Consider the following 72,089-nt stretch of genomic DNA (forward strand, 5'->3'; position numbering starts at 1 on the left):
TGCAGTCCCTTTGTTTATAAATCTGTGTCTTGGATTAAACATTCATGGCATCCATGCAGTGAAGAAAAACACAAAAGTATTCTACCTCTAATGAAAGTTTAATCATTATCTGATAGCGGGGGCTTACAAAACGCCGAAAGCTGCAACAGGGTGGCGTGATCTCCTTGCCGGTCAAAAAGCAGGGGCTGCACACACTTCACCTGGGCATCTATGCCAGCTATCTCACTTCACTGCCAGCCCTCTCTCTCCCACCTGAACAACTTCCTTCTTCTAATTCCTTACATTATCTAAACAGCCATGGAGCCCTCGGAGGGGGAACAGAGCTCCCAAGAGCTGGATTTAGAGGAGATAACTAGGAAGATTTCATTTCTGGACAAGTGGAGGGAAATCTTTAGTTATCACCGGTAAGATGTTCTCATTTTCTCACTTCTCTAGAACCAGAGGGATTTTAGGTGTTTAAGTAATCAGCTTTTATGCTTGCCACGTGAGAAGTGTCCGTTACAGATTTACATTTTAAATGCTTCAGGTATGACTGTTTGCAGAAAGAGCCATCCCTAGCAAGGTTGAAGTTGAAGAGGTTTGAGGGTATAAGGGTTGAACATAGTGAGTAATTTTCTTGATGTTTTCTCTTTCATTTATAGGTTGGGAACCAATAATACAACTTCTCAGGTAATTATTTTTCTCAGAGCCAGTGTGTTTTCCTCTAGCTGCTTCTTCAAAACAATCACATTAACAGCATAATCTGCATTTATTCTGTGCACATAATGTCACTCAGGCACCCAGCATTTAACGTGTGAAAACACAAAACTAGAAACCTTGTTGAAGATCTTTTCTTGCGCCTTCTTTTTTCATAAAAACCTCTTCCTACTTTTTCTTTTTAATTGGGGTATAGTTGCTTTACAATGTTGTGTTAGTTTCTGCCGTACAATGAAGCGAATCAGCTATATGTATACATATGTCCCCTCCCTCTTGGACCTCCTTCCCGCCCCACCCCATCCCACCCATCTAGGTCACCACAGAGCACCGAGCTGATCTCCTCTTCATCATTAAAAGCACCATGTGGTTATTATTTTAGAAAAAAAAATATGAGAATCTAGAGTTCCTACACTTGTGAAATAACACTAGATTCTGACACCCAAGTGCTTCAGTGATCCTGGAGAAACGTAGTTCTGAAAATAGTTATTGTCTTGTTTCAGCTTCTGAAAAATTGTTTTCCTTACCATCTTCAAATAAGGAAAAGATGACTGAATTCAGGTGTTAAAACGTATTTTAAAATCTGTTATACAGTATAAGATGAAAGATGTTTTTCTCTCACGTCACCTGAAAAGGTTAGAAGGTAATGGACTTTGTGTTTCAGATATTAATTCAATCACTGAACAAACACAGCATAAAATATTAAGGTGATTTTCTTGGCACTAATATATGATACAATCAAACAACTGAATTATTAATATTTTAACTAGTAACACTAACGCACCTTGCTCCAAGTAACCTGTGATCAAAAGCCTTATTATATGTGCTGAAACTCTCTGACCCAGTCTGTTAGAATTGGGGAGATAATACTTCTGTTTTAGTCCTGAAAGTATTAAATGGAGGTAGCTATCATTTGGGTGAATAGAATAGTCAAAAGATAAAACAATCTTTGCAAGGAAAAAAAAATAAATGTCAAGTTATGCTTTACACAAGGTGGAGGAAGCCCCCTGCCAAAAATGTAAAGATTTTCCGTGTGATTTACGAAATGCATCTTATCCCACCAGTAGTCTGTGACTTGGATGCTGTGTTTCTGAGATAAGAAAGCATCTTAGCCTCTAGGAATCCAGAAAAACTAGGAAGGCAGTTTCCTTCATGTTTCAGCTACCAACTGGGCAAATTTGTTTCATGAAATTAGGATAGAAGTAAATTGGAAGAAGAATCAATGCTAACTTATATTTAAATGCCGTAAGAATCAGTTAAGAAAAGTAAAAATAGATATTTTTCTTAAAGGTAGGGGGTGGATTTTTTTAAGGAAGAAAAGTATTATATTCACTTGCCAGGCAACAGGAATCTGAAAGAATTAAAAGGAGGTAACCTGACTTTGTTTACTGGCCAGTTAACAACATAATGAGAAATACCTCATATGGACTGGAAAGATTCACTCATTGTTTATAAAATGTTGCCTTCTCAAAACAAGAGACGGTGACATTTACATTCTTCTATAAACATAATTTCAAGTCAAGGTCTTGATAGCGTTAATTATGTTTCCATAGTTACACTTAACCTCTCCGAGTCACATAAAACTTAGGAGAAACCCTTTTGACACAGACACTGGGATTTTTCTGCCTCTTTTATTGCTATTTATGAAAATTTTCAGACAGCTTTAAAAGGGAGACAACGTTTTCTGAACACTGATATTTCAGAGAGAAAGAGAGAAAAGAGAGGAAAAAAAGGTCATCACCAGCTCTGTTTGCTTTGTTTTTTGGTTGGTGGCATTTTGCACAGAATCGTGAAGGCAACCATATATCTGCCGGTGAAACTGAAGATGGAACAGGAATACCTCAGCCAAAAGGACACGGACATTGGCCATCGAGTAGCCTTTGTTCTATTCCCAAACCCTCTATCATCTCTTCAAAATCGGGCGGCTTTCCTATCTCCCTAGCAGTGGCCACGGTAAGTATAGCTTGTCAATTAAACATGAAATGAAACGTAATCTTCCCCAAACAACAAGGCTGGGGAATCTTATCTGCTGTCATGTGAGAGTATTATGGAAGATAAGACTACAGACGGTGGTTACTGGTAAAAGGCGAATATAATTAAAATGACTTATTTATGGTATTTTTCAAGGACACCGGTGACGTCACAGGCTTTTCCTCCCAAACTCTCAGTCTCTCTTTATTTACTCCCTCAGTGTGACAGTCAAGTGTGAAGCCATGAGGGCGTTAAATTCAAATAATTTACATATAAGGTAGGACAGGGCAGCCGGTGAGGACTGCAAAGGTGGAAGATGAGGTAGATGTGGGAGACAGGACCCCTGTCCTGTGTGGGCAGGAAGGAGGGAGATGGGGACACATGTCCAGGCCCAGTCTTGGGGCAAAGAGGTGATCTCAAGAAAGAAACGTTCCCTGGGGCTGCCAACAAATAAGCAGATTTGAAAAGAACCCGATGTTTAAGAATCCAAGTGGGCCTGGAAGCTACTGTTCCCAGGGACTGTTTGTTCCATTCAAAACTTGACCAGGGCTGGGGAGAGGGGCTGAGGCAGGGACCCAGACATACCTCATTGCATGGGCTGGGGGCAATGCCTTGGCGAATGGCCAAAGGACCAGCTGTCATGGTCAAAGAGGCATGATCGGGAATTGGGGAAGTAAAGCCAGGGGTCGAGGCAGGGAAAAAGCACCAGAGAGGGTGAGAGATCCCGCCAATAGGATTGTCCTGTAATATGGCCCTTTCAATCATAGTGAAAAGCAGGGCTTTGAGGGACAGTTTTCCCACATTCACCCCATTTCCTCAGCCTCCAGACCACATTCTAGATACTTAGGCAGAAACCTCTCCTTGGGGCCCTAAGGACAAAAGTCGGAAGAAGCACTTCCTTTCTGAGGACACGCGGCCCTGCACCTGGGCACGCTTGCAGAACCCACCCGGGACCAGCCTGGTCTTCTGGGTAAAGACCAGCAAGGCCTACGGTCAGACCTGCCATGGACATAAAACTCTGTAGTCTGTGCCCTGCAGGCAGGGTCCCTGATGAGAGGCAGGAGTGGGGGCCAGACCCCCTCTGGGGAAACCTCACAGTCTCCGCCTGCTTGTCGAGCCCAGAGGCCAGGCTGGCCCCGACTGCAGTATTTCTAACCCTCAGTGTAGCTGTTCCTGAGGCTCCCCAGGTGGAACATCATCGTACACAGGGACTACAGCCGCCGTGTTCTTTTTCATCACGCACATCCGCACAGGCTTCACAGAGCAACTCTCTCCACTGCCATGGTTGCGGCACAAACGTGCTGGGAGGCCCACGTGCTCTTTCTTATCCTCACAGATCTTTCTGCCTCAATCCGCCTTCCCTCTTGTGCTCCAGTGCCAGATGTCACAGGAAGACAGGCCGGCAGGGCTCTCTTGAGATGCTGCACGTTGCTCATTGGCCTCACAGTTCCTGGATGGTGCCTTAACTTGTGTCTTAGGTGTCTAGTTCATCACTCTCCTTTTGAGGAATGAAGACAGGTGACGTGTAATCCTATTAGCATCTCCAGGCTCAGTGGTTATTCTGCCTACACTGTGCTGTAGAAACAGTAGTTAGGGCAACTACAGTGCCCCTCAATATCCTCGGGAGATTGGTTTCAGGAGCCCCCAGAGGAAACCAAAATCCTCCGATGCTCAAGTCCCTTATAGAAAATGGCCTAATACCATTGCCCCCCCCCATATCCGCAGATACAGAGGGCCGAGTGTATCCACATTTTACTGCAAAAGGTTTTTAATGAACACTTTAATAAAAAAGTATTATTGGCTACTAATGAATTTCTATGGAGAATGTCATTTTAAAATTTACACGTATCAGGAAATAGGCTATCTTTTGTATGGAAAATAGAGAAAGCTGATTCTACACTGATACCGTATTTGCCTGTATATGCGCACAGAAATTCCAGAAGACTTCCTAAAATGTGACAGTAGGCGGAGGGAGAGGGGCAAGGGCCCTGGGTCGGGGGGAGTCTTCTCAGCATAGCTTTTTGTACTCTCTGGATTTTGAACCATGTGAATGGATAATCTATTTCTAAAAACACCGTCATGCCTTTTAAAAGCAGGAAAAAAAAAGGCATTCACAGGTGTTTCCAAAGTCTTCTAGTTCCTCTCTGTATTGTGGAGGCAGGAGAATCTGGGTCTGAATTCTCCCACTTGTCTACAAACACAGACATGATGCAATTGGAGACCTCCTCAGTGACTTTTCCAAGGTAATTCTCTCCCTTTGGAAAAGGCTGGGAGACGAAAGAATCAGACCTGATGGAGGGTTCAGGAAGTCCCAGAAGCAAAGAGAATTGATTTTTCTTCAAAAAAAAAAAAAAAAAAAACAAATTTGGACGTATTCCCATTATGAGGACCAGATGATAATGTATCCTTTAAATAACAGTAGCATTAATTAAACACACCCTGGGATATCAAGATGATGAGCCTTGCGATTCTGAATACTCGTGTCCAGGGAGGCAGTTTGGAAGCTTGACCAATTCTAATCGACACTTTGGCCGTGCAGCCGCCTGGCAAACTATTAGAGCAATTGGATCCTAGCACTCACATGAGAGTGTTTTTCGTTGTCATTCTGCTGTTCTCATTTCCCGCCTCCATTTGGAATTGCGATTCATAGGATTTCCTGACATTGGCACACGCTTTTTGCTGGGAATCTGCTGAGAAAGTAGGGAGTGGGCAAAACAGCCAATGCCCCTTTGCTTTCCCCAGCTGTCCTGTTTCTCTCCTTTTGTTGCCCTATTTCCAATACCACAGAGTTCTTCCTTCCCCCAGCCGCACGTCTTATAGTGTGTGTGGTGTAATGAACGGCGGGCAAGGCTGCTGGCCCAGGTGGCATCATCGGAGAAGGTGAGAGTCCTCCTCTGGGCTCTTCCACAGCAACACCCCCTCCCCCGCTGTGCTTCCCACCAGCAGGAGTTTTTCATCCTCCTTCACAGTCAGGCCCTTCTGCAGGACCCAGCCTGGAATACATTCCTATTGCCTCTTTTATCAGCAGCCAATAAACAAACCCCTAGTGTATTTGCAATATCACCCAGCAGGATCATATTAAAACTGTAATACTGGGAGATCAAAATATTCTGGGGGAAAACCAGAAAAATGAAGCTCTAATCGAGGGTAACAGGCAATGGGCTGGCTTTAGGGGAGCAGGAAGCACAGCCTGGTAACCCCAACATAGGTCTGGCTGATAGATGGTCCTCAGTAGATGTTTCATTCATTCATTCATTCATTCATTGCCTCTTGGGTGATCCCCAAGAGAGGCATCGCTGTACAGGGTAGTGGGTGTCATTTGTGTGCCCCTTCAGAAGCATACTCTACCCCTGTCCGCCCTGCTTTCTGCGCTGGAGACTGAGCTGTACTCACCCCATCAGTAGGGCTCCCTCCTCTGACTTCCTGTTGAGTTTGACCAATGGGAGCCCTGGAGGGAGTCTGGAGGGACGGAAGGGAATGAAGTCAGGTGTGCAAAGCTGGCTGAATCCCTCTCCTCAGAAGGCAGTCCTCTCCCAGGACTCTCTTATCCCTTCCACCCCTCCAGGTGTCAGCGACATAAAAACTTCTCACTCTTGCTAACCCTGGGGCCCTGCATTAGCCGCTGTTGCTGCCCCACATGCAGCCCACATCTTTGTAAATGGTCCCTGAATTAAAGTTTCCTCAAGTTAATTATCCTGACTCGAGTGCCATCTGTTTCCTGCTGGGACCCTGACTGGTACCAGTTGAAAGGCTTGCATTTGATTCCTGGCACTGCCATTTACTATCTATGTGACCCTGGGCATACCACTTCACTGCTCTGGGCCCCAAGTCCTTTAACTGTAAAACAAGAGAGCCGAATCAGATTTTTAAAAATTCAACAACTACTTCTTGCGAGCCTACTAGGTACCAGGTACTGCACCAGATGCTGAGAAATTGATGGTGAACGCAACCAGGTAAAGAGACTACCACTCTATTTGATGGGCTGGTTTAGAAACGTCTTCTTAGGACGCAGTAATTCTAACCTCTCTGATTCCAAGATGGTCCAGTAATTTCTAAAGCAGGAAAAGATTTAGGGAAGGAGCTTCAAAGCAAATTATTCTACTTCAAATTGTGGGCAGGGAGCATGTGGGAGAGGACTGGACGGGGACAGGTGGTCACAAGAGGTCCCTCTAAGGGACAATGGACAAGGCAGTCAGGGTAAGGAAATGAAATCTGTTGGGAAGAATGATCCAGGACCTGTGTGTGTGTGTGTGTGTATGTGTGTGTGAGAGAGAGAGAGAGACAGACAGACAGACAGACAGACAGAGACAGAGAGACAGAGAGAATGATCACCATCTTTATCATCATCACAACAATCAGGGAAGAGAGGTATTCCTGGAAAACTAACGAAGTGAAGAGAGAAAAACCGTGCTTGTTGTGTTAAGTAACAACAATCATTATAGTCATTTATTAGGACCATTTACCATTTGTGTCTAGTTACCAGGCAGCACAACAACATACATGTATCACTGACTATGTGTCAGGTTAAACTTGTTATAAATTATACCGATACGAAAGTCAGTGTTGGGAGGAGGGATAAATTGGGAGATTGGGATTGACATATACACACTACTATATATAAAATAGATAACTAATAAGGACCTACTGAACAGCACAGGGAACTCTACTCGGTACTCTGTAGTGGCCTATATGGGAAAAGAATCTTAAAAAGAGTGGGTATGTGTATACGTATAACTGATTCACTTTTGCCGTACAGCAGAAACTAACACAACATTCTAAATCAACTATACTCCAATAAAAATTTTTAAAAAAAGAAAAGAGGGCTTCCCTGGTGGCGCAGTGGTTGAGAGTCCGCCTGCCGATGCAGGGGACACGGGTTCGTGCCCCGGTCCGGGAAGATCCCACGTGCCGCAGAGCGGCTGGGCCTGTGAGCCATGGCCGCTGAGCCTGCGCGTCCGGAGCCTGTGCTCCGCAGAGGGAGAGGCCACAGCAGTGAAAGGCCCGTGTACAGCAAAAAAAATAAAATAAAATAAATAAAATTTAAAAAAGAAAAGAAAGTCAGTGTTACATAAGTAAGGTGAGTCATCTCTGTTGCCACCCTGGACACTGGGGGCTCCCTGAGAAGCCTGCAGTCCCCCGTTCTAGGCCTTCCCGAGGTGAATCTGGACAGTGGCTCTCCCTAAGTTGGAGAGGGCAGCTGGCAACAGAAACGGGAGTTTGATTTGGCTTACTGAGCTTTTTAAATTGAATTTGAATTCTCAGCTTTCTTAGCCACAATTGTCTTAGGCTGTCACATTATCCATGGCTTCTCCTCCCTTACCCCTGCCAGTGTCTGGGCTTTTTCCATCTGGGCGGGGACTTTCTTCCATGCAACATGAGAGGTTCCAGTGTAGACAGGCTGTGTTTTCACAAAGTTAATAACAGTACTTATGGTTCCCACAGTCCTTTCCATACTTCTCCTCTTGCAGTGGTAGCTTTCAATTTCAGTGATGGGGACAGAGCAGGGGTTATCCCCATTTCAGGATAAGCAAAGAAAGCCTTAGAGAGGTTTGACAATCTGTCCCCGTTCATGTGGTCGGCATGCCCAAGCAGAGCTGGGGCTTCTCAACCCTGGAGTCAGGAGTGAGCAGTTTTCTTCTGTGCAGTCTTGATGTCAGGGAGACACTTTCTGTCCATATTCAGGGCTCTGCTGGGGATGTCCTGGGTTGGTGCAGTGCACCTCTTTGGTTGCGGTGCACACCGAGTCTGTGTCTCCCAAGAGCAGCCTTCTCCTCCCTCTCCTTGATGGCCACCGGACAGATAATTTTCCTTCAGGTGCAATTCTAGGCTCTTGCTTATTCTGAAATGCACCTGTCTCTATTTCTCTGTAGAGGCAATCTTTTCTTTTGAGGGTGGGTGCAGAGGTGGCCAGGAAATAAACTCCAGCCATGGAACCAGACCCTGGTTTGAGATGGGGAAGCCCATTCCAGATGCATGCTTCTCCTGCACCTGTCCTTCTTGGAAATCATTAGAGCCCACGCTATGCACAGCTGGGAAGAGGTACCCTGGCTCTGGACCGGTTGGGCTCCATGTTCCTTTTGTCCACACTCTTCAACTGGCTCCAAATGCCTGAGTGTGATATTCAAAGCCCTCCAGGATCAGACCCAAGGTACTTTCCATTCTGAGCTTCCACTGACTTCCTGCCCTGTGGCCCCAGAACACACAGTGTTCTAGACCCAGTGAACCACTCACTGTCCCTGGATACCCTGGTACCATGTGTGTGTGTTTGCAGATCTCTCTCTCTATCCAGCCTCCCCACCTTTACAGGCGACAGACCACTGTGTGGTCTGTCACAGAGTGTGGGACATGTGCCTGTGCTGGAGCATGGGGTGCTTTGGGGATATGGCAGTAAGTGACACGGAATAGCACTGAGTTACCTCGTGGGAAAGTCAGCCCCTTCTCCACTCTGGCAGGCCAGGGAGAAGACCCGGTAAAGGGCAGCACACATTCACACCTCTTTAACACCTCTTATCTCCCTTTTAATTACAAAGAGCGCAGGGCTCAGTCAGAGTTTCACAGGCAACGGTTTCTAGCATAATCTAATAACATCGTTATATCTCTATTTTTTTTTATTATGGCAAGTGATTTTGATTCTCATTTAAGGATGTGGTATAAAGTGTCCTTTTAAATAAACGCTTTATTTATTTATTTAAATGAATGTTTCCTTGTAAAATGGGGATTAAATGAGATAATGCACATATCTGACCCTTTGCAAGCTCTTAATGATGGTGAACTGATTTGAAATAAACGAGAAACTGCCAACTTCCCCACCAAGAAGGAAAGAAAGAAAGAAAGAAAGAAAGAAAGAAAGAAAAAAAGAAAGAAAGAAAGAAAGAAATGCTTTAAATAAATGTTTTCTAAGTTATAAAAGAATGGCCCAAGCTAATGAGAAATATTAATTCAATAATTATTGGCATACAAAAATGACAGCAGTTATAAGGATGGTACATACACGATTAAAGCTGGGGAGGCAGATCAGTGGTGTTAGCATGCGTACGAATACCAGCTCTGCCTGACTTGCTGGGTGACCTTAGGCAAATACATTCCTGTAAAAGGAGGATGATAACAGTACCTTTCTCAAGGAATTGAATTAACATAATGAATGCAAAGCGCTTAGCCCAGTGCCTGGTGCGTAGAAAATACTCAGTAAATGCTAGACACCATCTGCCAGCCTAGTTTAAATGCCACCTCTTCCACGAAGCCTTCCTGAGTACTTCAGTCGGAAGTTCTCTCTCCATACCCAAACCCCACACAGGACCTAGCACAAGCCGAATGATTAATATGCCTCTGATTATAAAGGGGTTCCCTTTTTGTCACGGGTTTGGTTTACAAAGGCTTGTACCCAATTTTCTGGGATTTTCTAAAAGACCCTCTCCAATCTTAACATGCTGCAGAGTATCCAGAAAAAAACTTAAAGATTCTAGGGCAAAAAAACAGAGGCTGCTTGTTTAATACCAATTTACACCACTATTGTACTCAGACTGCTGGAATCAGAGTCCTGCCTATTCCTTTTTTCTGGAGCGAGAGAGAAAGACCCTAACGTGGGAGAGATAGGAGTTACAGAGTCATCGTCAGAGGAATGCGAGGCATAAGGAGAGCGTAGTCGCCCGTCATGGATCTTAAGGGGGTACAGGGAAGATGGCTGGCAATGGAAGGTGAGACAGACACAGAGACAGAACTCGGATGGGGATTAAAAAGTGCACAGTTGACACTCTCAGCCTTCAGGGTAAAATGTCCTAAGCGAACCCTATGCAAACCTTTTGCACACAGCTGGACAATTACAATCAGGGAACAGAGTAATGTGTGAACCTGACTCTAGGAAGGGGACAGGCCCTCCTCCATGGTTTCACCACGTTGCTTCAGTCTGTTTGCTGAGGGCTTGTGTCTTGTTTGAACCATTTATTTCCCCTCTTTTCAGAAACTGCACCAGATCCTCTTTGGAAATACAGCCCAGGTCTTCAGCTCTGACTGGACAAAGGCCTATTTCCGGTTTCATGATCCTTTTTCTGACCTGGCTTTCGCTTTGGAAATGGGAAAGGTAATAGCAGGTGATATTTTTTTTTTTTTTTTTTTTTTTTTTTTGTCGTACGTGGGCCTCTCACTGTCGCGACCTCTCCCGTTGCGGAGCACAGGCTCCGGACGCGCAGGCTCAGCGGCCATGGCTCACGGGCCCAGCCGCTCCGCGGCACGTGGGATCTTCCCGGACCGGGGCACGAAGCCGTGTCCCCTGCATCGGCAGGCGGACTCTCAACCACTGCGCCACCAGGGAAACCCAGGTGATAATTTTTTAAAGTCCTAATCCCATGCTCCCTGTCTGTTTCCTTCCATCCTCCTCCATACGAGGCATGTTTTCATTATCATCATATGTAGAAACATATCGACGCTTTAAAATTTAACCTTAAATGATAACAGACTATTGAAAATTATGACACGCTATCTAGGATGTCACAAAGTCTCAAACTCCTCCCCACTCTCTTCCAAATTTTCGTTTTCCTGGCACTTTTCTCCAGGTCCTAAGCGTTCCTAAGAATCTAGAGGCTGGAAGAGATCTAGGAGTTTCTTTCTGGCTTGTTTAAAACCTCAATAATTCAAACCATTGATCCCTAGCCAGGCAGAATTTCAAGAGCTAGCCGACTGGTTCCTTACCTCCTGCAAATCTAACGGTTGGACATGAGGCACGAGCCCAGTGAAGGTGGGGCGGAGGGGGACAGGCATCCCGGGGTGCCAGCCTATGGGGCTCCACAGAGAAGCTAGTCATTGCAGATTCTAGCCCAGCCGCAGCCCATGGGAAGGGGTGGCACATGTAGAGAACAGTGGCCCTTCACTAAGCCTAGGGGATGCTGTGTCCCAGAAGGGAAAAGGCTGCCGAGAAGAATAAATAATGACATCCATTTCCAAGACTTCTCTTTTATAATGTGGGCCCTGAGGGTTCCACCACCATTGTAAACTCCTCACTGCTGCCCCTCCGCTTTTCAGGGAGGTGCCCGGAGCATTCAGATGGCTGTACAAGGATGCATCATTAAATATTTGTTGTTTACAAGGAAGGGAAAAGACTGTAACTTTCTCAGGTAAGAGGCCTATGAAAAGTATTGGCAAAGAATTACCCATTTCCCGAGAACCTTTGTAGGCTAGATAACCACCAGGGAAAATCCCCCAGGTTGCCTCAGGAAGGAGACTCGCCTCGTAAGAGGACTTGCCTCGTAAGACAGAAATGGCTCTGGCTCTCCCAGAGGGACTGAATTTCGTGCGTAGGTAGAGCTCTTCCAGAGTCCCTTTCAATGTTCAGTGGCAGAGGTAACACTGACAGTTTTTATGCTCCACTGCAGAGCACCCTGACAGAGGAGATGAAGCACCAGGTCTCCAGACAGGCTCACCTGACAACATTTGATAGGAAGTCCCAAACTAACAGTTCCAGAGAGAGAACAAAAGGGGTGATGACAAACCTAATAAATGAAGGACTCGTCCTCCTCTTTAATCACGCTGACAAAGTACAGTGTTTGGTAGTTGCCTATTTAAAAAATCAGTTCAAATTATTTTGTTCTTAGATGCTAATAAACCCCTATCAAACCCTATGGTTGATATTAGAGGAAACAGAAATAATTAAAAGGCATCTACCTACCCTCAGGCAGGGTAACTTATCACCCAGAACAGGAACTGAACGTCTCATCTATTCTGAGAACGTGAATTACCAGCTTCCTTAGAAGCAGAGCCAGAGATGGGAATTCTTCATGCAGGTGATTTATTAAGGGAATGCATGCCCTCAGGAGAAACCCCCAAGAGAGCAGGGGAGCAGGCTAGGGAAGGAGGAGAAGCAGAGGAGGACTGTGGCTGCCAGTGATGTCTAGCCTCCGCCTGAGCCATGGGAGCTCTGGGGGGCAACTGCTCCATCTGCAGATAAGGGGGCGGGGCCTTCTCACCTCCCACCCTCATCAGGCATCCGCTATGGACCCTCCTATGGGAAGGTGGCACAACTCCCAGTCACTTCCAGGGAAGGTGGCTCCAATTCATCAGAGAAAGTTGAAAAGTATGAGCCCCTAGCAGCAGTGCCCAAAGCAATGGGGCGGGGGGGCATGTCCACCAACTGAGCAAAAGGGATCCCAAGGGATCCAGATGGAACACATACAGCATTTGCTCCCTGAATAGCAAGCATTTAGCACCGTACCTGGCTTGTGGCAGGTATTACATAAATGCTAATGAGTCATTGCTATTATCGACCTGCTCCATGAAGCCTTCCTGAACCTTCCCAATCACAAGTTCTCCCTCCTGCCCCTGCAGTCTCACAGCACTTTGTGTGACTCTCATTCTACCTTGGACAAGGGTTTTGGAGTGTGAGGGTCCTGCTACTGATTTCGATATCACCATAGAGCTAGATGGATTCTATAAATCAGGAGTCCCCAACCACCGGGCCACGGACTGGTAGCAGTCCGTGGCCTGTTAGGAACCGGGCCACACAGCAGGAGGTGAGTGGCAGGCGAGCGAGCGAAGCTTCTTCTGTATTTACAGCCGCTCCCCATTGCTCGCGTTACTGCCTGAGCTCCACCTCCAGTCAGCATTATGGTGAGCTGTATAATTACTTCATTATATATTACAATGTAATAATAATAGAAATAAAGTGCACAATGAATGTAATGTGCTTGAATCGTCCCCAAGCCACCCCCCCCACCCGTTTGTGGAAAAATTGTCTTCCACGAAACTGGTCCCCGGTGCCAGAAAGGTTGGGGACCGCTGCTATAAATCATGGCTGAGTTCATTCACTAACCTCTGTCATGTGTTTCTTCACCAGGAAGACAGTTGTCAACGTTAAACATTTAGAAAATGAGCATAGGAAAGGTCTGTGATGTAAAGATTGGCTCCCATTTCCGGGGAATTCTCACCCACTGGGATTATTTGATGGAATCTAATGGTTAAGAACCATCTAATGGTTAAGTCAGGAGGCACACTGCCTGCATTCAAATCACTGCTCTACTGCTTTAAAGGTGAATGACCAGGGGCAGAGTACTCAACCCCCTGTCTTACTTTCCTCATCTCTAAAATGGGACTAATAATATTGATAGCATCCACCTCACAGGTTGTCATAAGGATTAAATGAGGTAATATGTGTTAGGTGCTTAGAACAATTCTAGGCCCAGTGAGTACCAGATGAGTGTAAACTATAAGTTAGTAAGGGGGAAGTGGGCCTCAAATGATTCGTAGGATGTGATCAGGCAGGAAGAACAGACAGAACTTGCATATTAAAGGCAGACAAGTACATGAGAAAAAGCATGGAGGTAGAATGCAGAAACTATGTCTAGGGAACTAGTCCATCTGGGGCAGAGGGTTTGCAAAATGGAAACCTGGGAGATAAAACTGGAAGGATTGTTTGGGGTTGCACTCGGGAAGGGCCTGTGTTATCAGGTTAGAGAGTTTGGATGGAGCCTGGCTGGAGTTCAGGAGAGAAGACAGTGTTGAGATTGAGCAGGGGCAGTAATGCACAGGGAGGGATCAGTGGAGAAACCAGAGGATTAATGCTCTGGGGTGAGGATGCCCGTTCAGTGCGGGCAGAGAGGATGAGGCCCTCCACAATGTTCTCACAGTGTAGGTTGACGAAGGAACCAAACTGACCCATCCTATACTCAGAAGGGTCCATGAAAGTGGAGGCCCAGGCCCTCAGCTAGGGGGCACTCACTGCAATGCGTTCCTACCCTCGCCCCCGGGCTGAAGTTTGTGCGCGATGGGCAAGCAGGAGCAGAAGCACGCGCTGGCCGCGGCGCTCGCAGGCATCCTGTGGGCCGCGGGAGCAGCTCGGAAAGCCACCATCTGCCTTGTCACCGAGGACACTCACGCCGCCCCGACTCCTGACTACTCTGGGGACGGTTTCACTGAACGGGTGAGTGCGCTCCTGCCCGTCCTGTCCTACCAGATAACGGATGGTGAAGCCTGGGTGAGTGTTAGACTCGCCATGGAACTGGAGGTGGAACTGAGGCTCCTGGGTGGACCTCCACGATGTAAGCATCTGATGTGGCCAAAGGTACCTGCCAAAGAGGCCAGGATCAAGGGCATAAGTAATCCAAGCAGCCAAAATAGAGATGCCTGCTGTGAATTTCTCCTTCCAGAATTCACCATGATCAAGAATACTCCATACCCAACAGAAAAGAAGCAGATTCACAGACATAGAGAACAAAGTAGTAGTTATCAGTGGGGAGAGGGAAAGGGAAGGGGCAACATAGGGGGAGGGGATGAAGAGGTGCACGCTATTATATATAAAATAAGCTACAGGTATGTTGTACAACACAGGGAATAGAGCCAATATTTTATAATAAATATAATAACTATAAGTGAAGTATTACCTTTAAAAATTGTGAACCACTATATTGTACACCTGTAACTTATATAATATTGTATATCAACTATACTTCAACAAAAAAAAAATGTTTTAAAGAATATCCCATGCCTGAAATTATCATAAACTCCATTTCCATAGCCACTCTTCTAAACGTGGCTAAATTCTACCTATTAGGGAAAAAATCTGTTTACAGTTTTCCTGCTCAAGATACCATATTGGTTTAAAACTGAGGAATGTAAAAGCCAGGCCGGTGGCCACCCAATCTTACCATGTATGTTTTACATGGCCTTGTGTATATGTCAGTTTCTAGCAATGTGATTTTGCAATGAAACAAAGAACTCCCTTGAGGTACTAACAGTGAGTTGACATCTTCTAGATATAACTTTCATCTTCCTTTTCATTTTTATCTTCTATTTCTGGTTTATAGCTCCAGCTGTTTGAACTTTTAGAGAAAGAAGCCACTGAGAAATTCATCTATGATCACGTACAGTGTGTAAGTATTTAAGTGTTGAGATAATTCCTTTATGTTGAACTGATCGTACAGGAATCTTCTTCCTTTTATAAAGTGTATTTCTAATGATGCTTGTTAAGAAAAGCAGGTCATTTTGAGGACTAAGAGAGGGCAGAATGAGGGAAAGAGAAACCTGTCTCTCCCTCCCCACAATCTAGAAAGAGGCCAGATCACACACAGGCCCGCTCACAAATGCCTCTTTCTCCTTGGCTAATCAAACCCAGAGAATAATACTACAGAGGGCAGATACAATAAGATTGCTTTTATGGGAAGAGAAAATGTTAGAGCAGCCTTGCCTCATCTAAGGGATAAAACACAAAAATGGTAGTCTAAATTGCCCAAACGGCCATTCACATTGGCTCAGAAAAATGACTGCCAGTCTGAAAAAGGTGGCCCCCTTTCACGTCTTCTATCAGCACCTTCCACACAATGCACTCCCCTGCAATGAATCTCCCCCACCTCCTGTGTGGGAAGGACACAAAGTAGGGGATAGGGATGGTGGAAAACGGAAGGTGCTTTTTTTTTTTTTTTTCCTTTTGCGGTACGCGGGCCTCTCACTGTTGTGGCCTCTCCTGTTGCGGAGCACAGGCTCCGGACGCGCAGGCTCAGCGGCCATGGCTCACGGGCCCAGCTGCTCCGCGGCATGTGGGATCTTCCCGGACCGGGGCACGAACCCGCGTCCCCTGCATCGGCAGGCGGACTCTCAACCACTGCGCCACCAGGGAAGCCCCAGGAAGGTGCTTTTTTAAGTTTCCTCTGTGGATAAAGAAATGAAAGTTGATTTTCTAAAGAATCAGAACCTTACAATGTAGCAGAGGAAAATTAGAGTAACCATGAAGCCATATAAATGTGGCTTGTATGGAAAGGGAAAATTTGATTCATGAAACTCACAACCCCATTCCTTTCAAAGGTCATAGGGACAGAAAACTTGGGCATGAGTTCTCAGTCACACACTAGCTACATGGTCTTGCTTAAACTAGTTACCCCAGACCGTCCTCCCCCACCCTCTCTTGGGTCTATGTGGTAGGCAGAAGAATGGTCCCCTGAAAGATGTCCATACCCTACCCCCTAGAACCTGTGAATGTTTCATTACATGGTAAAGAGGAATTAAGCTCGTTAATCAGATGACTCTAAAATAGGGAGATTATCCGGGTGGGCCCAGTGTAATCTCAAGGGACTTTAAATGTGGATGAGGCAGGCGTAAGACAGGGGAAGACTGATGTGATGTGAAAAGAGTACCACCCCCTGTTGCTGGCATCGAAGGTCAAAGGTGGGGGCCATGAGCCAAGGAACGTGGGCAGGGCTGCTAGAAGCTGGAAAGGGCAAGGAAACAGATTCTCCCCTAGAGCCTCCAGAGAGAACGCAGGGCTGCTAACATCTTGATTTTAGGCCAGTAAGACCCATTTCAGTCTTCTAACCTCTAGAACTGTTAAGATAATAAATCTGTATTACTTAAGCTACTAAATGTATGGTAATTTGTTACAGCAGCAATACGAAACTAATGGAAGCTATATGATAGATTTTAAATACCTGACATGAAATGTTAAGCTAGAAGCCTGCTTAGGGACTTTTTGTGGTAGAGGGAGATGTTTAATGGGGCTACACGGAGAGGAACCATGTAAGAAATGACTCTGCCAGCAAACAGAGGCAAACCCTTTCCTCTCTGTCTTCCATCTCTTCAACTCAGACCTGGGAGAGTCTGATTCAATAAGAAAGTCTTTCACATCTGCAAGGGCTTCTTAAGTGTAGTCAGAGTTGAGAATAAGATGATTAGAGCTAGAGCTATACATAGGTTTTCCCCCTCAAGGACTGAGAGTTGATAATGGGGACCTACTGTACAGCACAGGGAACTCAACACTCTGTAATGACCTCTATGGGAAAAGAATCTTAAAAAAGAGGGTATATATGTATATGTATAACTGATTCACTTTGCTGTAAAGCAGAAACTAACACAACATTGTAAATCAACTCTACTTAATTTTTAAACTAATGTTTAATTAATAAAAATTAATTTAAAAAAAAAGACTAAGAGTTGAGCTGGAATAAGTAATGAAAGGAAGCAGAATCAGACTGCATGGTGCAGGTGGGCTTTGCACAAGAGTGGTGTCAAGCGGACCCAAGCTGACCATTACCATAGCCACGCGGGGAAAGGGTTGGCACCATTTCCTGAGTGAGGGGGCATCTGGATACATAGATACTCCTCTGAAGGGCACTCCCTAACTGGGGCTGCATATGTGATCAGCCCCCATCCAGACCTTTACCAAACACCATTCACTATCAAAATGAAGCAGTTCTGTGCCCTGTCTTCAGGCAGAGATCACAAGCTAGAGGTCTGAGGGTTACATGTGGGCAGTAGGCCTATTGTTATTATGGGTTGAATTGCATCTCCCCTCTCCCCAGAAAAGAGATATGTTTAAGCCCTAACCCCCAGTACCTGTGAATGTGTTCTTATTTCGAAAGAGTTTCTTTGCAGATGTAATTATGTTAAGATCAGGTCATGCTGGATTAGGGTGGGCCTTAATCCAATGACTCGTATCTTTATAAGGAGAGAGAAATTTGGTCAGAGACACCAACACATGCAGGGAGAATGCCATGTGATAATGAAGGCAGAGACTGTCCCAAACCAAGGACACCAAGGACTGCCAGCAGCCACCGGAAGCTAGGAAGATACAAGGAAGGATCCTCCCCTAAGGCCTTCAGAGAGAGCATGGCCCGCCTCTGACACCTTGATTTCAGACTTCTAGCTTTCAGAACTGTGAAAGAATAAATTCCTACTGTTTCAACCCATTCAAATTTCTGGCCATTTGTAGAGTAGGTCTAGGAAACTAATACATCTATTACATAGGATCTGCAGCATTAGCTCTTATGGTGTTGTATTTTTAAAAACTCGACTTGGTGAACTTCAAAAATAATCAGAAAATTCCACGTAAAAACCTAAATGTTCGGGCATTCCCTGGTGGTCCAGTGGTTAGGACTCCTCACATTCGCTGCTGAGGGCACAGGTTCAATCCTCGGTCGGGGAACTAAGGTGAAGCCACCCCTCAATCTGCACAGAGCAGAAAAAAAAAAAAAACAAAAAAAAAACCAACAACAAAAAAAACTACACACAAAAACTAAATGTGTAGGTCCTCCCCACTCCCACCCAAAACCAGAAAATCTGACAGCACTAGGCCTGTATTCTAGCATGTCTTCAATCAGCTGATAAAGGGAGCAGTGACTCCCATTAGACAAGTTGTGATAGACTGAATGATGTTACCTAACTGGTAAAAAGGACTCTGCAGATGTGATTAAGTTCAAGATCTCAGACCGGGAGATTATTCTGAATTTTTCTGATGGGCCCAATGAATCATAAGGGTTTTATAAGAGAAAGAGGACGGCAGGAGATTCAGAAAAAGGGATGTGATGAGGGAAGCAGAGGAGAAGAGGCTATGTGATGTGGAGTCATGAACCAAGGAATAAGGACAGCTTCTAGAAGCTGGAAAAGGCTAGGAGACATCATAGCCTCCAGAAGGAGCACAGGCCAACCAGTAGTTTGAATGGAGTCCAGTGACACCAGGGCTGGACGTCTAACCTCCAGAACTGTGAGATGATGGATTCCTGTGGTTTTAAGCCAACACGTCTGTGGTCGTCTGTTAAGGCAGCAACAGGAAACTGACACACAAGTGCTGTCCCTTGCCTCGGGCCCCACCTCTCCCCGTTTCCCTCACGTCCTGGCGTACACCCATTTGGGTTCCCATCTGGCTTCTGTGGGCACTGAAATTTCTTCTCCTGCCTGAAGATCCAGCCCCTGCAAGGGCATAGATAGTGAAGGGGACAAATTAATCCACAAAAGGAAAAGTGCATGCATTTTAGCAGAAGGCTTCCTGATATAATGACTTTAAAGAAGAGGCTTTAACCCTGGGCACCTTGAAAGCCAGCCAAGGAGCTTCTTTTCTGCAGGTAGAGTATTGACACAAAGCTAAGATAAGGCCAACCAGTGAGAGGCCCTGAATGAGGATGGATTTTATCCTGGAGCTCACAGGGCACCTTTGGAAAGTTCGGAGCAGAAGAGTAACCTGGCCAAGAAGAGAAACAGGGAGAAGTGCCTTAGAGAGGGACAGACAGTAATTTTGCTGTGGTTCTAGCATGTTCTAAGAACTACGGTAGGTCCTGTGCATTATTTCATTTAACTTTTGCAACAATCCTAGGAAAAGGGTCTTTTTATCTACATTTGCAGATGAGATTGAAACTTAAAGAAGCTGAAGTTAATATAGTAGAACTGGTTTTGAACTCAGGTTTGTATAAGTCCAAAGCTATTTCTAGAAAGCTTCTCTGCTCCCCCTGAGTTTAACAGGATGATGAGGAAGGATGCACTGACGGAGGGAGGCTGGATAAGGGCCAGCCAGAGCAGCTCTGAGGAACTGAGCTAGGATAGACGCTGGAAAATGGAGAGGAAGTATACACTACGTCTTAGCCGTGATTCGAAGAGAATCACATGATAGAAGTGGAGGAAAGATGGGTTGAAAACCAAGAGAATGATGGTGCCATTGGCACGCCTGAAGCAAGGAAAGAGGATGCATCTGAGGGTGGAGGTGACCTAGAGAAGCAGAGAGAGCTCCCATGGTCCTTTCGGCAGCTAGAAAAAAATCTCTCAGGTGTAAATCCTTGAATTCATGCCCACAGATACACAGAGATGCACTGTGTTTATGCAAACGTGTTTTTCCTTTGTTTTTCAAATAGTTCAAAGGAGAAGGAAGCCATGGTGTCATCTTGTTTCTTTACAGCCTGATCTTCTCCAGAACATTTGAAAGGTAAATTCTACAAATATTTGCACAGGTATTTCCTATAGCTCTGGGGTCCCATAAACAATGCTCTCGTGTTGGAAAATATTTTCATGCCTTATTGGAGACATGAGTGCAATTTTTTTCTAGTGGACACTCTTCTGTTGATTCATCCTTTTCTGTAGTCAGTTTGGCCATATTCATGGGAGAGTGGATGTCATCAGAAAAGTCTGAATCTACTTTTCTAGCACAGTAGTAGGTTCCTTTTTCTTGTGGTTATAAATATTGGCAGATACCACTCAGGTTTATTTGTACAGTTTTCATAAATGAAAATATTTTATGATTTCTATGTATGATAAAATATATATCCACAAATATTTATTTTGTCCCTATGAAATGCAAAGCCCTGTTCTTGGCACTGTGGGAAATACCAATAAAAGAGAATATGGCCCTGACTTCCTTGCAGGTTCCAATTTGGGAAAAACCAGGGGTACACAGAGAGACTGAGCAGTCCCAGGTGGTACTTAACGTGCCAAATGAAGTACAGAGACAATGAATCTTAACGGATTCCAGAGGAGGGAGGGGCCCCAACAGATAAGGTGGCCAAGGAAGGCTTCTGGGAAGAAACAGACTTTCTTCTGGACCCTGAGAAAAGGGTAAGCTTTTGAGAGTCAGAGAGAGAGAAACAGAGGGCCCCCAGAAAGGAAGGATTTCAAGCCTTGAAGCAGTTCCTGAAAACTTGTCTTTTGCATATCAAACTTTTATGATCTATATTATTATTTGCTTAACAATGTCCTTAAATCAACACACACTTGGGACTTCCCTGGTGGTCCAGTGTTTAAGACTCTGTGCTTCCACTGCAGGGGAGGCACGGTTTCAATCCCTGGTCAGGGAACTAAGACCCTGCATGCTGTGTGGCACGGCCAAAAAATAAATAAGAGAAAAAATTCAAAATCAACACACATTTAGATATCATCCTCTTCTTAAACATTAATATCCTCTAAATCATGTAGTTGCTGTGCTAAAGAAAAAATGTATTAAACACATCACTGTAAATTTTTTTAATGCTCATATCTATACCACCTAACATCATGCCATCATTTAGGAAACACTGCCCTGAATTACATCTGATGCTTGACCCACGTCTTTAGGTCTTATTCACAGAAGTGCTTGACCTTCCAGTCCTGTGAACAGGTTCGTTCAAGAACACATACAGCTCATATAGCTCAGCATCTCCCTCCGGGTGACAACACAAGCTACTTTCCACCTCGATATTATACTGTCCTGGATGGAACCCTGACCCCTTGGCCCTGGTGAAACAGTAGAGGCTTCAGCCAAGACATGGGCTTAACTCCCCAGCTGGTGGTTTCCACTTGAGCAGTCTGGTCAACTCTGCCTTGGGCCAGCACTCTCTGGAGGGGTCACGTGTCACCACCCTAAGTCAAGTGTCCCTTGGCACTCAGCGCAGTTTTGCTACACAGCCCAGCACCCACACGGAGCCCACACCCAGGGATTCTAATGTGTGAGGTCTGTCGCTTCGTCCTCCTCCCTGACCACTTATCACTGGCTTCCCTCAACGGCATCCAGAGCTTGCCCCGTCACCTCTGCAGCCCCAGTCCTAGAAGCTTTCCCAGTGACAGATGGAAACGTGCCAGGCACATGGGAAGGACAGTGACCAGGCAAGCCCAAGTCACTGCTGCTCTGCGTTGGGGGGGCGGAGGGAGGAGAGGCTGCCTGTCCCTGGAGCATCACCGTCCGTGAGTGCTGATGGCTTCTCCCACTCTGCAGGCTTCAGAAAGACCTGGACGTCTCCACCACTCATCTGCTACGACCAAATGCTGGAGGTTTCCTGTGCAGGCAGGTGGGTTGGAAGACTTTGCCTTTTTATTGTAGCATCTCAATTAGGCTTTTTTTTTTTTTTTTTTTTTGCGGTACGCGGGCCTCTCACTGTTGTGGCCTCTCCCGCTGCGGAGCACAGGCTCTGGACGCGCAGGCTCAGCGGCCATGGCTCACGGGCCCAGCTGCTCCGCGGCATGTGGGATCTTCCCGGACCGGGGCAGGCGGACTCTCAACCACCGCGCCACCAGGGAAGCCCTAGGCTTTTTTTTTTTTTTCCTTTCAACTAAGCATATTCTCTCCTTAAGTGAAGAGTGATCAAATTATCTTTGAAAAACTAAGATGCTCCCCCGAGTTTGTTATCAGATTCTATCTTTCCACTTTCCATTACAGTCCTTTCTAGTTTACCTCTGAGAGCCTGCCATCCCTGAGATTCTAGAAACATTAGAAAATATCTTGACAAGACCGCCCAGGAGTCCCTAATAACAGAAAGAAAAGCACTATGAAAACTTCTTAGCTTCATGCAGCTTCAATCACAACTATGGAAACCTAAGTTTAAAAAAAATATGAAGGGAGGAAGGGCCCATGGGGAGTTATGGGGCATGGCTCAAGAAAAATAAATCAATAAACTCCTGTTTTAACACTACCAAACATTCATGACATACGTTTTCCCAGAATTATATATTGTGGGATTTCATTCTTTTCACTAAAAATGATACATTTTATGATGATTAAAAGAAAAAAGAAATTAAGTCCTTGTGTCATCGCTACCTGAAATGTAAATATTTGTAAAATGTGTCATCTAGGCAGTTCTGAACATGATTTTAACTGGAAGAGCCAGTCCACACGTCTTTAACGGCTATCAGAAAGGAAAGTCTCAGGAAACGTTATGTGGGGTCCTGACCCGCAGTGACGTCGGCTATTTGCAGTGGCATAAGGACACCTCAGAGGATGATAGACTTTCACAGGTGAGTGTGTTCCAATTCTCAACCACACCACCAGAGCGTCACTATCTGGACAAGGCAATTCAAATCGGAGCTTACTTTTTCCTTTACTACTTTCCTGCATGACTTCCACTTGCACATATAGACACACGTGGAGATTTTTCAGCGACTAAATGGAAATATCCAAGTCTACTTGCTTCCTATTTTACTTTATATATTTTTATGTATACAGAGTATAGGTAATACAAGTAATATGCAAATAATTTTTAAACAATACTTGAAATATACAAATAAAGTCTCCTGGCCTCCCCACTCATCAGAAATCAATACTGTGAGCAGAGAATGGTTACCTTCCCAACCATGTATTATGCAAACATGAATGCATATATTCTATCTATCGCTCAAAGCTTTGAAAAGAATAACTGAAAAAAAAAAGGGAATCCCACTTACGAAACACCTCTCAAAAAGCTTTCTAGCTCAGGGGATGTACAACCTCTGACAACCAGAAAGTAGACTGTGCTGTTGAAAAGCACAGCCAGAGAATTAAGTAAGATGTGGTTCTGTAAAAACAACCAGGAGAGAGAGTGAGGAAGCAGGTATACCCACCAAACCACAAATCAAAGATGCTTCTGTGATATTTTCACCAAAATGTCATTACAAAACCCAGGGAAGGCAAGGCAGATTCTATGAAAAGCCAACACTTCTTTGGAGCGGCCCTAACGCTAGCTGGGATGGAATTCAATGTGATGGTGACAAACCCCCAGGCTCACCGTCCACCAGCACCAAATGAGGCCCCATTACTCAGAGCCTGTCCTTCACTCTCCTGGTTCCAGCTCAAAATCCCTTTCAACGTACAGGGCTTTACACTTTATAATGTCCTTTTATATCCATAGCTTCATCTGTCTTTCCTCCTACTGTTGGCTCCAGCTACAACGTGTTAATCATGAAATCAGCATCTCACAACACATACAAATCACGTCTGATAGCACTGGGAACGTAGCGTCTGACTTTCGCAGAATTAGTATATTTTGTGTACAAGTGTGTCTTAAAAGTTTACCTAGTATTCCTTGAGTTTGAAATCTAGTCCATCATAGAAAAATGACACCAGAAACTAACATAACATTGTAAATCAACTATACTTCAATTTAAAAAAAGAAAAAGAAAAAATGAGAAGTGACAGATAAGCTAAAAGCAAAAGAAATGAACCCAATCCCATCACCCAGGGTCAATCCTCTCTGAAATGCTTCCTTCTCTTTCTCATATAAATATGTTCTATCCTACTCCTCTGAACCCTGCATTTAACACTAACGTCCTTATATGCCAATGAATATATATCTTTCATCACATTTAATGGATACAAAGATTTTCACTGTATGAATGTGAAGACTGTACTTTGAATATGCCCTAGTCAGAGAATGGATTTGTTATTATTGTAAAGTTCCTAATCGTTTGTTCCAGACAATTTGGGAATTCATCTTAGAATTTGATATATATATATATATATATATATATATATATATATATACACACACACATATATATAATGACAAGGAAAACTAAGCCAGAAATAGGGGACTTACAGATTTCACTTTCCATATTTTTCTTTTCTTTCAACCACGCATGGTCACTTGAGGTCCATGGTAAAGCATTCTGTACCAATCAGAGCCCAGTAACAGGCCAAGACTCAGTCTGGTCAGATACACTGGGGGCAAATTTCAAGGAGTGAGGGTGCAAAAACCACAACAATTTTAGTGCTTTGCCTACTATTACAAAGCTCTTTCACAATATTATTTCACTGTATCCTCATTTTAAACTGCAAAGATTTAAAGTGTTTCTCATAGTTCTGTCATTTAAGTAGGTAATTCAAAAGTTTTGTTATATCTTTGCACCACCTCTGCTGTTATTTGCTTAATATTTTCCTTTAAATCAACTCACTTTTACAATTTGAATCTAACGTTTTCTGCAGCAGTAATACAAACTATGAACTTGATATGCTATTTTTTTCTAATACATATTAAATAAATAAGGAAACGTGTTTTGTTTTAAAGTTCACCCCTTGTGCCCTGACTTCCATGCCACATGCCACCAAGGGGCACGTGCACCATACTTTAGAAACCTGGTGTAAAAGTGAGAAGGTTCCCATAACACGTGGAAAACAGCCCTGTCCTGGGAACCAGGAGACTTGGCTGGAGGCCTTGCCCTGCCACTCACAGGAGTGTGACTTGGGCCAGTCACTTACCTGCTCTGAGCCTGCTTCCTCATCCACAGACTAATGTCCTAACACTTGCCCTGCAACCACAGGACTGATGTGAACAGCAAACAAAACCATGAATGCTGAAGCCTGTTTGGAAAGCCTGAATGACCTCTCCACACATAAGGCTTCATAATAGATGATAAGGAATAACAGTAAGTGTTTTATTCAGCCATGTTCATTCAGCATCTATTGATTGTGAGATTCCGTGTCCAATACAAAGAGGAGTTATACATGGGCCAATGCCACGTACATAAACTGAGTGTTATAGGAAGGATAGGCAACAAAAACTAAATAACAGCGATCCTGACACTGGCTGCACATTGAAATCACCTGGAGAGTTTCGTTTTTTCAAGCGACTTTATTTTTTTAAAGCAGCTTTAGGCTCACGGCAAAGTGGAAAGTATTTACAAAGGTTTCCATGTATCCCCCGTCCCTACACATGCACGGCCTCCACATTACCAGTGTCCATCACCAGAGTGGTACATTTGTTACAACTGATGGACCTACACTGACATATCGTTATCATCCAAAGTCCATCGTTTACATTAGGGTTCACTCTTGGTGTTTACATTCTGTGGGTTTGGACAAAGGTACAATGACACGTATCCACAATTATAGCATTATACAGAGGAGTTTCACTGCCCTAAAAATCCTCTGTGCCCTGCTGTGCAACCCTCCGTCCCCCCCAACCCCAGTCACCAATGATCTTTTTACTGTCTCCATAGTTTTGCCTTTTCCAGAAGGTTACCTAGTTGGAATCACAGAGTACGTAGCCTTTGCAGATTGGCTTCTTTCACTTAATACTTAATGCATTTAAATTTCCTCCATGTATTTTCAGTTTGATACCTCATTTCTTTATAGCACTGAATAATATTCCATTGGAATGTTGTGAGTAACATTTCATTGAACAGGTATTATTCTACTGATAAACCGTGGTTTATTTATCCATTCACTTACAAAAGGTATCTTGGCTGCTTCCAAGTTTTGGTAATTACGAATAAAGCTGCTATAAACATCCATGTGCAGGTTTTTTGTGTGGATGTAAATTTTCACCTCCTTTGGGTAAATACCAAGCAGGGCAAATGCTAGATCATATGGTATGTTTAGTTTTGTAAGAAACTACCAAGTTGCCTTCCAAAGGGGCTATGCCATTTTACATTCCTACCAGCAATGGATGAGATGTCCTGTTGCCCTACATTCTTGTCAGCATTTGGTATTGTCAGTGTTCTAGATTTCGGCCATTCTAATAGGTATGTAGCGGTATCTCAATTATTGGGGTATTTTTGGCATCGCCCTGATACTATTATAGTATATGATGTGGAACATCTTTGCATATACTTATTTGCCATCTGTCTGTCTTCTTTGGTGAGATGTCTGTCAGTCTTTGGTCCACTTGTAGAGCTTTTAAAACTATCAATGCCCAGGTCACCCTCCAGAACAGTGTCAACTACACGTGTGTAGGACCTGTGTGCTCCCACTCAGCCCCACACTTACAAGGTGCTGCACTTGGTTTGATGCTCTGTTGTCACTGCCTTAACATCCTTAACACTTTTTCAACAAAGGCCCCCACTTTTTCATTTTGTACTGGACCCGACAAATTGTATAGCCTTGTCCTACCCAATGACTCTGTTTATCTGGGCTGGAGAGCACCTGGGCATTGAATTTTTTTTTAAGTCTTCAGGTGATTCTAATGTGCACCCAAGGTTAGAAACCTCTGTTCTGGAACAGGGCTGCTTAACCTCAGCACTACTGATATTTTGGACTAGATAATTCTCTGTGATGGGGGCTGTCCTGTGCATTATGGGATGTTTAGCAGCATCCTGGCTTTTACCCACTATGCCCCCCGCCCAGTGTGACAACGAAAAATGTCTTCAGACATTGCCAAATGTCCCCTGGGGGACAAAATTGCCCTGCCTGAATCACTGCTCTAAAAAACAGAAAAAAAAAAAAATCTTGTTAGACTTAGCTGATTAAATCCATGGCGTGCAGAATTGGAAAACTAGCTATTTCAACTGAAATTACAAGAAAGAGTATCTTCTTTCAATCAGTATCAGAAAGGTTGACAGCTTTCTATTCCTTTTTACCGTTTGCAAGGCTTTCGGGGCAAGTTTCAAACCTTATCTTAAATTACAATTAAACAGGTGTTTGCTAAATAGCTACTAAGCTGCTCGAACACAAGAAACTATATCGAAGGCTACGCACCCCACCACCACCACCCCTGCCCTTGCTCCAAGAAAGAGAGATTGAGAGAGAGAGAGAGAGCGCCTCAGAGAGTCAAGAATTCACAGCCGTCCAGTGCTACCATTTTCCATGCATTTCTTTTGATACAAGTCAGCTCTGACCAATAGTGCTATTAAATCATGCTCTAAAGAAAAATACCTGCAGAGCCTAAAATATCTTCCAATAATAAAGTGGATGTTTGTTGGGACCTTAAAGTCAATCAAGAGACCGAGGCCTAAGGTAAAAAAAATAAATAAATAAGAGCTTTCCTGCTGGGAAGAGGGCAAAATGTACCCGACCTCAGGACCACCGTCCAAAGGCCCGCTCGCAGATTGGAAGTAGGGCAAAGGATGGCGACAGGCCAGGTTAGCTTTTAAATCTACGTAGAAATCCCATGTAGGAATCAAAGCTTCCATCTTTTCGAGAAGTGACTAATGTGGCTTTTCGTCCTTTCTTCTTAGAGTCAGTGTTCTCTCCCCAGGGAGACGCCTATGAACCCTACCCGCGGTAAAAATTGCCTGAAATTGTACACTAATGGCTTGAAACCCGGAGGATGTTTATTATGTTGTCTCTCACGTGCGCTTCAAGTTTGGTTTCAGAACAAATGTATTAAAGAGCAGATATAGGCTGGTGGGTAGTATTCGTACTTGAACTGCTGAGATATTTGACTATTCGGCAGCCACATGTGTACATATAAGGTTTATTTAATCTGAAGGTGCTTTTTTAGTTTCTATAGCAGCTCATTATATTCCCGGATAAGAGCAATCCACAACTCATCTATTATTATTAAAATAATCTTTACATAGAATGATTTTATGTATATAAGAATTTTATATTTTCTCATCATCCCTGAAGATGGTATTTTTTAAAGCTCATTTAGTCATTATAGTGCCAACAGCCACTTGTGTAGAGCACGTACTGTGTGCCAGGCTCTCTCTAAGCCACTGGTAATGATATCTTCTTTCATTTCCTCCTCACTTCCACTCAAAGGTATAATCAGTGTTAGTTCAAGTACACTGGCTGTTGTTTGGTCATTCATTTTAGAGATGAGAAAATCCAGACTGAGAAAAGTATAGGAAGTTGCCCTAGGCCACCAGCTAGGGAAGTGTCAGAGCCAGGGTTCTGACCCCAGACCCAGCTACATTCCAAGGCCCCTTCAGCCCCCTGTGCCACGTTGCCTGTCATGATCATCTTGGCTTGTTTTCTGATAAAGTGGTAAATACAAAATGTCACCCTGGCATTATATCATCAGAAGTACTTTCGTAATCGATCACATCAATGTATGGACATAGAGATGTAGATCTGTATTACATAATCTATGAGATCAATCACAGGTCCAGTGATGCTGAACTACAACAGTTAGATGGTGGCAAGATCATGGCTCCGTTTTAGAATGCATGACGGTCGTGCTCAACATCTAGAACTTTATCCACTGACTTCTAGGTTAAAGCAGTGGTGAGTTTGAGTTGATCATGAACTGCAGGTACTGGTAGCACACACCCTTTCAAGCACCTGTTACCCTTCACCTGTGGTTTGTCAGACCACAACTCTCACTTACGTGCTAGAAGGACAAGCTCAGTGGCACTCAGAGACATGCTAACCAGAAGCCCCATCTGACTGCAGTGCATACAGATGTCTAGTATTTCACAACATTTTATCATAGAACTTCTTGCAGAACAACAATTTGCTCAGAAAAGAACCAGATGTGGGTCTAGGACAATGCTTTAAGCATCGCTGGATTGAGGATCTCACAATCACTCCCCTCCCTTTCTGCTCTGAGGCATGGTGACTCTGCACAGGACACGTGAATATGCCAAAAGCATCTAGGTTTAAGCATTTTATGGGTACTTAGGGACTCCTGCCTAGGGTGGGTGCTCTAAATCAGAAGATTCTATGTAGGCACTGGTAATAGAAACCTAATATAAGGTTTCTGAGTTCAAAAGAAAACCAACGTGCTGCCTGACAGATTCTGCTGTCGAGGTGAAACCCCTCCTGTACCACTGCATCTGTCTTCCCGAAGTGAATCTCTTCTTACTTGGTGACAAAATTGCAGAGATTGCAAAAACACACGTCTTTCAGTCCCAATGTCACAGCCCAGCGGGTGAGATTAAAAAATGAAAAAGGAGCTCTCATTAGATGACATGGCAAGGCCCCCAGAGCCCAGCAGACGGATGGTTCCTGCAGCACACAGCCAGCTCCCCTCAGGACGAGGCACTATGTTGAAGCCTCCCGTCACTTTTCTATTTGAAGGTACAGGTTTGAGTGTGAGGTTCCAATACCTAAGTGAGAACATAAAGCAGTTGGAATCTAACACCATCTGGAAAGCCTTAGGAGGTTTACATTACCTTCGCACCTGCCACAGAGAAGAAAAATCAACTCTGGTTTTTAGAAGGGACTGAAGCCATTTATATCTTGCTGGATTTATTCCCCCGGCAGCCCTGGCAGAGCACATCACCATCCGAGTCCTACCCTCTTCCCTTTTTACACTTTCCCTTTAAAGAGACTGATAGGAAGATAGCCAACCCTCAAAGTACCAGATGAAGCTCCACCCACTGTTCTCTACCACTGAGTCACTGAGGTGGTGCCCCGCAAACATGACAACATCCCTGCAAACTCACTGAGAGAATTTACATCAACTCAGGTTCCAGGTGGCAGAGTTGAGAGTCCAACCACGAGCACTCATGCACACAAATTGTCACCAGGAATCAGCGAAAAAAGCACAACACTTCCAACACCTTTCTCTGGTTCAGATCACCAGCTGGGGGCCTTGGGACTTCAACATCAAGCTCGCTGTGCAAAAGTGTACTGTAAGAGCCATTGTTCTAGACGGCAGCGTAGGAAAGCATTACGTGGACGCCATCCTCACCCTCTGGTGCTTAGAATTGTCCCATCCTTCTTCCTATCTTCATAACTTTACATTAAAGGATACATGTTATGGAAGGCTTGACTGCTGCATGTAAGGCTGAACACACTGGGCTTATTACACGATGAGTGAATTTAAGGAGAAAGGTATTTTATTTATAGCACCACTGTATCACAATTTAATTTCCTTCTTACCATGGCAACATAGGGCAACACGCACAAATTCTGCATTGGTGGAATCTCACCAATAAAACATATTTAGAATCCTCCTTTGGGGGAGCTTGGCTGATAAATTGTGTCTACCCCAAAGCAATACAAATTCTTTTTTTTTTAATTTAATTTTATTTATTTTTTTATACAGCAGTTTCTTATTAGTCATCCATTTTATACACATCAGTGTATACATGTCAATCCCAAACTCCCAATTCATCACACCACCACCCCACCCCTCTGCCACTTTCCCCGCTTGGTGTCCATACGTTTGTTCTCTACATCTGTGTCTCTATTTTTGCCCTGCAAACCGGTTCATCTGTACCATTTTTCTAGGTTCCACATATATGCATTAATATACGATATTTGTTTTTCTCTTTCTGACTTACTTCACTCTGTATGACAGTCTCTAGATCCATCCACGTCTCTACAAATGACCCAATTTCGTTCCTTTCTATGGCTGAGTAATATTCCATTGTATATATGGACCACATCTTCTTTAACCATTCGTCTTTTGGTGGGCATTTAGGCTGCTTCCATGACCTGGCTATTGTAAATAGTGCTGCAATGAACATTGGGGTGCATGTGTCTTTTTGAATTATGGTTTGCTCTGGGTATATGCCCAGTAGTGGGATTGCTGGGTCATATGGTAAATCTATTTTTAGTTTTTGGTTTTTTTTTTTCCGTACGTGAGCCTCTCACTGTTGTGGCCTCTCCTGTTGTGGAGCACAGGCTCCGGACGCACAGACTTAGCGGCCATGGCTCACGGGTCCAGCCGCTCCGCTGCATGTGGGATCTTCCCGGACCGAGGCATGAACCCGTGTCCCCTGAATTGGCAAGCGGACTCTCAACCACTGCGCCACCAGGAAAGCCCTATTTTTAGTTTTTTAAGGAGCCTCCATACTGTTCTCCATAGTGGCTGTATCAATTTACATTTCCACCAACAGTGCAAGAGGGTTACCTTTTCTCCAAACTCTCTCGAGCATTTGTTGCTTGTAGATTTTCTGATGATGCCCATTCTAACTGGTGTGAGGTGATACCGCATTGTAGTTTTGATGTGTATTTCTCTAATGATTAGTGATGTTGAGCAGCTTTTCATGTGCCTCTTGGGCATCTGTATGTCTTCGTTGGAGAAATGTCTATTTAGGTCTTCTGCCAGTTTTTTGATTGGGTTGTTTGTTTTTTTAATATTGAGCTGCATGAGCTACTTGTAAATTTTGGAGATTAATCCTTTGTCCGTTGATTCGTTTGCAAATATTTTCTCCCATTCTGAGGGTTGTCTTTTTGTCTTGTTTGTAGTTTCCTTTGCTTTGTAAAGGCTTTTAAGTTTCATTAGGTCCCATTTGTTTATTTTTGTTTTTATTTCCATTACTCTAGGAGGTGGATCAAAAAAGATCTTGCTGTGATTTATGTCAGAGAGTGTCCTTCCTATGTTTTCCTCTAAGAGTTTTATAGTGTCCGGTCTTATATTTAGGTCTCTAATCTATTTTGAGTTTATTTTTGTGTATGGTGTTAGGGAGTGTTCTAATTTCATTATTTTAGACGTAGCTGTCCAGTTTTCCCAGCACCACTTATTGAAGAGACTGTCTTTTCTCCATTGTGTATCCTTGCTTCCTTTGTCATAGATTAGTTGATCATAGGTGCACGGGTTTGTCTCTGGGCTTTCTATCCTGTTCCATTGATCTATATTTCTGTTTTTGTGCCAGTACCATACTGTCTTCATTACTGTAGACTTGTAGAATAGTGTGAAGTCAGGGAGTCTGATTCCTCCAGCTTCGATTTTTTTTCCCTCAAGACTGCTTTGCCGATTCGGGGTCTTTGGTGCCTCCAAACAAATTTTAAGATTTTTTGTTCTACTTCTGTAAAAAATGCCATTGGTAATTTGATAGGGATTGCACTGATTCTGTAGATTGCTCTGGGTAGTATAGTCACTTTCACAATATTGATTCTTCTAATCTAAGAACATGGTATATCTCTCCATCTGTTGGTATCATCTTTAATTTCTTTCATCAGTGTCTTATAGTTTTCTGCATACAGGTCTTTTGTCTCCTTAGGTAGGTTTATTCCTAGGTATTTTATTCTTTTTGTTGCAGTGGTAAATGGGAGTGTTTCCTTAATTTCTCTTTCAGGTTTTTCATCATTAGTGTATAGGAATGCAAGAGATTTCTGTGCATTAACTTTGTATCCTGCAACTTTACCAAATTCATTGATTAGCTCTAGTAGTTTTCTGGTGGCATCTTTAGGATTCTCTATGTATAGTATCATGTCATCTGAAAACAGTGACAGTTTTACTTCTTCTTTTCCAATGTGTATTCCTTTTATTTCTTTTTCTTCTCTGATTGCAATGGCTAGGACTTCCAAAACTATACTGAATAATAATGGCGAGAGTGGACATCCTTGTCTTGTTCCTGATCTTAGAGGAAATGTTTTCAGTTTTTCACCATTGAGAATGATGTTTGCTGTGGCTTTGTCGTATATGGCCTTTATTATGTTGAGGTAGGTTCCCTCTATGCCCACTTTCTGGAGAGTTTTTATCATAAATGGGTGTTGAATTTTGTCAAAAGCTTTTTCTGCATCTACTGAGATGATCGTATGGTTTTTAGTCTTCAGTTTGTTAATGTGGTGTATCACATTGATTGATTTGTGTATATTGCAGAATCCTTGCATCCCTGGGATAAATCCCACTTGAACATGGTGTATGATCCTTTTAATGTGTTGTTGAATTCTGTTTGCTAGTATTTTGTTGAGATTTTTGCATCTGTATTCATGAGTGATACTGGTCTGTAATATTCTTTTTTTTTGTAGTATCTTTGTCTGGTTTTGGCATCAGGGTGATGGTGGCCTCATAGAATGAGTTTGGGAGTGTTCCTTCCTCTGCAATTTTTTGGAAGAGTTTGAGAAGGATGGGTGTTAGCTCTTCTCTAAATGTTTGATAGAATTCACCTGTGAAGCCATCTGGTCCTGGACTTTTGTTTGTTGGAAGATTTTTAATCAATTTCAATATCAGTGCTTGTGATTGGTCTGTTCATATTTTCTGTTTCTTCCTGGTTCAGTCTTGGAAGGCTATACCTTTCTAAGAATTTGTCCACTTCTTCCAGGTTGTTCATTTTATTGGCATAGAGTTGTTTGTAGTAGTCTCTTAGGATGCTTTGTATTTCTGCTGTGTCAGTTGTTACTTCTCCTTTTCCATTTCTAATTTTATTGATTTGAGTCCTCTCCCTCTTTTTCTTGATGAGTCTGGCTAATGGTTTATCAATTTTTTTTATCTTCTCAAAGAACCAGCTTTTAGTTTTATTGATCTTTGCTACTGTTTTCTTTGTTTCTATTTCATTTATTTCTCCTCTGATATTTATGATTTCTTTCCTTCTACTAACTTTGGGTTTTGTTTGTTCTTCTTTCTCTAGTTACTTTAGGTGTAAGGTTAGATTGTTTATTTGAGATTTTTCTTGTTTCTTGAGGTAGGCTTGTATAGCTATAAACTTCCCTCTTAGAACTGCTTTTGCTGCATCCCATAGGTTTTGGATCATAGTGTTTTCCTTGTCATTTGTCTCTAGGTATTTTTTGATTTCCTCTTTGCTTTCTTCAGTGGTCTCTTGGTTATTTAGTAGCATATTATTTAGCTTCCATGCATTTGTGCTTTTTACATTTTTTTCCCTGTAATTGATTTCTAATCTCATAGTGTTGTGGTCAGAAAGGATGCTTGATACGATTTCAATTTTCTTAAATTTACCGGGGCTTGATTTGTGTCCCAAGATGTGAACTATCCTGGAGAATGTTCTGTGTACACTTGAGAAGAAAGTGTAATCTGCTGTTTTTGGATGGAATGTCCTATAAATATCAATTAAATCTATCTGGTCTATTGTGTCATTTAAAACTTGTGTTTCCTTATTAATTTTCTGTTTGGATGATCTGTCCATTGGTGTAAATGAGGTGTTAAAGTCCCCCACTATTATTGTGTTACTGTCGATTTCCTCTTTTAGAGCTGTTAGCAGTTGCCTTACGTATTGAGGTGCCTCCTATGTTGGGTGCATACATATTTATAATTGTATCTTCTTCTTGGATTGATTCCTTAATCGTTATTTAGTGTCCTCCCTTGTCTCTTGTAACATTCTTTATTTTAATGTCTATTTTAGCTGGTACGAGTATTGTTACTCCAGCTTTCTTTTGATTTCCATTTGCATGGAATATCTTTTTCCATCCCCTCACTTTCAGTCTGTATGTGTCCCTAGGTCTGAAATGGGTCTCTTGTAGACAGCATATATATGGGTCTTGTTTTTGTATCCATTCAGTGAGCCTGTGCCTTTGGTTGGAGCATTTATTCCACTCACGTTTAAGGTAATTATCGATATATATGTTCCTATTACCATTTTCTTAATTGTTATGGGTATGTTTTTGTAGGTCCTTTTCTTCTCTTGCGTTTCCCACTTACAGAAGTTCCTTTAACATTTGTTGTAGAGCTGATTTGGTGGTGCTGAATTCTCTTAGCTTTTGCTTGTCTGTAAATCTTTTGATTTCTCCATCGAATCTGAATGAGACCCTTGCCAGGTAGAGTAATCTTGGTTGTAGGTTCTTCCCTTTCATCACTTTAAGTATATCATGCCACTCCCTTCTGGCTTGTAGAGTTTCTGCCTAGAAATCAGTTGTTAACCTTATGGGAGTTCCCTTGTATGTTATTTTTTGTTTTTCCCTTATTGCTTTCAATAATTATTCTTTGTCTTTAATTTTTGTCAATTTGATTACTATGTTTCTTGGTGTGTTTCTCCTTGGGTTTATCCTGCCTGGGACTCTCTGCACTTCCTGGACTTGGGTGGCTATTTCCTTTCCCATGTTAGGGAAGTTTTCAACTATAATCTCTTCAAATATTTTCTGGGGTCCTTTCTCTCTCTCTTCTCCTTCTGGGACCCCTATAATGCAAATGTTGTTGTGTTTAATGTTGTCCCAGAGGTCTCTTAGGCTGTCTTCATTTCTTTTCATTCTTTTTTCTTTATTCTGTTCTGCAGCAGTGGAGTCCACCATTCTGTCTTCCAGGTCACTTACCAGTTCTTCTGCCTCAGTTATTCTGCTATTGATTCCTTCTAGTGTATTTTTCATTTCAGTTATTGTATTGTTTATCTCTGTTTGTTTGTTTGTTCTTTAATTCTTCCAGGTGTTTGTTCTTTAATTCTTCTAGGTCTTTGTTAAACATTTCTTGCATCTTCTCGATCTTTGCCTCCATTCTTTTTCCGAGGTTCTGGATCACCTTCACTATCATTATTCTGAATTCTTTTCCTGGAAAGTTGCCTATCTCCACTTCATTTAGCTGTCCTTCTGGGGTTTTATCTTGTTCCTTCATCTGGAACATAGCCCTCTGCCTTTTCATCTTGTCTATCTTTCTGTGAATGTGGTTTTTGTTCCACAGGCTGCAGGATTGTAGTTCTTCTTTCTTCTGCTGTCTTCTCTCTGGTGATGAGGCTATCTAAGAGGCTTGTACAAGCTTCCTGATGGGTGGGGCTCAGTTCCCTCCCTGTTGGTTGTTTGGTCTGAGGCAACCCAACACTGGAGCCTACCTGGCTCTTTGGTGGGGCTAATGGCAGACTCTGGGAGGGCTCATGCCAAGGAGTACTTCCCAGAACTGCTGCTGCCAGTGTCCTTGCCCCGTGGTGAGCCACAGCCACCCCCCGCCTCTACAGGAGACCCTCCAACACTAGCAGGTAGGTCTGGTTCAGTCTCCTGTGGGGTCACTGCTCCTTCCCCTGGGTCCCGATGCACACACTACTTTGTGTGTGCCCTCCAAGAGTGGAGTCTCTGTTTCCCCCAGTCCTGTCAAAGTCCTGCAATCAAATCCCACTAGCCTTCCAAGTTTGATTCTCTAGGAATTCCTCTGCCCATTGCCAGACCCCCAGGTTGGGAAGTCTGACGTGGGGCTCAGAACCTTCACTCAGGTGGGTGGACTTCTGTGGTATAAGTGTTCTCCAGTCTGTGAGTCACCCATCCATCAGTTATGGGATTTGATTTTATTGTGATTGCGCCCCTCCTACCATCTCACTGTGGCTTCTCCTTTGTCTTTGGATGTGGGGTATCTTTTTGTTGAGTTCCAGTGTCTTCCTGTCGATGACTGTTCAGCATTCAGTTGTGATTCCCGTGCTCTCGCAAGGGGGAGTGAGCACACGTCCTTCTACTCCGCCATCTTGAACTTGCAATACAAATTCTTAACAGAAGATTCCAGTCAAACAGATTACATGGTGCTCAGAGGAATGAAAGGGGCATGATATTTGGCTGGGTTCCATTGGGAGGTGCTCAGTTTTGGTTTTGTGGGACTCCCTTTAAACCAAGTATGTTCTCAGCTGTAATCCGAAGGCTCACCCCTCAGAGTTAAAACCCAAAGTGCTGTGACAGACATTTTCCTCTTGACCAGAATCTCTCAAGGCAAGCGGGACTCTGCCTGTTTAGCGTGGGGTCTCTGGGTGATCACTTTGGGTGTTGGAGATTGTCATATTTATTACTACTTCATTTTCCTCCTACTTTAATAAAATCTTGAGTAGCTTTGAGTTCAGGAAAGAAAACCATTGCATTGTTGCATAAAATCACAACAGTGTGGTGTCAGCCCTTTGCAGAGTATGAATCTGAGTGCCTGTTGAATTTTGCCTACATTACAAAGATTCCATGAAACAATATCATATATGCCTACAGTCTATTACATCCACCCACACATAATTTACAGGAAATTTCGTTTGTTTAAAATCAGCCAGAACATCGACCTGAAGTTCAAATGGAGTGGCTTTTGATTACAAACAGCCCTCAGTTTCCTAATTGGTTGATCCATGTGTTACAACCTTAACAATCCCAAGTCATATGGATCATATTTTGATTACACATAACCTTAGCACAGGAGGCACCATCGCAAGAAGGCCTGGGAAAGAAAGAGCTTATTTTATAACTATGAATGGCGACAGTGTTCTTTGGAACTTGGGGGCGGCTCCTGGAACTTAAACACATGGGGCTGCTTCAACGGCACATCCTCTGTGTTTTATTTCCGACGTAGCCAATGGGCGACTTGCCCCACGTTTGGTGTGTGAGAGGCTCATGTTATACTCAGCCCAGAGGGGCCAGTGCTGGTGTGGTGCCACCTGCACCCACTATGAGCGTATCCAGACTGGGGTGCTGGATTTGCACCCCTTTTTCCAACTGTCAACTAAAACTGAGGTCATTTCTTTTGAACACAGTAATATAATTTTTCTCCAGTAGCTGAAGAGAAAAGCTTAAAGACAAAAGCACCTCTGATTCACCCACTCACCCACAACTGAAGAATTTAAACTCTAGAAAAAGGAAGAGATTTGAATAGAGCTATTGAGAACTCAGAATGTCAAGTTATTAGCCTTTAGTACTTGGGTTTACAAAACACGTGACCATTTTCTGAAAGCTGGATTTCCCACACAAAAGAATTTGCTCCTGAGCACACAGGACAACTTGAAGGACTGAGAAGAAAAGAAACAGAACTGAATCCTTTTGTCATGGGAAGACGTGCCAGGGCTGAGGGTCCAGAGCTCTCCCTGGCATCGTGGGAAAATGATGGGGGTTTCCATGTAGCTCATGTTTATCTCTTTAAGTAGAAAAAAAAAATTTTTTTTTAACATTAATGAGTTTCAATGGCATTTAAAAAAATGTGCTTCCCTGCCTCTTCAAACAATAGGGGAGATACCATTAAGAAAAATACACTATAATATCGAGATACCCTCAGGGGCTACTGCAGTGTGCAGGACCCTTTGTTACGGCACCTCCCAGAGTGGTGCTTTTGTGAATCTAATGCACTAACTTGAAAATTCAAGGCTGAATTGACAGTTGCCTGGAAAAACCAGATAACAAGCTGATTAAATCAGTGAACTTAAAATTATAGGTAATATTAAACTGGTACACTCAGCTCCAAGTACCTCTTCACAATTGATCTACACGTTAACACGCAGATATAGGTATATCTGTGTGAGTGAGGGTGTGTGTGTTCCCCTTATTTCCCAGAAGTTTTTTTTTGTATTCAAAATATTCACTACTTCCATATTCTAAATAGTCTCTTTTTCCTATATTCTAAATGGTTAGTGCTGCCTGAATGACCACCTGCTGAATGAAATACTGTCCTACCTTGGGAACGGGGGTAAATACACTAGTCAACAACAAAGACCACTTGACGTTCTCTTGTTCCACCCCTACATTTCTATTTCAGTTTATCTATTTATTCTCCACCTCACTTCCAAACTGAACTGAGATGGTTCCACCTCCTCCGTGAGCCCATCCCCAAAATGTTTTAAAATACAATCCATGCAGAGAAAAACTGCAGCGTCACCACCACACCATTCATAAATGCAAATTCATTCATGATGAAGCTTTCGTTTGAAATCTTCCTTCACACACTGCACCCTGCACAGCTCCCAGCGCAACGCCGAGCCTCCAAGCTGCTTTTTGATCCTGATGCCATATCAGCATCTTTCACAATGTGGCCAGATCTCTATGTTCATCTGCATTCCCCTCTCCCCTTGCAGGTGGGCAGCATGCTGAAGACTCCCAAGTTACCTATTTGGCTGTGCAACATCAACGGAAATTACAGCGTCCTTTTTAGCACAGACAGGCAGCTGTTATCAGACTGGGAAGTGGAGCGCCTCTTTGATCTGTACTTCTACAGTGGCCAGCCCGCACAGAACAAGCCTGCGCACCTTACCGTAGGTGAGCATTCCAGATCCCAAGCGCCCTGACCTTTAACGCGCTCAGAGAGATGCGGCTACTGCCGGTTCACAGCTCATGCTAGCTCTACAGGAAGATGTAGAAGTGTGATCTCTGAGATGAAACCTAGGCATCAATCCCATGGGCCTAACCTAAGCATTGTAACGTGGAAATTCTAAACCTGCTTTAAATAAGGGCAGGGGGTCCGGAAGTAGCACAGAGGAACCAACAACTTTTAGGTAAGAGAAAAAACAAAAGGTTGAGAGTCAGATTTCCAAAAAAGTCTTCCCTGGGGTCTTCTATCTGTGAGCACAAGGCATGTAATGCCCAAGGAAAGAACTAGAAAAAGAAAGGGATGGGGCAGGGGGGTTCCAACTGGTCTATTCCATCCCAAGAACAAACATCAGATGATCAATCATCCTGGGACATAGTAACGAAACTGAGAGGGCATTTGTGTTCAGATTAGTTCAAAAAGCATTTTGGAGGCCTACTAACAGCCAGCCACTAGGAAAGCAACGATAATGAAGGTACAGTCCCAGCAAACCTTAGAGGTTCTGCTCCAAGGGCGACCACACAATCCACTTCAATTAAACACATGAGGAAACAAGACTAATCTTAAGATGTCTTTAAACACTGGCCTTTTGGACAAGGGAAAAACCATGATGAGACTGGGAGGCTGTATCTGGTACCTCGGCACCATAGGCGGAGCCTTGCTGATTTGATGTCTGACTCTTTGCATTCGGTATCACAGGTCTGGTGTTAAGCAGCTTGTCATTATTATGACTAAATTTGGAAAAGTATCTTAGTGACTGCTTTATCTGAGTGACTCCTAATTCTTTTTCTCCACTTATGAGAAATATCTATATAGCTATATAGGTATACATGAGCCCATTTCATTTAGTGGGACACTGACAATACATTCCTTAAAATATATTATTGTTTCTACTTTACTCCCTTCTTTGAGGAAAGCATCGTTTTTTGTTTTTGTTTTTATTAGCTCACATGCATGGCAAACGTTCTGTTCCAGGTGCCGTGTTGAAAACTTTACATACATTATCCCATTAAATTCTCCCAACAGTCATCTGAGGTAGATACTATGATATTTATTTTACACAGAGGAAACTGAAGTGGCCAAAAAATGATTTCTAACTGAGTAAATGAGGCTGAGAGATGTTAAGTACCCTCTCAAATGTCATTTGAGACCAACCTGGGCCTGGAACTCAGTTCTTGGCTACTCATGAGAATACTTTGCCCTTCACCCCCAAATGCAAAGGTACTCTTAGAAGCATTGAGAAGTGGTAAGCTCTCTCTTTTCTTGTTTTTCCTGACAACATCTGGTGACCTACACCCGGCTCTATGTGTCCCATCTGGTGCTGGACCATGCCATTACATGTCATCAATATTCCGTTTCCAAACTCTACAACAAACCAGGTTATCATGGTCGTGTTTTGTATGGGGTGCGTCTAAATACCATCATCTACTAGAATCCCCCTCTGCTTACCCAGTTCTAGGAACACAGCTTCCTGAGCCCAACTCCTGCCTACCCATCCTACCCTCCTTCCCTCCCGGCTTCCTCCAAAACGGTATACTATACGTAGGCGGGGGTCTAAATGCTGGCTGTTTCCCCCCTCAGATACTCATTCCCATCACTGGGAAAGAGTCCGACATGAAGATGAACACAGGCCAGGAAGACGGTTTTCTCCAGTGGAGGCAGCAATCAGAACCAGGTGGAGAGAGGCCACCGTCAACTGGAATGGAACCGTTCCCCTTTACTAAAGAGAAAGCCGGGATGTGCAATGAAGTCTGAAGTGTCAGCACCGCTGGGATACAAAGCCTAATTGGGGGAGAGACCATTTCACATCTACATCCCTCATTCCGAAGCCCCACCAAACCCCGCCCCCCGTGAGCAGTCTGTTCTTTCTTTGGTCCTCTATGAACTGTCTGCAGTTGCTATATCAGTGCTGTAGGAGACGTGCAGGCCACTTCCTGCAGCATCTGGAAGGTGTGTCCTCTATACTCACCTAGACTGGTGCCTTCGTTTTTATTCAAAAGAGAAACTGAGGTCTCTTTCCTTCACGTTCTCTCCAAATTCCTCTCTTCTCGGTGTGATTCTCCCCAGGGATTAGGGAAGCAGGGAGCTAGCTTTCATTTGGGGATGAAGTTATCAGTAATACATCATCAGATTTTTAGTTATGGCAAGAACTCAAGCCTTCTCAAAGATTTCCTGGTATGAAGAGCATTCCCTTCCAAGGTTACATTTTGAGTGCCCACATTAGCAAGTTCTTGTCATTAAAATAGTAAATGGGCTTGAAGTGGGGTCTATTCCTGGTAGGCTGGCTATTGCAACTGGCTGAGAGTTCAAGCCGTCAAGGAGAGCACACAGGAGATATTCTTTCTATCAGTGCTATGTTTGCTTCGTTTCTTTATAAGCTGGATATAAATACATAGACGGACAAACAGATAAACTGAAAAAGAAGTCTGATTCCTAGACAAAATAAAATTAGATACAAAAGTAAAACGTCTTCTTATGTCACTGTTCAAGGGGGAAAACAATTCTTTTTAGAATATGATCTTTCCCTGTCCTGTTGAATGCTTACACTTTTTCTGTAGAAATACACAGAGCAAGACACACATTCTTTCTAAAAGAAGCACATGGGGACCATCTAGACCTTTTTCCTACCCACCTCGCTGGTCTACCGACTCATAGAATTAGGGCTTTGTAGTCATAAGCCAAAGGTTCGTTTGCAAAGAACAACTTGTCTGCACCCGTTGTCCAAATTAATTTGTTAAGTGCATTTTCTTTTGGCTCAAAGAATAATGTTTCAACGTGAGAAGCATATAGAAAATGAAACTTCAAGGTGAATAATGAATTATGTCAAAAGAAAAAGGCAAATATGGCTTGGATTACTGATTACAGTATCCTTATCATGGATGCTTTCATTCGGGATTTTAAATACATTGGACAAGTGAGTGGATCCCTACAGACCCTCAGCATACTTCTTAGTCTTAGCAATATTGTGCTTTTCCTGAGGTGCGAGCCTGTTTTTGTTTTACGGACACTGACTTATTTCTAACCAAATCTCCCTTTTGGTGTGGACTGCTGGAAAGCTTAGAGCCTAATGAGAACCACAGCAAGTGCATCGGTCAGAAACCTCCCAGCCACAAGTAAGAGATCTCACTAAAATTGTCTCACACAGCAAGGACATTCCTTTCTAACAAAATGGTCCAGATAGGGGCCCATGACTCTCTTAGATCAACCACGGTTCATCCTCCAGGACTGAGCACAGGATATCGATATCAGAACATAATCAGGACTCTGTAGAAGGAAGAAGGGCAGGACAACCTGTTGTGCAGACAACCAGCAGTGTTGCCTTGAAGTATATTAGTCCTTACAAAAGTCATTTTTTAACTGGCCTCATTTCTGAATCTATTTTCTATCCTACCCTATTTTTCTTTTGAATTCTTAATTGATTTATAATTTATGTTACTTTGCTGTATTTTATGTGCTGTTATACTATCTTCAATTATTCCTGGAACAAATGTATTAATAAGTAAAATAATAGAGGAAAGATTAAGAACATGTTTTATATACAGTTGTATAATAATTTTGACATAGAGAGGCATTAATCACTTTGTATGTCAATATCCAGTGAAAATGAGTGTTTATTTCATCTTAGGAACACGGCACCCAATAATGTTTGATTCTTTTTGTAACGTGGAAACATGTTATTGAAAAGCAGCTAGAAATTTCCTAGGACTGGCAGTTCACCTTTGAACTTTCTGTGTTTTGAGATAAATGACTTTAATTGTCCTGTCAGCTTCGAAAACAAAAAGCAGGAAAAAGCTATTTGCGTGAAGATAGAGATAATAATTTTTCTGAACAGTTACCTAAACTGAATGTGTTTTTAGTGAGCCCATGCCCCTGAGGAGACGGCAAATACTTTTGGTATGTCCCTCAAAATCATTGTTTGTTCTTAGCGAAGATGCACGTATCATTTTTGTCAAGGGTAGGCTCACCAATGTCACAAGACCAGGCGGGACCAGGCCAGGGGGCAGGCGGGCCTGAGTTTCCCTGGCCAGGTTTGGCATCTGCAGGTTATGTTCAACCTTCCATCACACCTGGACCTGATTTTATTTACAAGTTCGTAACACAAACTATGGATATACACTGCGGACTGTTGTAATTGCCTCGTCAGGGCCTCAGAGACACAGCAGTTCACTCATTCATTCAGGGAGCTTTTTATTTTTTATTTTTTTTTGCGTTACGCGGGCCTCTCACTGTCGTGGCCTCTCCCGCTGCGGAGCACAGGCTCCGGACGCGCAGGCTCAGCGGCCATGGCTCACGGGCCCAGCCGCTCCGTGGCATGTGGGATCCTCCCGGACCGGGGCACGAACCCGTGTCGCCTGCATCGGCAGGCGGACTCTCAGCCACTGCGCCACCAGGGAAGCCCACAGGGAGCTTTTTAAACATCACCTATGTGCAGGCACGTGGCTGAGTGCTGGAGAGATACAGTGAGCAAACTCAGCCGGGGGCCCTCTTCCCTCTGGAGCTCTTTTGAAGCAAAGGCTTTCATCAAGAAACCACTTTCGTGAATATAAACTTGGAAACTGACATAAGTGTTCAGAGGGAAGGTGTTTCTGATGTGTAACAGCTTCTAATAAAGGCTGGAAGTTCAGGAAAAGGCACCTCTGAGGAACAGAGGGCTAAGCTGAGGTAGGAAGGCTGAGTGGAGATAAGCATGGGACGGGCAGAGCGACGAGCAGGTGCCAATCCCTGCAGTGGACACGCTTGAGGAACAAAGAAGCAGCGGGTCTGCCATGCAGAGCATGGCGTGGAGCGTGGCTGAGAAGCAGCTGGAGGGGCAGGGGAGGACCCACCACAAGGCACTGTAGACTAGGAGGCATGGGTTTGGAAGGTTTGCAGTGGCCTGAGAAGATGTGCATTTTGAGAAAATGCCTCAGTGTGGAGAATGGATTAGAGAGCCCACAGTGGACACGGAGAGTAGTTAGAAGGCTACAGCAGGGGTCTAGACAAGAAATGACCAGAGCAGAGTGGTGGCAATAAAGGTCGGCCAAAGTGGGCCACTGAGGAGAAACTACGTGGTGGGTAAAGCAGAAAAGGCCAAGAGATTGATTGCTGGGGCGGGAGCGGGGGATGATGAGGGTGAAGGAGGCATCAGGAATAGCTTCTAAGCTTCTGGTTTGAAAGTTGGATGGAAGTTTTTTGTCTTCATTGAATTTAAAAACACTAAAAGAGCAGCCGTTTTGGAGGGGAGGAAATCCCAAGTTCAGTCTTGGATGTGAAACATTCACATGCACAGGCAGAACAGTGGGTTAGAAATAAAGATCTGGACCTCAGAGGAGAGGTTTGAACCACATAAATACATTTGGGAGGTACCAGTGGTGAGGAACATGGTGGTCGGGAATAAATTTGCCTGAGGAGAATATGATGTAAGAAGAGAACTGGGCCTGAATCTGAGCCCTGAGGAGTTCCATTGTTAGTGGTCAGGCAAGTTCTGATGAGCCTGGAAAAGAGACAGAGAAGGAGCAGACAGAGATATAGGAGGTGGCCCTCAGATGACATCTGAATAAAAGGTATTTTCAGTCAGTGACTCTTTATGTCAAAACTCAACCAGAGAGAATGGACTTCGAATAAATACAGCTTGTCAGTTTCAAGATAGCCAGAAATTAATTCTGTTGAATGTATTCATATCCCCTCTCTTTCCAAGAAGGACCTGGGGTGGCTGATAACTTGTAAACTTTCTGGAGAACTTGGTGTGTCTTTTTTTTTTTTCCCTCCAGTTATTAAACCCAATTTTTAAAACTTCTCACTGCTGTCCACAAGGTGGTGCTATGAGAGTGACTTTTTCAATCTCATCAAAAATAATTAAATGTGGTCAATTCAATCACACACACAAAAATAAGCAAATAATTATAAAATTGATGCGACGGATATTTAATTTTTGTGATACTTAGAACTGGTGTCACTAAGCATGGCGGGTAGTACTGCTCTCCTTGGAGTCTTTCTCTCTCTTTAGCTCCAATGGCGGTGAGGGGGGAGGGGTGTGGAGGGGGTGCAGCAAGAACTATAAATGTTAGCTCTAAAATACTTCCATCTGCATTGCCGCCTTCCTGGTGCAGACACCACTGGACTATTAAAATAGCTGCCCGGGGCTTCCCTGGTGGCGCAGTGGTTGAGAGTCCGCCTGCCGATGCGGGGGAAGTGGGTTCGTGCCCCCGTCCGGGAGGATCCCACATGCCGCGGAGCGGCTGGGCCCGTGAGCCGTGGCCGCTGAACCTGCGCGTCCGGAGCCTGTGCTCCGCAACGGGAGAGGCCACAACAGTGAGAGGCCCGCGTACCGGAAGAAAAAAAAAAAAAAAAAAGCTGCCCAGGTACTCCTCTCCCTTTCTCTCTTGGCCTCTTCTGTTTTCAACACAACAGTTATCTTTTAAAACTTTGAATCTGATCATATTACATAGTAGAGTCATGCTTATGGACTTTGAACAAAATGCTGAAATCTTAACGTGATCTCCAAGAGCCTGTGGGATTTAACTTGTGATTCATCTCATGCCCCTCTCTTGCTAACCACCATGCTCCACCCAAGCCAAACTCACCCCCACCTCAGGAGCTTGGCGCACATCCCCCTCCCTCTGCCAACAAGGATGCTCAGCCCTATCTCACTCTTCAGATCTCTGCTTAAAAACCACTTCCTCAGATGGACCTTCTCCGACACTATCCCCCATCTAATAGCTCTCCCAGGTTTGTCTCTCTTAGCACCTTGTTCTCCTTTATACACTCACTGTGGTGGTTAATAATTACATACTTATTTGTATGCTTATGTGTTGAATGCCTAACTACCCACTAGCCCGGTGGTTCTCAAACTTTTTGGTCTCAGGAAGTCTTTATGCCCTGAAAATTATCAATGACCCCGAAAACTTTTTGTTTATCAGGGTTTAACAGAATTGTTAATATTTATCCTGTTAGAAATTAAAGCTGAAAATTTGTTTAAATATTTATCTATTCATTCATTTAAAATAACAATAATAAACCTATTACATGTTAACCTATCTTATGAAAAACAACTGTATTTTCCAAAGGAAGCAGTGGCATTTCTTTACATTTCCGTAAGTCTCTTTCATGGCCAGCTTAACGTGAGATGGCTATATATTCTCATATCTGCCTCTTATTTCAATCTGTTGTGATACAATTTTAGGCTGAAATACATGAAGAAAATCTGGCCTCACGTAGATATTTAGCTGGAAAACAAAGGAGAAATGGAATAGCTTTGTGGCTATTCTTCTTTGATACTACACCAGAACTCTACAAGTAGTCATTTCTGAAAGGTTAGTTGCAATGCAGAAAGTGAAACCGTATCAACGAGCTTTTCAAACTCTGTTATATTAAAATTCATTGGTGTACCTTGCACTTTCAACGCATCTTTCCCATGCACTAGTCATTTGGAAAATATTGCTTTGTTGAATTATGTAGATCATTAAATGTTGTCGTATTTTATAATGCCATATCAAAAACTCGTATGAGTTACTAATGAACTCTTGCTACATGAAACAACATGGATGGAGCTCATAAACATAATGTTGAAGGAAAGAAGCCAGACAGGAAGTGCTACGTGCTACACAGCTCCATTTATATACAGTTCAAAAATAGACAGAACTGGGGCTTCCCTGGTGGCGCAGTGGTTGAGAGTCTGCCTGCCAGTGCAGGGGACACGGGTTCAGGCCCTGGTCCGGGAAGATCCCACATGCTATGGAGCAACTAAGCTTCGCCACAACTACTGAGCCTGTGCTCTAGAGCCCGCGAACCAAACCTACTGCAGCCTGCACACCTGGAGCCCGTGCTCCACAGCAGGAGAGGCCACCGCAATGAGAGGCCCACGCACAGCAGCCAAGAGTGGCCCCCACTCGCCGCAGCTGGAGAAGGCCTGTGCACAGCAACGAAGACCCAACACAGCCAAAACTGAAATAAATAAAAAATTCATTCATTAATTAAAAAAATAAATAGGCAGATCTGCGGTGATAAAGGTCAGGAGAGCGATGAGCTGTGGAAGTAGTGACTAGCAGGGGTACAAGAGCGTTGTGGGGTGCTAGTAATGTTACATTTCCAAGTCTGAGCACTGGCGACACAGCTATGTTCACTTGCAAAAATTAATCAGAATTATACATTTAAATGTATGCTCTTTTCTATATGCATATTATAATTAATAAAAAGATTTTTCTGAACTAGGACGTTTGAGGATAGACGTATAGATCAATGGAAGGGAATTATGAGTCCAGAAATAAACCCTAAATTTCACGGTCAGTTGATTTTTGACCAAGAGGACAAAACAATTAAATGGGAGAAAGAATAGTCTTTTCAATAAATGGTCGTGGGGTAACTAGATATTCATATGCAACAGAAGAAGTTGGACCCTTATCTCACACAATACACAAAATTTAACTCAAAGTGGCTCATAGATTTAAATGTAAAAGTTGAAACTATAGGAGTCTTAGAAGAAAACATAGGAATAAATCTGAGATTTTGTATTAGGCAAAGGTATCTTAGATACAATACCAAAAGCACAAGCAGTAGAAGAAAAGATTGATAAGCTGAACCTCTCAAAATTAGAGACACTTGTTCTTCAAAGAACACAATCAAGAAAAGACAGCCACAGACTGGGAGAAAATATTTGAGAATCATGCATCTGATAAGAGACTTGTACCCAGAATATGTAAAGAACATGTATAACTCAATAATAGTTCAGTTTTAAATCTGTAAGTGATTTGAATAGAGATTTCTCCAAAGAAGATCTACAAATGGCTAAATAAACACACAAAAAGATCTTCAACATCATTATCCATTAGGGAAATGCAAATTTACACCCTAAGAAATATTACTTCACACCCACTAGGATGGCTGTAATCAAAAAGACAAGTGTTGGTAAGGATGCTGATTGCTTCATTGCTGGTGGAAATGTAGAATGGTACAGCCACTTTGGAAACCAGTTTGGTAGTTCCTCAAAATGTTAAGCATGAAGTTACCACATTAGCCAGCAATTCACTCCTAGATATGTACCCCAGAAAACAAAAGCCTATGTCCACACAAAAACTTTCATGCAAATGTTTGTATCAGCATTATATTATAAATGACTATTTATAATAGTCAAAGAGTAGAAACAACCCAAAGGTCCATCAACTGATAAATAAACAACATATTGTATATCCATACGATGGAATATTATTCAGCCATAAAAAGGAGTGGCCCACATAGATGACCACATCACAGTTGACTATAGCATAGATGAACTTCAAAAAACTGTGCAAAGTGAAAGAAGTTTGTCACAAAAGACCACATACTATATGATTCCATTTATATAAAATGACCAGAAAAGACAAATCTATAGAGGCAGAAAGTAGATTCGTGGTTGCCTAGGGCTGGGAGGAGAGGGTAGGCAGGGAGGATGGGTGGAGAGTGACTGCTAAAGGGTACAAGGTTTCTTTTCTGGATGATGAAAATGTTCTAAAATTACATCATAGAATTGAATACACACTCTGTACATACACTAAAGAACATGTAAACAGATGAACTTTATGGAACGTAAATTATATCTCAATAAAGCTGTTTGTAAAAAAATGCTATTTATAAGGGGTACTAACACCATTTGTTTGAAAGGGGCCATAGTAAAATAATAAGGATCTGATAGATTTGCAAAGACAAGAAGTCTTTGCCTCTGACCAACGTGTCTTGAGAGGCATGACTGTTTATGGTGGAGGGAGAGCCATGGCCGCTGAGCCTGCGCGTCTGGAGCCTGCGCTCCGCAACGGGAGAGGCCACAACAGTGAGACGCCCGCGTACCGTACCGCCAAAAAAAAAAAAAAAAAAAGAAGCTGGTACTTTGGCCTATTTCAAACACTGAAATCAGACCCTCCCCTACTTGATTAAGCCCCTTCACCTCTAATTAGCTTTTGTTTTTGCATGAGATTGTAACCCGACGAGGAGGGGGCAGCAATGCAAATGGCCCCTTCCTCTCCCAGAAGCCCCAGCTTCCCTGGACTCTTTCCCCTTTCTCCCCTGGGTGCCCGAATGGCTGACCACCATCCATGAGAGATGTGTTGCGGGGAACACACAGGTTACCCCTCGGCAGCAGCCCAAGAAGCCACGATGTGCAAGAATTAATCAGACTTGACCAGGCAGAAAGACAGGGCAGCCCTGACGGGCAGAACCAAAGTAGAAGGTGAGCAACCTGCTTGATCGCTACTTGAAAGTAAGACAGATTCACTAACTGAGCAATTTAAAGCCACCGGGGAGGAAAGAGCTGTGCAAACGAGCTGGCTACGTGAACTCAACTGTCACCGTAGAAAGCAAAACAGCCCCTGGCTGATGGGCAGTTCACAGGACAGTCTCACAGCACAGTCAGTACCAGGTCTCGGGGGAGGTGAGGGCAAGCGTGCCCACTATGAGTCATTTCCGAACGGTGAGTCCAGCTCCGAGTAACACCAGATACACTCCAGAGCCTGAATTTCCAGGGTAATCAAAAGGCAGAAAGTTGTTCCATGCACAGAGCTGTAATCACTGCTTAAAGCTGTTTGTAGCTGCCCCGGCTATTAGCGTGTAAAATGAAAAACCAATTTGGAGTCTTTTCCATAGAATGAGATTTCCCATTTCAAAAAAGGAACAGTACACCATAGAAAATACTTTGCTCCTTGGAATGATCTAGGTCACTTTGCCCTGCATACTCAGGTTGCAGCTGCTAGCGTAATGGAAAGGATGAAATCATCGTCCAAGAATTTAAGAGATCCAGCTATGTAAGGTGTGACGGATCTCCTTGCTCTGCCCCTCAAAGTGCTACCCCTTCCCGGGAACAACCAAAGAAATGTGTGTGAACAGCTGCCATTCCAACATACAGGCCATACCCGGGCTGGGTTTTTTCCTACTTTCTTCCCATATACATATATACACACACACTTTTTCAGATTCTTTTCCATTATAGGTTATTATAAGACGTTGAATACAGTTCCTGTGCTATACCGTAGGTCCTTGTTGTTTATCTATTTTATACATAATAGTGTGTGTATGTTAATCCCAAATTCCTAATTTACCTCTCCCGCCCCCTGCTAACGCTCCGGTAACCATAAATTTGTTTTCCATTTCTGTGAGTCAATAAGTCTTAAAGCCATCTAGTCCCTTCTATTCTTCTCAGTACCTCCTTCTCACCCATTGCCTTATAAGTCATTTATTGATCTGAGAGATACATTTTTTTTTTTTGCGGTATGCAGGTCTCTCACTGTTGTGGCCTCTCCCGTTGCGGAGCACAGGCTCCGGACACACAGGCTCAGCGGCCATGGCTCACGGGCCCAGCCGCTCCGCGGCATGTGGGATCTTCCCGGACCGGGGCATGAACCCGTGTCCCCTGCATCGGCAGGCGGACTCTCAACCACTGCGCCACCAGGGAAGCCCTGAGAGATACATTTAATCAGTCATTTGATGTTGATTAAAAGGTATCTTTTGGTGATCTAATCAAGACAGGTGCCTTTACTGATGAAAAGAATAGGGAGTGTGAGAGAAAGAGAAAGGAAGGAAGGAAGGGAGGAAGGGAGGAAGGAACGAAGGAAGGAAGGAAGGAAGGAAGGGAGGGAGGGAGGCAGGGAGGGAGGGAGGGAGGCAGGGAGGGTGGGAGGGAGGCAGGGAGGGAGGGAGGGAGGGAGGGAGGGAGAGAGGGAGGGAGGGTGGGAGGGAGGCAGGGAGGGTGGGAGGGAGGAAGAACCTCCAGAGGTCTCAAGACAGACTGGTAAGGGACAAGCTGCCCAGAGAGCTAAACTGAGAAGAAAAAGAACAGTACAGCCCAGTAATTGTGCACGTTTTATGGAAAAGACATAACAGATACCTGTTTAGTCAGAAAAGCTGACTTCTTGTCATTAGTCTGCCTTGATATTTTGCACCAGAAGAAAATAGCATTCCCTTCTTGAGCTCCAATTTTCTCATTTTTAAATAACTACAACCCACAATCTGTTTCCAAAATTATTAGGATGACAGCAGTTACATTAACTACTTTAGGCTCCTTCAGACAATAGTGCAACAATCATCAAGGAAAGAAAAAAAATGCTTCCCGCGTTAGTGGAACTTTAATAGTGAAGAACTTCACTTACGTTTTTAAACACAATGTGTCCGTGTACTTTAAAGACATGGTATTGAAGGCTATAGATAATGTTTCCTAACACTGACTTAGGTCCACATTCTGCCAATTGCTATTACCAAATTTTAAAAGTGACCATTTCATTCATGCAAATGCCTTGACATAAATTGGATGTTTTTAGAGCAACAGTGAACATGCCGAGCTGCCTATGAAATGATAGTAGCATTGTGGTATCAGGCAAATAATGACCCAAAATTAAGTTTGTTGTTAAGTTACGACAAGGGTCACCTTGTGTGTGCAATTTACAACTGTAGGAAACGGCTTTTCCCTTAAACTCCACAGAATGGAATTTAACGCAAGACGGCAGGAAGGTTGAGAGGTGTAAAGCGGCCACTGTCCACATGGACTGGGTCTTTCCGCCAACACTCTTGCACCTGAACATTCTGTCAGCCCATTCATCTCACCTCCACCCGAGTCTCACACCATGGGAGCCTCTCCCTTCCTTCCAGCATCCAGGAACAAGGAAGCACCCGCTGCAACCTTCCAATTAGGTCACATCCCAAGAGCCCTCTGCTACAGCAGAGGAGGTTCACACTTAATCAGAAGTCTCACACTCCCACCGGCTACCATCCATGCTTCTTTAATCTCTGCTTTAAATCCCTACTTGAACATAGCTTCAGAATCTAGTATTGTATTGGAAATGCTGTTTACATAGCAAGAGAGAGAATCACAAAGAAAGCACATGACCAATTTCCAGCCTAACTCACCTGTCACTATATTTTTAGCTCATAATCAAAAGGATATGAAATAGATGGCATTTAAATTGTGTTAGGTTTGCAATATGCTTTCCCGTGTATCAGATGCTATTGTAAGCTTCACAACGACCTTGAAGTTGGACTTAGTAACCTGTTTTCCAGGCGAGGAAGTAGATTCAGAGAAGGTAAGCGAGCTGCCCAGTGTGTTACATCTAGTGAACTACAAGGCCACTGGTTTCCTCCAGGACTCCTTCCCCCACCCCTCCCTCTGCTCGCTAATTAGTTCAAGGCTCACTGGGTAAGCGGGGGGCACAGGGGAGGGGGGCCAGCCCATCTTTTCCCAGGGCCCTTGGACCAGGGTCCCTGGTACTGCTCTCAAGTCATTGAGTCTGAGTCTTGAGGGTTGATAGAAAGCTGAATGCAAGCTGAATGCTGTTCTGCCATCTCCCTGACCTCACACAGTGCCCTTCAAGAGTCCACAGCAGGTTAACCAACGTTTGGAATCTTTCTGAAAGGTGCCAAGACTCCTGTTTCCTCCAGCAAAAAGTGAATTCTGCCCCAGCATGCCATCGGTCCTTGTTGCCAGCACTGATTCATTCATTCATTCATTCATTGTCTGCCTCTCCTCACTAGGATGTTAGCTCCATGAGGACAGGAATTTTGTCTGTTTTGTCCACTGATAAATCTCAGCACCGAAAAACAGTGCCTGGCACACCATAAGTTCTGAATAAAAATATGTTGAATCAATACACAGATCCTATAAGGTTTTCCTATTTTAACTAAATCACATCTTACCACAATGTATGTTTAAGGCCATGGACAAAATCCCCAGAAAACAAGGGAAAAGGGTGGAGGGAGCTGCCCCAGAAGGGGGTGCTCTCTGCACTAGGAACCCTACTAAGTTATGGGCAGGGGGAGGTGCTTCGAGTGATGGGCACAGTTTTTTAAACCTGATAATTAAACAAAATAATCAACCTCCTCTAAGATATTTGATAAGTACAAAAAACAACTGGATACCAGAAGGCTTATTTCAATGTTAAAAGAATATATTGTTTGGTATGATCTCAGTTTTTAGGATATAATGTGGTATGCTTTAGTTACTTATGCACTTACTTAGAAAATGCTTCTAGCACTTCTCTGTAGGCAAAGATGAAAGGTGCACTCGGAGCAGATCTCTGTCCTGCCCAGTCACGTGAGGCAGCGGTGTCCTGCAGCTGGCTGGACTCCCAGGGCAGAGCGTGCCAATGGTGTGCATCATCACCCAACTCCAAGTCCTGTGGCATCACCTGGATAGGTTGAAATTGGTACGAATATTTCCGTCACAAAAATTGGCAGACGAAAACTCAGGGCTTTTTATCTTTTCAGAGATCTGCCGGTTAAACACTGACCAATATACCATTGCTTGAGGAGTCCCGTTAATTATAGAAGTGTAGGTGGCGGCCACCCATGACCCTGGAGAGAAGGGTGTGACTGGTCTCTACCTTTCGTGGAGCTTAGCAAAAGCTCCCCTCCCCCTAGTAGGGAGGACTGGAGAATTGTGGGGATGGGTAGATCTATGAGCATACAGTGCCCAGGCTCCTTCTGGATAAGAAGGTACTGTAATGCCCCAGCCCTGCTTACTGAAATTCAAGTTAGGGAAACTTGTTAGGAGAATCATGGTGTCCTAAGCAAGATCCAGTACTATCAGCAAAGGGCAATGATGCCATGATACAAAATTACCCTGAGGAAAAGCGGGTAGTTTTTTTTAGTTTTTATTGAAATATAGTTGATTTCCAATGTTGTATTCATTTCAGGTATACGGCAAAGTGATTCAGTCATATATATATATATATATATATACACATATATCAATATATATACTTTTTTAGATTCTTTTCTATTATAAATTACAAGATATTGAGTAAAATTCCCTGTGCTACACAGTAGGTCTTTGATATTTATCTATTTTACATATAGTAGTGTATATATTTTAATCCCAAACTCCTAATTTATCCCTCCCCCCCTACCTTTCCCCTTTGGTAACCATGTTTGCTTTCTATGTCTGTGGGTCTGTTTCTGTTTTGTAAGTAGGCTCATTTGTATCAATTTTGTAAATCCCACGTATAAGCGATATTATATGATACTTGTCTCTGTCTGACTTACTTCACTTAGTATGATAATCTCTAGGTTCATTCATGTTGCTACAAATGGCATTATTTCATTCTTTTTTATGGCTGAGTATTCCGTTGTGTATATATACCATAACTTCTTCATCCATTCCTTTGTCGATGGACATTTAGGGTGCTTCCATGTCTTGGCTCTTGTAAATAGTGCTGCTGTGAATACTGGGGGGAGTTTAGAGTTGGTCCAGACTCAACACAAAGGCCTTGGGATGGGCTACTTCCCAGCTGTGCCATTCCTCAGCTGTTTCATGCTTTGGGACTCCATGACTCTGACCTTGAAGCCAACATGTGAAGCACCTCTGTAATGCCTCAGAGAGTACCAAGGTCATCTGTCCCATAGCACAGAATCGGTCTTCAAGAGCAATTCTATGATGCAATGAGTGGGAGAGGAATGATCACGTTTTCTGAGGGTACTCACACCTGGCATCTGGAAACAGGACTAAGCTACTCTATCCCAAGTAAGCTCCTGGAGTTTTTCAACAAATAAGCATGGGGAGTGGGGCATCCTATAGAAGAGAATTCCAGGGGGAGATTCTGGGCTTCTTGTTAACAAGGTAGCATGGAGGCTCAAGCAATCACGTGATGAGCAGAGAACATTCTATATGTACATATGCAAGAAAATATATTCAGATAGTAAGAATGATTATCAGGAGATGATGGAATAGTGGATGATTCCCTTTACACTTTATTTTTTACGATTCTATAAGAAAAGTAAATCATAAGCCCATGTGTTTTGCTGTTGTGTCAAAAACATTCAAGTTCTTCCCAGTGGCAGGAAGATGCCTCCACACCCAGAGGGTTGCCCCTGTAGGGCTAATAAGGGAACCACCTGGATCGTACCCTCCAGTTCAGACCTTTCCAGGATCCGCTCCACTCCAGGCACAGGGGAGAATGGCAGTGTGGGGGCCCTGCTGGGGCCGACTGGGGGGCTCGCGAAGGTGATGGGCTGTCACCAGCCTCACCAGGACAGGGAAGAGAAGCACAATCACAGTCAAGACCCAGAGGCTCCTGGATGCAGATGACACCATGAAGATCACCTACCACAGCTGCTCCCTGGCATTGTATTCGGTGAGAGGGACTGTGGCTGACCTTTGATCTTTTTTCTCAAATTTCTTTAATGTCATATTCTCACAATTAAACAAATAAAAGGCAAAAACAAGACTGGTCAACGGGTGAAACTTTACAAGATTTCCTCTGGGTTTTATGTAAAGTAGGAACTCTGAGGACCTACTGTGTGTTTGTGTGTGTGTGTGTATGTGTACATATATAGAGACATATGACTGAATCACTTTGCTGTACACCTGAAACTAACACAACATTGTAAATCAACAATACTTCGATAAAAAATAAAAATTAAAGCGACTTTTTTAAAAAGTAGGGACTCCACAGTCGAGATGAGACTCTTGTGCCTTGCTGAGTCTCTGTGGGAGATTTTTTGTGGGTATGGGGTTGGGGAGAGGGACTTTCATCCTAACATTAGTTTGACTCTGGAGAAATCTGTCTCCACTCCTGAAGGCCGTGAGGGACGCTGATGCTGGCAGGTCCACCTCCCTGCCTTCCCCCCTCCCCGACCCCATGCCAATGACAGCTCCTCTGTGAGAGACAGAGGCCAGGGTAGGAACCACTCAACCGTAGTCTTTAATAACTGTCTCCCTATGCTAACATGGGATCAATGAGATCTAAATTGAAATGTGTGGTTGAATGACTTTCTGAAAATGTCCTGTGCCTCTGAGTCTTTGCAGAAGTTCCGCTCTCTTTCAGGGCAAGTTGGGGTGGGTACTCATGTGGACGGTTATTGTGCACCTTACCCCTTTCACAGAGATAGCACAGAGGAGAATGGCTTCATGCTGCTGACGGAATAGGAAATGGGATTTGAGGAAACAAGGTGTTCTCCAGCAAGCAGAGTCTGAGAGGTGAAGGCTTCCGTGCGTCTCCTTTATTTAGGGGTGGAAATTCCACGAAGCAGGAGCAAGGGACACGGGGAGGGAGACAGGGAAGGAGGAGTACCACGTGAGGGTGAGATGCATGGAGGGCGCTAGAAGCTTGACCTCCTGCCACTCCTCTGAGAAGCCTTTTTTTTTTTTGGCCACGCCCTGCAGCATGTGGGATCTTAATTCCGCGACCAGGGATGAACCTGTGACCCCTGCAATGGAAGCGCAGAGTCTTAACCACTGGACCGCCCGGGAAATCCTGAGAAGCCATTTAAAATGTGCCTCAGGACTGTTCAGCTGGGTGAGAAAGGGGAAAAAATGTATCTAGCAGCTCTCCTCTCAGGTTGAAGGTTTATTCCAGGGGGTGTTTTCTGCCCTGCATTTCCGGTTGTGTATGTATGGGGGTTTCATAACTTCCCATGCATCGGTGTCAACAGGGAGGCCCCAGAACAGAAGGCAAGAAGTCTGAGGGGCAAGCGTGAAGCTGGGGGTGGGCCAGGCATAGCTGGTCACCACTGCAGCCCCTGGACCTGGAGACATGGGTTGGTCATCAGCTGGCTTAACTCCTACACATGCGTCAAATATCAGATCGGATGCTTCTCCTCCAGGAAACCTTCCCCGACGGGCCACTCCTCCATGGTTCCACTAAATTGATTCACTAATCCTATGTTCACTGACAAATGATTCCAGCCAGAAAACTGTTAAAGGCTTTAGACTCTATAAAATAAATTACTATTTAGTAAACTAAAAATTCAAACACTCCACCTGCTGTTTTAACTTAACATGCCCAAAATAGACTCTTCGGTGGTTTTTAAATTCTTGTTCACTGTGGCAGAAATTGACAGTTATCGCCAAATATTCATTACCCTCCTTCTACAGTAATACAGTTACACTAATAGCTTTTATCTGGGCAGATGGTCTCCCAGAATACATTTCCCAGGCTCTCTAGCAGCGAGATGCAGCCACGTAACTCAGTTCCAGCCAATGGTATGTGAGCAGAAGTCAGGAGTGCAAATACCAAGTTGGGTCCTTAAAGGGAAAGAGTGAGGGCTTCGTCATTCCCTTCACTCTTCCCACTTGTTTGAATGTGGATGGACACTGTGGAGATGGTCCATCTAGGCCCACATGGACGACAGCAGCACCTTCAGGACAGTGAATCAAAAAGATAGGAAACTGGGACCCTTCACCCTAGAGCTGCTACCCCCGCCCTGGACCCTCATATCCAGACTGTTTGGAGAGAAAAAGGTACACGTCACGCATTCATTGCCTAAAAGAAAAAACTGTATTGACTGTCTTACTAGGACTTACTTAGGACTTCCTAAGTTCTGGGAACTCAGAGTAGGACTGTGGAGATCAAAGATGTCATTCTTACCTAAAAGAAGCTGTTGGCCTAGTGACAAGGGAGACTATAAAAAATATCACACACACAAGTGTGACAAGGGCTATGACAATTAAGTACAGGTGCTGGGAGAGTGCATGTGAGAGGGCTTCCTGAAGGAGGTGACGTCCATATGATTTCTAAACAAGGAAAGGAATCCATGAGGAAGAAAAATAAAAAGAAGAGCATAAACAAAGACAGTGAGGCGGGAGAGCATGGTGCCTTCAGGTTAGAAGGCGGTGGAGCCCAGCAGTGACGGGAATGGGCTCGGGGGTCAAACTGCTCAGATCCTGCTCAAATCCTGCTTTAGCACTTATTAACTACTGGACCTCAGGTGAGTCACTTAACCTCTGCGTGCCTACCTCGTAGAGTTGCCATCAGGACTACGTGAGCTAACCCATGTAAAAATCCTTAGCACAGTGTTTGACTTGTAGTACAGAACAGGCTCGGTAAGTATTAGATTAAAAAAAAGAAAAAAGTAGGTAGGACTGGCACCCAGAGAGCAGAGTGAAGAGTTATCAGAGAAGAGGCTAAAGGGATAGCCCGTGACCAGATCTTCAAAGAGTGTGGGTATCATCCGGAAGCCTAAGGGATTTTAAGCAGGAAGTTCACGTGGTCAGAAAGATTTCTGCCTTCCAAGAGCTCAGTTGGACGGCAGAGGGGCACAGAGGTCACCAGGGGTCAGTCCTCCTTTCTAAATGAATCTTGGCTTTGCACAAAGAAAAGCATTTACTCCACACATCGCACCCCCTAGGCAAATATTTTTTGTGAACTGTAGACTGAGAAAAAGGGTGGACCAAATACAGATGACCACCCTGGTAATGACAATTCAGCACGCCTTCTGGCGGAGCCTTACTGCCTTGTCCCTGTCTCAGAGGAAGACTTTTATTGCTTTTTACCACTATTATTTGATAACAAACTAAATTTCCACTTCCTGTCTTGCTAAGAAAAATTTCCATGGTCAGATGACCAAGAATATCATTTTCCACCTGAATGGGGTTGTCATTACAGGGGGCTCCCTTGCAGTCAGGGATAAATTCACTGAAGCTTTTCTCAAGGTGGAACCTGACTTACTTTCTTAGTCTGATTCTTCCATGCAAGCATATCCAAAAAATACTCCGAAGTTGGGCCGGCTGTTTACATCCCTCAGACGACCCAAGTGTATTCGCGCTCTGAACAGCGCTCTGGGAGCAGTGCGCTCTGGTGGCGGCTTTCTCTGAAATTTCTCCACCTGGTATCGGATGGCCCAGCTCCTGTCATGTAATGACTTTCCTCCCTGCAGAAACAGTGAGTGCCAACAAAATAGTGATTCTTTTCCTTAAATAAAGAATGCCAAATAAGGTCTGCACAGTTTCCTATAAAATATCTGCATATCTGCACTAAGGGGGAATAAATAGCGTATGCAAATCCTTGCTGGAAGGTGGGAAGAGAGCCTTCTTTCCCAAATAAAATCAAATCACCCTGAAGCAAGATTTAATGGGATTTTTCCATGAGTATGAGTGTAAGCAAATTCACCGAAATCCTGAAAGCTTCCCAGGAAAGACAATAAAAAGCACTGGAAATACCACCTCCATTTTCTGGAAGGGTAACCAGTTAAGTCTGCAGAGCCTCAGCTACAAAGGCATAGGTGACCCCTTGGTCTTTGGATTATCCCTTTTATAAATAATGGTGATCAGACACTGAAGCAGGAGAAAATTACGTGAAACACACCAGGAGACACACTGGGAATTCTCTGCCTCTGTAAAGGGTACATTCACCCATCATAGGCTCACTTCTGATCTCCCAGTCCCCTCCTACCTGGAAGTCTCACTTTTCAGATGGGACTTCACCGTGCAGTCTCCGAATTACTGGAGACTGGGTCTTCTCTCCTCATTAGCAGGGGCAATCTCCTGTTGCGTCATATGCATGGCTAATGTCCCATTATGCCTTCTCCATTACTTAGCCCTAATTACTCCAAATCAGTGTTTTCCCATGGCACACAAAGGAGGGAGGAGCAAAACCTCGCCTCATTCTTTGAATGTGTCACCTATTCTTCACCCTCAAAACATTCCAGAGACAGGTGGCAGAGCTCCCCAGGACTCTAACTGCCTCTGACAAAACGGAGTGTTGGTAGAATGACCTTTCAGAGGTGGGGAACAATGAAAATGAGACAAATTCCATTGATCCGGACATCCCTTTGTCATGCGCATACCAAACTTTTCAATGATTTCTACATTTGAAAAGCAGAAATTGTTCATTCACAGATCAGGGGAAGCTCCAAGACGATTGTTATAGTTCTTCAATGTCAGCTACTAGAACAGGAAAAGGCCCAGAATATGCGTGTGTAGATTCATCCCATCTCCAAGTTATCTCTGAGGAATTCACGATTTATTATATGCTGCCACTGTATTGAAATTAATTATGTACATGTATTATTTCTTCTACTAGATTGGAAAGTCTGGGAGGGCAGAGATAACATCTATTGCCTCTTTACTTTGGGGAACAGGCTGGAAAATATAATCATGCCTCTATGAGTTCTCTCTCTCTCTCTCACACACACACACACACACACACACACACACACACACACACACACACTGTATACCCTACAGCCGAGCACAGTGCCTTTCCTAGTACACTCTTTAATTATTTTTTAACAAATTGTTTAAAGACTTAATGACAAAAACAAGATGTAAAACTGTTAATACACGTCATTCTTAATATGGTCAAATAGAGCTACACAGACATCTACGCATGAAAAGTAGATAATTAGAAAATGTTAATACTTATTCTGAACGGTAGAATTTTTTGTCTTCATTCAAATAATTTCCAAGATTTTTTTATGATGAACAGGTATCATTTTTATAATCAGGAAAATGCTATTCTAAAAATATTTCTGTAGCAAGCATTGGATATCTAAATTGTTAAAAGGATCCGTGTATAATTTTCAAGATGCTGAAAGCATCTGATTTTGCAGTGAGGGAGTAAGAGTTTAAAGGAGAAAAGGGAGGATACGATGAAGATTACTTTACAGTCTGCATGTTCCTGAGACTCCAAGATCTGCTGTCCTCTGAACATGACTGAGTAGATGATATAAGAAAGACCCCCCCCCACTTCTACAATCAACACAAAGCCACTGAAACGCCAAAATGAAGATGATTTGGGGTTCCTACCCTTGAGGCCTAAAGCCCTGATACTGGGAAGACGATGGAACCGGGAGAATGTTAGGGATGGGCACCCAGCACCTGGGTCTCCACTAGCACAGATGTCACCTCTGCACAGGTTACAGAAAACTCCCCAGAAGATGAGGTACCTGAAGGCCCTTCCTTGCCAGGCTGCAAGCCTGGCGAGCCTGGGGCTGGACTTCCTCCCTACTCTTGCACTCTGGCTCCTTTGTACAGGGCACGAGCTGCCACCCTGCACTGAGACCTGGCCGGAGAAGCAGGACATCAGGGGATGCTGAGGACCCACGCCAAGGTGTAGATGAGCAGTCTTCACACGAGAGCCTGCCCCTCTGCAGATAAACAAAGACCTTCCCAGAGAAACTAGAGCAGGGATTATTTTAAGGTACCGGATTTCTAGACCCTATGCTTCCTTAGGTACTCTGCTCAAACTGATCCACCTAGGAGAGGGGGCTGCACCACAACAGTCCCCTCCCACACTAGCCCTCACCTATTCCAAATCTTATGGTTGCATTGCCACAGGGTATAAAAACCTCTCCCTTTGTTAATTAATCAATCAGGAACCCATAACTCCTGCCTTTCTCTGTCTTATACACCTCTAAGGTTAAAGGCAGAGCTCAAACTTTAAGCGGGCCAGCTGGTGTTGGGGTGCACGAAATGCAGAACGGTGAAAGCCAATGGATTAGGGATTCTGTCAAATAGAACTATAATTGTGAAATGCAACTGAGTAGTTTGGCTTGTGTTGGGATGTTGTGAATTAAAATACAGAGTCAAGGGCTCCCCTGGTGGCGCAGTGGTTGAGAGTCTGCCTGCCAATGCAGGGGACACGGGTTCGTGCCCTGGTCCGGGAGGATCCCACATGCCGCGGAGCGGCTGGGCCCGTGAGCCATGGCCGCTGAGCCTGCGTGTCTGGAGCCTGTGCTCCGCAACGGGAGAGGCCACAACAGTGAGAGGCCCGCGTACCGCAAAAAGAAAAAAAAAAAAAACTAAAATTGGAACTACCATATGACCCAGCAATCCCACTACTGGGCATATACCCTGAGAAAACCATAATTCAAAAAGAGACATGTACCACAGTGTTCATGGCAGCACTGTTTACAACAGCCAGGACATGGAAACAACCTAAATGTCCACTGACAGATGAATGGATAAAGAAGATGTGGCACATATATACAATGGAATATTACTCAGCCATAAAGAGGAATGAAACTGAGTTATTTGTAGTGAGGTGGATGGACCTAGAGTCTGTCATACAGAGTGAAGTAAGTCAGAAAGAGAAAAGCAAATACCATATGCTAAGGCACATAGATGGAATCTAAACATTATGGTAATGTTGAACGTAGTGTCAGGGCAGGAATAAAGACACAGACGTAGAAAACGGACTTGAGGACACAGAACCAATAGGATAGATATAGATACAGATATATAGACAGCTATACATATAGATCGAAGGAGATTTATTATAGGAATTGCCCATGCAGTTATGGAGGCTGAGAAATCAGTCCCACAACTGCCATCAGCAAACTGGAGAGCCAGGAAATCCGGTGGTATAATCTAGCCTGAGTCCAAAGGCCTGAGAATCAAGGGCTAATGGTGTAAATCCTAACCTAAGTCCAAAAACCTGAGAACCAGAAGTACCAACTTACCAGGGCAGGAGAACATGAATGTCTCAGCTCAGGCAAAGAGAGCGTGAATTCACCCTTCTGCCACCTTTGTGTTTTATTCAGGCCCTCAGTGGATTGGATGATGCCCACGGGCACGGGGGAGGGCGGGCTGCTTTACTCAGTTCACCTGTTCGAATACTGGTCTCTTCCAGAAGCCACAGACTTCCCACTCCCCACCCCCGGGGAAATAATATTTTCCCAGCTATCTGGGCATCCCTTAGCCGAGCTAAATTGACACATAAAATTAGTTATCACAGTCAGGGCTTGTCTTCCTGACTGATGATGGACAGGGGGGTCAAGAAGAGAAGATGGTTGTAGAGTCGGGTAGAGCAAGAACAAGCTGGAACCCACAAAGGCAGACCAAAACCTATGTCAGCTCTTGTTGCCTCTGACCTTAATGGTGTCCTGCAAAAGCCAGGGCCTTTCTTCACGTAGCTGAACACACATCCCCGCCCAGGAGTCAGAAAAGCAAAGTAGACCCAGCTGCCGCCTCTTGCCAATGAGCTGAACCACAGCTCAATCAAAATCCCACTAATCCCTTCCCCAAGAGGAGACGCCAAGTCCCTTTTTTTGTTCTTGGGTGCTGTTCATTCTTCTAGCTGACTCACATGCCCCTTTTGCTATCCTGTAACTTACATACTGAGATATAAAGTTAAATACTATTGACACATTTTAAAATGTGATAAAAGGATAATAAGGGAAGAAAAACAAAACTGTATGGCTGATATATATCAAAATAAGAAAGAGGGCTTCCCTGGTGGCACAGTGGTTGAGAGTCCGCCTGCCGATGCAGGGAACACGGGTTCGTGCCCCGGTCCGTAAAGATCCCACATGCCACAGAGCGGCTGGGCCCGTGAGCCATGGCCGCTGAGCCTGCGCGTCCGGAGCCTGTGCTCCGCAACGGGAAAGGCCACGGCAGTGAGAGGCCCGCGTACCGAAAAGAAAGAAAGAAAAAGAAAGAAAGAAATACCCTGTTAGATTTTTTCAACTGAGCGTGAGTTTTTAGTTCTTACCTTTACTGTTGCCCTCAGCAAACACCTCAGCTGATTGTGGTTCCTTGCCCAGGTGGGGCGGATAAATCAATTCTACCAGGTCCACGTGATCTAAACAACAACGTCACTGCTTTCATAATCTACTTTACAAGTTAATTCTCAGGGGTTGTTATAATATCCCTTAAAATATATAGAGTTCAAAGAATTAAATGTCATTGCTGGAGCAAGAGTCCTTCCATGCCCAACTTCCTATATACATGAATAAATGTCCTCATTTCTCATATAAAAATGGGAAAGTATTTGGGAAAATGGGAAAGCTTTCAGTCTGCCTTTGTGGGTTCCAGCTTGTTCTTGCTCTCCCCGACTCCTGTCTCCTTCTAGAAATAAACAGTATTCATCCAGATACATGAATTAGTTGAAAAAATCATTTTATTAAGTTTATTTCTAATACAAGCTTACTTTTTCTTTGGCACATGTTTATCAAAATGTATCATACATTTGGGGCTTCCCTGGTGGTGCAGTGGTTGAGAGTCCGCCTGCCGACGCAAGGGACTCGGGTTCGTGCCCCGGTCCGGGAAGATCCCACGTGCCGCGGAGCGGCTGGGCCCGTGAGCCATGGCCGCTGCGCCTGTGCGTCCGGAGCCTGTGCTCCGCAACGGGAGAGGCCACAACAGTGAGAGGCCCACGTACCGAAAAAAAAAAAAAAAAAAAAGTATCATACGTTTGTTATTCTGATCAACTCTACACAAAAAAATAACTATAATGACAACCCAAGCTAAATGTTTTTAACATTTGGAGCCCTGAGGTAACAGGAAATAATTACAAACCTTTTTTTACATACACATATTTGTTGCAGAAAATACAATAGCGTGATCAATAAAAGACTTTCAAGCATAAAAGTATACTATGTTAGAATAAAATTCTGTAGGGTAAGTGAAATGGAAATGCAAATTCAAGGAGAAAAAGTAAAGAAATAAAATGTTCTACTTTAAATATCACAGAAGAGGTTTTACAAGAAAGAAAAGCTTGTTCATGTGTTTTTAAAATAGGGATAGCTGGCACCCAATCATTGTATTTAGATTCCATTGGATATATTTAAAGGATTGATACATCAGTTTTAATTTAAAATGTTAATAATTACTACATGTCAGAAATTAAATCCTTTGCTATTATAAAAATCTGTAATGAAAAATTTTAGATGTCAACTTCGAAGTGTTCAATGGGTACATAATTTCTTTAAGAAGTTTGCTTGGGGGCTTCCCTGGTGGTGCAGTGGTTGAGAATCTGCCTGCTAATGCAGGGGACACGGGTTCGAGCCCTGGTCTGGGAGGATCCCACATGCCGCGGAGCAACTGGGCCCGTGAGCCACAACTACTGAGCCTGCGCGTCTGGAGCCCGTGCTCCACAACAAGAGAGGCCGTGATAGTGAGAGCCTCGCGCACCGCGATGAAGAGTGGCCCCCACTCACCGCAACTAGAGAAAGCCCTCGCACAGAACGAAGACCCAACACAGCCAAAATAAATAAATCAATTAATAAACTCCTACCCCCAACATCTTTTAAAAAAAAAAAGTTTGCTTGGGTGTATCTAAGCAAAAAATAACAATATCACTAACACTTTCTGAGCCGCTACTATTTACCAGGCACTATAGTAAGCTTTCTCATAATTTAACAGTCCGGTGACAACCATGTGCGGTAGGTTTTATTACCCTCATTTTGAGGAAGAGGAAGCCAGGGTGTGAGAGGTCTCATGTCATCTGTAGTTTGCTTTCAAATATTTCAACATAAACAGTGTGCTATAAATATATGTATTAGTTAATTTGGGCTACACCCTTGTGACAGTCATGCCCTAATCAGGAATATACACTCCAGGGGTGGTGTGCTGGCCTTTAATCGAAAGGCCCCACTCCAGAGGGAGCTGCTATAAGCTCCTCAGGTATTTTTATCTCTCACCAGCACTTGAAGTTTTTTCATTAGCCTAATGGATATTAAACATGACTTTCCATTGGTAAAGTTAACAGCTTGTTCAACATATATAGATGAATAACATAATTTAAAGAACCCACTGGCATCAGTGGTACCTAAGAAACTTAACCCTTATCAATGACCCCCAAGGCTGATCAACCCTTGTAAAAGGTCTGCTGTGCACCTGCTGATTCCAGAGGATTGTTGACTCCAACAAAACAGCCCACAGAATCCTGCCACTAAAATATAGCTGCATTATGGTTTTCTCAGGGTATATGCCCAGTAGTGGGATTGCTGGGTCATACGGTAATTCTACTTTTAGTTTTTTAAGGAACCTCCGTACTGTTCTCCATAGTGGCTGTATCAATTTACATTCCCATCAACAGTGCAAGAGGGTTCCCTTTTCTCCACACTCTCTCCAGCATTTATTGTTTGGAGATTTTTCTGATGATGTCCATTCTGACCGGTATGACAGATGAATGGATAAAGAAGATGTGGCACATATATACAGTGGAATATTACTCAGCCATAAAAAGAAATTGAGTTATTTGTAGTGATGTGGATGGACCTAGAGTCTGTCATACAAAGTGAAGTAAGTCAGAAAGAAAAAAATATGGTATGCTAACACATACATATGGAATCCAAAAAAACAAAGATGGTTCTGAAGAACCCAGGGGCAGGACAGGAATAAAGATGCAGATGTAGAGAATGGACTTGAGGACACGGGGAGGGGGACGGGTAAGCTGGGACGAAGTTTGAGTGGCATGGACATATATACACTACCAAATGTAAAATAGATAGCTAGTGGGAAGCAGCCGCATAGCACAGGGAGATCAGCTCGGTGCTTTGTGACCACCTAGATGGGTGGGATAGGGAGGGTGGGAGGGAGGCTCAAGAGGGAGGAGATATGGGGATATATGGATGCGTATAGCTGATTCACTTTGTTATAAAGCAGAAACTAACACACCATTGTAAAGCAATTATACTCCAATAAAGATGTTAATATACATATGTATATATATATATGTATATATAATATATATATATAGCTGCATTTCCCTCAGAGGTTACTTTTATGCAAGAAGAACTATGGGGAATCAATAGCTGGGACTCCATCGAGCCTACTAACAGGGACTATGCATGTTTCGTACCTACTTGCTAATAAATGTCTGTGTGTAGAAGTCAGCCTGAGACCTCTTTTCCTTGAAACTCAAGGGTGGGTTTGCAGCAGTTCACATAATGTGACCCCACCACCCCAGATACTGCAGAGTGCCCAAAATCCACCAAGAAAAGGTGGTGCTTTGCCTATCTGGACTAGGTATGTTGGATTAAAAGGTTCAGAAACCTGCTCAAGGTCACACACCTGGAAGTGATAAACTAGGATTAGAACGTGGGATTGTCTGCCCTGCTACCCGCCTTGTTCCACTGCCTCCCATGGAACAGTGGCAGGAATGGAATGTTGCAGAATGGTGCTATTGCAGGAGGGTGATAGGTAATCTTCAAATGCCTCCTTCCAGGCAAGTTTGAGGCTCAGTTGTGGGTCACTCCAGAAAAACAACCATTTAAGAAGTTTACCTGAGGACTTCTAAATTGAAAATCCTTTCCTCTAACTCAGCTAGAAGTGGGCCTCCACGCTATTCAACTACACAGATAACCACACATAACTATGGCAAGTGTGGACCGAGAGGGAAAACGCTCATTCTTGGGGTGTTGCAAGTGGCACTTAAGCAAAGATAGCTGCTGTGACTTAGTCTTTTTAAGATTCTTCCTTCTCTCCTTGGAGTCCCAGCCCTGATATGAAGAAATATAACTGGTTTATTGAAGAGCCTGCCCTTGCTAGTAACACAAACATGAAATAACTGTTGTTTTTCTTTTTTCTTCACTGAACCCCAACTGTCAAATGTTGACTCTTCTTTCCCTACTGGCTAGCATGACATCTCGGGCAGATCTAGCTTTCTGGTTATCAAAAGTTATTAAGGGCTTCTCTGGTGGCGCAGTGGTTGAGAGTCCACCTGCCGATGCAGGGGACACGGGTTCGTGTCCTGGCCCGGGAAGTTCCCACATGCCACGGAGCGGCTGGGCCCGTGAGCCATGGCCGCTGAGCCTGCGTGTCCAGAGCCTGTGCTCCGCAACGGGAGAGGCCACAGCAGTGAGAGGCCCGCGTACCACAAAATGAAAAAAAAAAAAAAAGTTATTAAAAAGCCCATGCAGTTTATACCTCCCCATCTTATGTTTGATGCAACATTTTCTCTTCCAAATAACCAACCAGACTGTGACTGCGGGGCCTGATGTGGGGAGAGGTGGTGGTCTGCTCTCTCTCCTGCTCCCGCATCGAGTTGGGAGATCTGGCTCCAGCCCACTTCATCCAATCCTAACCCCTCACTTCCTGCGCCTAGCAGTCCTACCCAGAGGTACTTTCTCCCAGGATCCCCGTCGCCCAGTGAAGGCCGCTCTCTGGATGCCCTGGGTACTCTCACATCCTTATCTAACCGGCCAGTGACATCTGCCCCATGGCCATCCCCCCTCAATTCCACATCCCCCTCCAATTCGCTTTTGCCCTACTCAGGTAAGCGGAGGGCAGTTCAACAAGTCCAGTGCCAGAGGTGATTCCGATCGAGGAACTATGACTGTGATTGGCTGAATAATGGCCTCCCAAGATGTCCATGTTCTAACCCATGGAACCAGTGAATATGTTATCTTATATGGTAGGTAAGTCTCTCTGACTTTGCAGATGTAGTTCAATGAAGGATCTTGAGATAGTGAGATTAGCCTGGATTATCCAGGTAGCTCCAAGATAATCACATGGGTCCTAATGGGAGGGAAGAAGGTCGAAGTTAGCAGAAGACCGTGTGATGAGAGAACCAGAGCGAGAGAACGAGCATGTCAGCACCTTGACTTTAGCTCACGGAGACTGATTTGACTTCCAAAGCTGTAAAATCATAAACTTGCATTGTTTTAAGATACTAAATGTGTAGTAATGTGATAATGGTAATAGAAAACTAATACAGTGACCACCCACCCTTCCTGCAGGTTACTTTACAAGTAACCCCTGGGGACCCCTTCGCTTGAGTTTAAGTTTGCATAGAAATAACCACAACACCCTCCCACCCCCATAAATTGACGGCTCACAACTCCAACACTTCACTTTCTCCCCAGGCTCCGCACCTCTCACCCTCACTCCTACCCCCTGCCAGCTGTCTTTGGCTTATACATAGGAGCACGGGGGCGATGGCTGAGGTGGGCCGCTGATTGGCCCCAATTTTTAGAAGCTCCTTGATACCTTTCTCTGTAGAATCCTCTGTTTTCGCCTTTGTCTCTGGCCATCAGTTCCCAGGCCAAGGAAAAGTCCCACTCAGTATCTTGTTCCCTTGGGGGTCTGGTCCTGAAACAGTAGAGGCCACAGCACTTTTCTCTGAGGAATCTGGTGTTCTGCAGGGTTAGATCCCAATTCCCTCACTCTGTATCTGGTGCCCTTTTCAGGAATTCAGGACTCTTCATTATGAGAAAGAATTAAAATGCCTGTTAACAATGCATCATGTTAACTCATTCCTTGTAATCAGATTCTAAGGGTCAACAATAAGGCCTGGTTTCCTTTTGTGCTTCCGGTACTTTGCTTCACCTCACGTCCAGCCCACTGCAATTAAATCTATCAGTTAGAACCAAGATCACCCAAAGCTATGCAATGTGTGTGCCTGGTGAAATTCATTCTACCGCTAAAGTGGTTTCCTAGGGCTTCCCCCTCACCCTCTGCCCTTTACTGACCAGCGTATCACTTAGGATGTATTTGACCTCAAATAATTAAAAAAAAAAAACCTGCCAAACAGTAGCATCCATCAATAGGGAACTAGTGGGACTTCCCTGGTGGTCCAGTGGTTAAGACTTCGCCTTCCAATACAGGCGGTGTGGGTTTGATCCCTGGTTGGGGAGCTAAGATCCCACATGCCGTGCAGCCAAAAACCAAAACATAAAACAGAAGCAATACTGTGACAAATTCAATGAAGATTTTAAAAATGGTCCGCATCAAAAGAAAAAATAGGAAACTGGTTAAATACATTGAGGTACCTCCACTGCTATGATCTAAATGTGTCCCCCCTCAGATTCATATGTTGAAATCCTAATGCCCAGTTGCTTGCCAAACTATGCAAGGGACACTGTTTGAGAAGGTAAGACTGGAGCCTTTGCCATGGGATTTGATTGTGCCTTGCGGTTGGAAGCACTTAGCACGGGCTGCCTCAGCTGGCACGATTCACAGGCTTCTCTCCGCAGGAGGGATCGTGCACGTTAAATCCTCACGCTGCAGGTCAACAAAAATAAAAGCCTTTCCTGCAGGTAATGTGTTTGCCAACCCCGGTTCCTGGACACCAGAAGCCTCACCTCATGGCTACAGCAGTGGGGGGGGAGAAACCCCTGGGAGTTTTATTGAGGGAAGCCTGCAGTGCAGCTCACCCAGGGTAGGGCTGATCTCAACATTCTCAAAACTTCTGCGTACAGAAATGGAAGAAAATAAAGGAGACTATATTATAATCTTGGAAGAGAGAAGGCCTTCAAAAAAAAAAAAAAAAAACAACTTCTGTGTGCACAGCAATTGCACTACCCAGGTCCTAGCCTAAGAATCTAAGGGAGTCCCCAGAAGTGTGGCTGTGAAAATAGTCCCAGCATCCAGCCAGTAGGAACTGAAAGTAGAAAGAGTTTGCTACGCTGACACCTTGTTTTCAGATCTGCTTCTTTAGAACTAACCCTCAAAGCAATCGTCTAGATTTCATGTGGGGTCATTTTTTCCGAAGAAAACTTGATATGGTTGCATTTCTCTTCTTCGAAACCTGGGTGGCAAAGTTGGGTTCTACGGGCAGGATCTTTAGAGACTTATGCATATGTTCTGTACTAAGTAATAACTTATATGTGTTTAATACTATGTTGTACTGCTATTTATTTAACACTTACTGAGTTCTTTGCACTCAGTCTTATTTAATCTTCATAACAACCATAAAAGTACTTCAGTCCCCAAAGCAAAGAGGAAAAAGATGAGGTTTGAAGGGTGTAAGTCATTGCCCAAGACCACGCAGCCATGGTAAGTATTTCATCAAATCTAAGATGCCACTACTGGGGCTTCCCTGGTGGCGAAATGGTTAAGAATCCCCCTGCCAATGCAGGGGACACGGATTCGAGCCCTGGTCTGGGAAAATCCCACATGCCGCAGAGCAACAAAGCCCATGCGCCACAACTACTGAGCCTGTGCTCTAGAGCCCACGAGCCACAACTACCGAAACCTGCACGCCTAGAGCCCATGCTCTGCAATGAAGAGTAGCCCCCACTCGCCACAACTAAAAGAAAGCCTGCACGCAGCAATGAGGACCCAACACAGCCAAAAATAAATAAATAAATAAACACATTTATTTAAAAAAAAAAAGATGCCACTATTTTAAATACAATTAAGGAAGAAAAAAATGTTGCCAATTAAACTATGATGCACCATCCATTGCAAGGCTTTTCCCAAGTCAGAGATGTTAAATGTGATAAGACATGGGTCTAGATCCTGCATGCAACAGTGAGTAGAGGACCATTCTGCAGCGCTCCTGCTTACAGGGCATTTTCACAGTTGTTACTGAGCTTCTTCCTCAGAACAATCCTGAAAAAAGCAGGAATAATAATCCCCATTTTCAGATGAGGAAATAGGTTCAGAGTAGGTAAGCAATTTGCCCAAAGTCACAGGGATTGCTGTTATAACAGAATTCCTGGCTCCTATCTTAGTGTTTCCTCTGCTATATCCCGCAGCCTCCACTCACCTCAAGAAATGCCTGAGCTATTGGTTATTTATCAGTGGAATTGTCTGAAAAAGGATGGAGGAAGATGAGGAGAAGATTCTTATTATTAGAACCCTGGCCACATTATCTTGCTGACAACTTTGGCTGTGAGTGAAATGCTGCCATTTATCCAATTTAAGTCGTGCAACACTTACTGAGTGTATGTTATGAGCCAGCAGACACTGTGCCAGGCAGGAGATCGGGGCCACTTTAATTCATGAATTTTACTATGAAAACTTTCAGGCAAATAGAAAAATTGAAAGAATAAGACAGTGAACCCTCATATACTCTCCATCTACATTGCACAAGTATTAACCTTTTGCCATTTGTTCTCTCCACATATATATTTTGTAAACTAAGTGAGCATAAATTGCAGACATCATGATACTTCAGCTTAAATATTTCAACATGTATCTTCTAAGAACAAAGATGTTTTTGTACCTACCCATAATGCCATCATACTTGTGACCATCAGTTTTATGTGTCAATTTGGCTATGCTACAGTCTCCAGTTACTCAGTCAAACACTAATATGGGTGCTACTGTGAAGACAGTTTGCAGTTATGATTAAAATCCATAGTCAGGGGAGTTCCCTGGTGGCCTAGTGGTTAGGAGTCCAGGTTTTCACTGCCGAGGCCCGGGCTCAATCCCTGGTCAGGAAAGTGAGATCCCACAAGCCTTGTGGCACAGCCAACAACAGCAATAACAACAACAACAACAACAAAGATTTAGTAAAATCCAAGTCAGTATTTACAATAGCCAAGATATGAAAACAGCCTATATGCCTATCGACAGATAAATGGATAAGGAAGATGTGGTGGATATATATACAATGGAATACTATA

General features: G+C 43.8%; 1 protein-coding gene across 1 annotated transcript; it reads left to right on the top strand.

The window, feature by feature from the left end:
- Positions 1–297: 297 nt before the first annotated feature.
- Positions 298–41,086, top strand: MINDY4B (MINDY family member 4B; the record flags this gene model as incomplete). The annotated part of the gene is made up of 12 exons (XM_082839280.1): positions 298–404; positions 642–669; positions 2,479–2,646; positions 10,622–10,741; positions 11,680–11,771; positions 14,404–14,569; positions 15,453–15,518; positions 20,256–20,326; positions 22,085–22,157; positions 22,939–23,100; positions 39,133–39,313; positions 40,944–41,086. The coding sequence occupies 12 exons, from the start codon at positions 298–300 to the stop codon at positions 41,084–41,086; spliced, it is 1,377 nt and encodes a 458-aa protein (XP_082695406.1).
- Positions 41,087–72,089: the final 31,003 nt, after the last annotated feature.

Source organism: Leucopleurus acutus (assembly GCF_964270905.1).
Source record: "Leucopleurus acutus genome assembly, chromosome: 5".
NCBI lineage: Eukaryota > Metazoa > Chordata > Mammalia > Artiodactyla > Delphinidae > Leucopleurus > Leucopleurus acutus.